Source organism: Choloepus didactylus, chromosome 25 (assembly GCF_015220235.1).
Source record: "Choloepus didactylus isolate mChoDid1 chromosome 25, mChoDid1.pri, whole genome shotgun sequence".
Taxonomy (NCBI): Eukaryota; Metazoa; Chordata; class Mammalia; order Pilosa; family Megalonychidae; genus Choloepus; species Choloepus didactylus.
In genome coordinates, this window is record NC_051331.1 from 383,049 (window position 1) to 455,137 (window position 72,089).

General features: G+C 38.7%; 1 protein-coding gene and 1 pseudogene across 1 annotated transcript; one reads left to right on the forward strand and one right to left on the reverse strand.

The window, feature by feature from the left end:
• Positions 1–15,254: 15,254 nt before the first annotated feature.
• LOC119520178 lies at positions 15,255–48,510 on the forward strand. The gene is made up of 6 exons (XM_037817895.1): positions 15,255–15,298; positions 16,062–16,188; positions 16,508–16,878; positions 18,452–18,582; positions 39,738–39,793; positions 48,452–48,510. Exons 1-6 carry the CDS (start codon positions 15,255–15,257, stop codon positions 48,455–48,457), a joined length of 735 nt encoding a protein of 244 aa, XP_037673823.1. The 3' UTR covers positions 48,458–48,510.
• An 11,721-nt stretch (positions 48,511–60,231) lies between these two features.
• LOC119520179 lies at positions 60,232–61,164 on the reverse strand (annotated as a pseudogene).
• Between the last annotated feature and the right edge of the window lie 10,925 nt (positions 61,165–72,089).

Below are 72,089 nucleotides of genomic sequence, written 5' to 3' on the forward strand. Positions count from 1 at the left end.
TCAAAACATTTAGTGTGGCATTTAGGTTTAAATCCCCAACTTCCTCCATAAATTATGTACTATATATCCATAGGTTATAAATGCACTAAGCCATGTCAATTTGATTTTCAGTCTTATCGGTTGACTTTATTACCTTTCCTTCACTATCACAAAGGTTTTATGTTCCACATTTTATTTATGATAATTTCATTCAGGTGAATCAGTTACTGAATTACTTAAAGCCCCTGAGACTCCCTGGACTGGTCACCCCAAGAGTTTCCCCTGAAAGCAGCAGCAGGTCAAATGGGAGCTCTGCCTCCAGGCTGGACTCCAAGACCCTTACCTAGTCTTTGATTCAAACAGCACATATATGATTTGGTTATTGAGAGGAACTGAAGGTGACTGAGTGTTGACCCAACACATCTACATGTTGGAGCACAGCAAAGCTCCATCTCCTAGAACACTCCAGGATTTAATTATTCAAGGAGAGCAATTTTCCACCTGAAAAAGAGGTGGGGAGGCTTGGGAATAAGAAGCATAAAATTTAACAGTATGGGGTGTATATAATATCAACCATTCAATATCTTCTTAAAACACACACTCAACATTAACTACCTCTTCCAAAGGGAGCCACACATGACAATGAAAAAGGGATGTAAACCCCTGGCATCAGTGAATCTGATGGTGTGTTCAACAGATGTGTCCTGTGTGGTCACACACTGACCTTGGGGACTACAATCACCTCCAGAGCTCTAAGTCTCCCATGATTGAAAACACATGTATACACACAGACTCAATACATTCAGATGCCAAAACATACATGCACAAACATGCACATTCAAGTACACCCTCACATTTATGCACATACACACCATCACACACTCACCCACTCTCAAACTCACACATGAACACACTTTCACAAACACACACACTGCATTCACACCCTTACACTCACAAGCATGAGCAGCCTCAATCACACATGTGTCTGTGCACGTGTTCCTATTCTCTCACTCACAAATGCATGCACACTCATACACACATTTGGGTACACACTTCTACACATACATGAGCACACCTTCACATGTGCACTCCCATGTGTGTACACTCTCATACTCCATGTGTGCACATCCTCACATGTTCATGTACGCTAGTGTGCATACCCTCACATACATGCATGCAAACCCTCATATACATGAACACACCCTCATGTGTCCTTCTGGATACTTGCAAACAGGCATGCTCACACCTACATATGTGACCACACCCTCATAAACATACACACTTACCCACTCACATGCTCACACATTTACACACATGCACAACTGGCCTTTGTAGATATCTCCAGCCAACCCAGACTTGCTGAGTGGAATCTTCTGGACTTTTTGTCCAGAGCAGAGCAGATGATCTGACCCCACAGAATACACAGTTTTCCAGGGATGACTTCTGAGGTCAGCACCATTCTGAAAGTCCAAGAGTTCCAGAAGGCTGGGCTAGGGACAGCCAGAATTTCATTATGTATTCAAAGCTATGGTCACCAAGTGGTATGGAGGTATGTGTGTGCACATATGTGCATGTGTGTTGATGCCTCCCAGATGGAAGGAGGCTGTTCACTAGAGGGCAAGAAGAGCAGAAAACAAGAGTGTATCATATTCTACTAATATCTAATATATGCCTTCACTACATACTATGTATATAATTTAGAAAATATATACATAGCTATATGTTTAAATATTTTTACTGATAGGAAATTATCAAAAAAGTAGATGATAAAACCATTTAAGCTAAATGATTTACATATATATGCAGGCAAACAGAAGCTATACTATTAAATCAAATTTAAAAATGCTCAAGTCATGAAGAACTCAATAAAACACCAATTGCATCTATATTTTTCTCAATTTTCTAGACGGTTCATATCCCAATACCTTTTATAAAAAGCTGCTTCCACCATGTTTTCAATTATAAAATATTTTATGAAAATTGGCTTTCTGTAAAAAGACTAATGAAATTTCCTCTCTTACTCAACATACATGCAATCAACTTTTAATCCAAAGATTTAATGATATGTAAGCCTATAACTTCACATATATTTATATACATATAATGATTAAAATATCCAAAAATAATCACATAACCATGAAAACAAATTAATTTCACAATAAGGAAATAAGTGAAACTATGGTAACTCATAACTTTGGAAATTTCCTATATAATTACTTGTTGGATCCTGCTTTCAAAGATACTAGCTTTTTGTATATATGTTGTGTTTCACATTAAGGAAATGGCTGAAAATGTGGAACTGTAACCTACAATATTCTTTGAAATTTGTTCTCTACTTGGTAAATTGCAGTTGAAAAGCTGTCACTTTAATGTATATATGTTTTATTCTACAATAAAGAAATAAAAAAGAAAACAAATAAGTCAATTTCATTTTTTAAAATCATTTACACTCAGCTTTGCTTCTACTGTGTTCTCTTCAAGAAAAAATATTTTTAAATATTTTAAGAAAAAGTATTTCAAAGAAACTAAGTAGATGTTCCTACTGCCTATTATGCAAAAGACCAGACATGAACTAACTTTTCTAAAGGGGATTTATTAAATTACAAATTTACAGTTCTAAGGCCATAAAAGTGCCCAAAGGCATCGAGAAGAAGATATCTCCACTGAAGAATGGCAATGGAGTCCAACAACCTCTGTCAGCTGGGAAGGCACATGGCTGGCATCTGCTTGTCCTGCATCATGTTTCAACCCCTGCATTTTCAAAATGGTTGTCCTACAAAATGTCTCTGTGTTTGTCTCTCTTAGCTTCTCCAGAACAACTCTGGCAAGCATCTCAGTGTCAGCTCCCAAGCATCTCTCCAAAAGTCTCTCTCATCTGCAGCACTGAGTTCCATCTGTCTGTGAGCTCTTATTGGACTCCAGTGATTTCATTAACACACACACTGAATGGCAGGGTAACACCTCCCTGGAAATAACCTAATCAAAGGTATTACCCACAGTTGGGTGAGTCACATCTCCATGGAAACACTCAATCAAGTTTCCACCCAACAATATTGGGTTAAAAGATCATGGCTCTTTTTGGGGAACATAATATATCCAAACCAGCAGAGTAGTCAAACCCAAATATGGAAAAATTTACATCTAATTAAAGGTGATTTTAAGTCCTCAGGGCAACTTCAATGGTGCAAATTATATCTCCATGTAAATAGCACTTTGGCTGCAGTTTCTTGCCCACATTTTATGGGATGTATAACTAAGAAGAAATGTTTTATAAAGACAAAAAATACAAATGAATGGGTAAATAAGATGACAGAGGGAATAGCACACTTAACTCTGAGAGCTGTGAATTCCACAAGCACCTCTTTTCATAACTCCTGGCTTCCCAACATGTACAGGAACAAATGAACTGCAGAACATCAATAGTCTACACAAATTCCCAAGTGTGTAGCACATAAACTATGTTCTGACAAACAAGTATGAAATAAGCAAAAAAGCTAAGTGTTAAAGAGCAAACCCCTTTGAAGCTCCATAAATGTTGAAAGAGAGACTGTGAAGGGGAAGAAAGGAGAGAAACTACTAACAGACACTGGATTTCAAAACGCCACCATGAATTCAAAATAGCCAAATTTCCCCTTCGATAATGCAACTTTTTTTTTCATTCACTTCAGTCTGTAAAGGGGCACACTGCCTCTCTATTTTGGTGGAAAAACACTGAAAATTGCAGCATATCCCTTCAAAGAGACTAAAATTTAAAACTGTAGGAGATATAGGGAGGGAGAAAGTCATGCTAACATTTTTTGCTTTGGGGGAAAGAGAATTTATAGCATCTTAAAGCAAATAAATGCCAAACCCATTTAAACAGTTAGTAAACTAAATAACTAAACTGATAACTAAAATCCAATTAACTATTTTCAGTTACTATAGACAACTAGGATAAGTGTTTCACTCCAAAAGATTTTTCAGTGATAAAGTGCAGTGTTAGTTTTTGACACTTGCATCTGTTAATTAACATTTAATTATGGAACTAAAACTTCTAATTATTCCATATGAATTTACTTAACTAAGATCAGTTTTCAAAATATAATCAAGAAATAAAATATATCTGCTACTAGCTTATTTATTTCATATCATTTGTGCTTGATTTCCAGTTCTTGATCCAAAATCTCCTATATCACCACTGCCTTATATTGACACTTGCTGGAAGTGCTGGAATTGTCTATTCCTCATTTCATTATATGGGCAGTGTTAATTTTGCATATGTGTGAGAACATGTGGAAGAGAACATTTCAATTGCAATCATGCAAATGCAAACTTTCTAAAAGAGAAAAAGTAACATTTATTCTAAACATTTAAACATTTATTTTGAAAGATTCACTAGGAAAATATAAAACCTCAAGACGTCTGCCCTAAGAGTACTTCAGACAACAGTTAACTAACCAGTGAGTTCAGTAACTTAATTTCTGCTTATTTTGGGGTTATAATTAAGGAACCAATTAAGCAACTTCCTCTACACTGGGCTTTACTCTTCACCTCAGACTAACTTAATACCTGGGCAGCTTGACTTAAGATAAAAATCTGGCTTTATGGAAAAAAAAGATGCTTTATATATTCTTAGTTGTAGTGAAAAATAATTTTTTTAAAAGATTCCTTAAAGTTTTCTTCTATATTAACAAAACTGCCTTTTCATGGACAGAAATGTTTTACCAGCACATTGAAATAATAATTCAGCTTATGAACTGTTACAAACAGATCAATTATTAAATTAGATTAAGTTTTAATAAAATCTTGCACAGGTGAAAACACTTCTAAGCATTCCTGCAAAGAATGTCCCACTACCTTAATCTAACTTCTAAAACTTCTCAAAATAAAAAGTCTCCAGATATAAATACATGTAATTGCCCAATCAGTGAGAAATAACAATATGATATCATCAAGTTAATAGAATGATCCTCCCCAAATCTGCTGCCATGAAAGCATATTTTAGGTGCTTGGTCATGTCACATTTATATCATCAGAAAAATAATATTGTCGGAAGAGTCAGTCCCATTATAAATGAGTCTGGGCAGCTAACAAGGCACCAGGGTACCTTCATGGGCATATGAAGATAATGGCTCTAAGAATATGAAATAAAAGAATAACTGGCACTGGGGAGCTGTATAAATTGCTTTAATATTCCTCTTATAATCCCTTCTCCCTTTTATATCAAATCCCTTCCTTGTTTTGCAACAAGTAATGACATAGTACAATCATATTTAAATAAAACAAAATTATGAACAAAACTATAATTGCTAACTTTTTTAAAATTGCAGAGGTTGATTCAATGATTCCTGTTTTGGATGATGTATTATTTGAAATTTGCACCTGTTAAACAACTTGCCTTCTGGAAGTCTACTGAATCGACCTGTTCAGTAGAACAAGTTCAAAGAATTTCTTGAAGAACAGATATTAAGTTCTTTAAGTTTATAACATGGAGATTCATGAATACAGAGGATGTTTTATGATAATGAGAGCAAGAATGCTAGTTTCAAAAAGATGCTTTAATATCTTTAAAGAAAAACAATGACCTTACAAAAACATGGGTAGCTTTTAAGTAATCTACCGAAATATTAAACTCCTCTTTTAAATTTACTGAAATTTGCATAGGATTACTGTGGCATTTTCTATGGAGAAGCTGGAAAGAACCCAGAGATTAATAGGTCCCAATGGAGAGCTGCTCACATATTTTTCTCCCAACAGTTCACTAGCTCATCTCCAAAGGCACGGTTTTGTCCAGTGCAAAATAAATATGCACTAAAGTAATACTTATTGCAGATTCTTAAATCAAATTGCACCAAGCAATTCCCCTGTAACAGCTTTTACAGTTACTGAGAAAGGTGATATATCTCTACAAACTAGGTAAGATTAACTTTCAGAGGCTGAAAAACAGGAGATTTGCCAGACCCCCAAGATCCTGGCTCCAACCACAGTTACCTTACAGAGCTTCTGATACTGAGAGGAGACTCCATCCTCTTCAAATGATGCAACAAAACAACTTTCTGCAGAGATGTCCACACCACAGTCATCATCTTAAACTTACCACACTTCTGGGGACACCACAGGATGGCATTATAAAGAAGAGTCAGGATTCCTCAGGGTTGTTGGACCACAGTCTGCCCATTACCAGGGATGCATTTGAAAGATACAGGGTTCAGGTTCTAGGGTAAAGGAGGCTGGTATTCCTCCAACTTCTTCCCAATCAAAAACAAACAAAAAAATAAGACACAAACACAGCACGGAAAGGCCCCAGCAGACGTTGCTAGCCAGCCCTTGCTCAGCCAGGCAGGGAGAGAACTTGAAGCAAGCTGTTCAGCAATGGAATGCTGTTTGCCTGCCTCTGGGGAGCAGTGTGCTCCACAGCAAAAAAGGACAGGAAGTGAAACATTACAGCTGCAGCTTCAAAGCAAACATCTCCCAGGAACCTGCACCCAGAATGTCTGCACAGTGCCAGCCTTGCAGCAGTTTATATGACGGAATGGAGGGGCAGTGGCTTGCTACCCTGGCAAGGAGGGTGTGCTCACCCCTGGCTAGCTGCAGCTCAGGCAGGGCTGGGTGGATGCATGGAGAACAGACCCTGCCTGTGATCAGTCTCCAGAGGAGCAGGAGGGGACCTGCTCCCAACAATATCAGACCAGACATTAGGGGCCAATAAATCACAGCCAGGCAGCTCTGAGAGCAAGATGGTCTGAAACAACACAGTGTAATGCAACACAACACAACACACCTGTGGGGTATGTGGCTTTACCAAAAGAAGGGTCAGAGCTAACCCAGGGTTCTTGTGCCTACCTAGCAGGAAAGGTGTTAGGACTGGAGTGGTAAGCACACCTCAATGAAAAGCAAACTTAATAATAACAGTAATAATAATGTCTGTAAGCAATGAACAAGCAGCCCAAAATGCCACAAAACCCTCTGCACAGATCCCCGATCTCCTTTTATTTGCATAAAGCTACTTTAATTTTATGGTAAGAGGCAGAAGACTGTGATGACATGTAAGGATGAACACATATTGGGATGCTTTGGGTTTTGGGAAAATGATGCAGCATTGTCTTGGATGGCAGCCATGCCAAGCACTGTGAGGGCTTCAATCCCCATTTCAAAGCTGAACAAAACAACTAAGAATGATTAAGTGCTGGGTCAAGGGGCACAACCAGTAATAGAGGCTGGAATCCCCTCTCTAGTGTCTGTCCTGCTGGAGCTCTGGCTGGGGCTGCAGTCCCCCATTCCCCCTATAGCATGGCTGGACTTCATCACAAGACATTGCCCAGAATACATCTTATTCCAGGAGTTGTAATTTAGGTGCATTGGGCAAGATGTTCAAGACCCCAAATCCACCTAACTGCACCTCAGAGGGTTTTTAAGTTGTTTGCTTCTCTTCTTTTACTTCACTTTTCCCCTTAGTCCTCCATTTCATCAGGATTTAAAGTGCTATTTTGGGTCTTGGAATTGTGTTCATCAAGCAGCACACTCTGAGCTTCTGTTTATCTTTTCCATGCAGATCTCTACTGAGAATCCACATTGCCTCCTTCTGGTCAGGCTAACAAAATCAAAATAACTATGTAAGCCAAAATCAGGTGAGGAAGTCGACTGGTTAAGTCATTAAAACAGGAAGTAACCAGGCAACTATATAGGGAAGAGGGAAGATTAGTGACTGTATGGGGCTTGGAGGGCTGGGGGATACAAGTTTTACTTTGGGGTGATGAAAACCTTCTAAAATTGGTGGTGGTGATAGTTGCACTGCTCTTGTGAATATATAAAAACCACTGTATTTTTCCATTCTAAATGGGTGAGTTGTTTGCTATGTGAATTATATTTTCATAAACTGTTATGAAATATGAACCTCTAATTCTAATTCATCTCCCTGAACCAGCAGGTAAGGCTCCTATGACAAGGTGCTTATCACAGAAACAGGGTACTCATGGAGCTGGGTGGGGCCAGCAAAAACAATCCACAGCTTCCAGGGGATGAAAAATGGCCAGAAAGGGAAGGAAGGAGATGAAAATATAAGAATCCCCAACTGCAAATTGTTAGAGAATAAAAACAGCCACCTGTTGTCATATCAGCCCAGAATAGCAGAAGGGCAGCTGCAGAGTTTGACTCAGGAAAGAATCTTACTTAAGCAGTGTCACTGAAATGTAAAGCTGAAGCTAAGAAATGTAACTAAAATAACAGAATCCTAGAATGTGGCCATGACCCTCAAGAATAGCATTTGTATTAGGAGAGAAACTTATTGGGAAGTCAATCTTAGGTTTTCATTGAAACACAAAAAAGGAAAAAAATTCTGTGCCTGTGGCCTAGTTCTCTCCCCTGAACAGATGCCCCTCCCAGCATGCGTGGGATGGAGGGGACCACCCATCATGCTGCACAGATGCCCCCGGGGCTCACAGTCTCCTCTGTATTCTCCCCCAGTTGTGGTTCTAAGGCTGCTGGGGGTCCCCTCACCTCCTGCCCTCCCCTCTCTGGCTCCCTGTACTGTCAACTCACCAGGTTCAGCTCTCCTGCCACTGCCTTGCTTCTGGCCATCACCTCACCTGGCCTGCATGGTCACCAGTGCATCCCAACAGTGGCTCAGCAGGCAGTCTCACGCAGCTCCCCTCCATTCTCTAAAACGCCACCAGAGAAGAAATCTCACAGCACCCCTCTCCTGCTCCATGTGCCTTACTGAGCTCTCCCCATGGTCACCAGACATATGACAGCAAGAGCTGCCACAATCTGAGGGCTCCACTCCCCAGGAGCTTCTCTCTCCTGCAAGTCACCAAAGGATCAGGTTTCCTTTCATCATGGGGCTTTTGCTGGGGATAAAGTCCCCACACTTTGCAGCAGGACAATGGAAGGCAAAGGCTCATGCCCAGGAGATGACCCTCACAGGATGAAATGGCAGGGTCCTCTTCCATGGTGCTTCCAACAGAGGCTGCAACATGCTCATCTCCATGAAGTCCTCCTGTGCCCTTGACCAGGCCGTCTCAGCCAGGAGGCGACACACCCACAATGGGTGGGTAAAGCAGCCCCACCCTGTCCCTGTGAAGGGGTCCTCCTTCCACCCTGGGAGACCCCACACATGGCCCCATATCTCCCACCTCACCACTGCTGAGAACAGACTGTGTGATTTCAGGGCCCTGTTCACATTCATTTTACTCCAACAGTTAACTTTCCAAGGTTTCCATTTTAAATATTTGTTTACCTGCAGAACAGGAGAGCCATCCACACAAAAGTCCACAGGAAAACAAATTCTCGTGCCTCAGGTATTCTGCAGCCTAAAGAAACTGCATCCCTCACAGTCACCAACCTAAAAGGCACTCACAGGAAATCATGGAGTTGCTTTCTAATAAAATGGACATTTTAAAATAAAAAGCATTTAGCAAAAGAGGAAGAGGATGGGCAGCATTGAAATTACTCTAACCTACTGAATAATATCCTAAATGGAAAAAAGGAGTGTGTTTATGCTTAGATAAACAAGGAGATTTTAATGAGCTCTTAATTCCCTGTTTATCTCTTCCTATGAGGCAAAACAGACTAGTTTAGCCACACTAAATTATTTTTGAGAAGCAATGATTTTTGTATTTTCATCATTAACATTTTTGCCTAGATGCCATTTTCTATAAGACAAATCATCTTGTGCTTAATTTTTTATTTAGAAATATTCTAAATGTTTCTGTTTACATATATTTCTTCCCAAGTTTGCATATTCATTAAATAGTGAGAAGAGTTTTGGCTATGGCAACTACATAACCAAGATATGATGTGTGCATGGGAGCCCTGAGAGTCTAGGAGAGGCTGGGGTCTTGCTGTTCTTTGTCCATAAGCACCCCCCACTTAAGTGCATAGCCTGGAGGCCTGGGAATTTAATACAATTGCATAAATCAAGCAGAACGACCACTGATATGCCAGCCTTATAGTTGCTGAAGTCACAAAGAACAAGATGTTCCAGGACACACACACCTGTAGAGCCCTCTAGAACCCCAAAAGCCAGGTACTCCCCAAGGGTGTCCATGGTTATTATTCAGGGTGGCCCCCGTTCTAGTTTGCTAATGCTGATGGGATGCAAAACACTAGAAATGGATTGGCCTTTATAAAAGGGGGTTTATTTGGTTACACAGTTACAGTCTTAAGGCCATGAAGTGTCCAAAAAACCTCTCTTAGCTGGGAAGCCATGTGGCTGGCATCTGTTCCAAAGTTCTGGTTTCAGAATGGCTTTCTCCCAGGATGTTCCTCTCTCGGCTGCAGCTCCTCAAAAATGTCACTCTTAGTTGCACTTGGGATATTTGTCCTCTCTCAGCTTCTCCGCAGCAAGAGTCTGCTTTCAGTGGCCATCTTCAAAGTGTCTCTCAACTGCAGCTCCTGTGCTTTCTTCAAAGTGTCCCTCTTGGCTGTAGCTCCTCTTCAAAACATCACTCACAGCTGCACTGAGTTCCTTCTGTTATGTCAGTTCATTTACATGGCTCCACTGATCAACTTAGACCCACCCTGAATGGGCGGAGCAACAGCTCCATAGAAATTATCCAATCAGAGTCATCACCCACAGCTGGGTGGGACACAGTCCAAAAACACTAAAAGAAATACAATCTAACCAACACTGAGAATGTCTGCCCGCACAAGATTACATCAAAGATAATGGCATTTGGGGGACATAATACATTCAAACTGGCACACCCCCTGTGGTTCCAGTGCAGGGAGAGGAAAGAGCAGATTCCACCCAACACTTGCTGGGTCGCCCTCATCACCATGTCAGGAAGTGGTTGTGCAAAGAGTAGAAAGTCAGAAGCATCACTGCCGTCAATAACAGAAACACACGTGGGCAAGGACTTTCATGTAATGAAGCTTGAGAAAACAACAGAAAAATTCCATAATCATCCTTATGTGGGGAACAACTTAGAAATAAATTTATACAAAATAGTTCTCTTTTTGTCCCCCACTTTTGTATGATTTTAATGAAAACAATCTTAAAGAAAATTTGTAAGACTAAGAACTGTTCAAAGAAAGTCTCTCTACCCTTGATCCAGATCTGCATATTGGGAACATTTTATGAAAAATTACTAAGAAAGGGTTCAGAGAGGGTCTTCAGACCACATTCCATGGTGGTATCACTAGGGTGGCTGGTGTGTTTTCAGGACTGCACCCAGGGCACTGTGCAGGCAGCACCCGAAGTCAGATCTGGCCACCTTCAGAGAAGTGCATGATCTGTGGGAGTGGAGGGAACACCCACTCCCAGCCTACAGAAAGGGTCACTGACAAACCACATGAGACTGACGTGGCCTAAGGAGCAAGCAGTGGTACAGCCATGGCAGAGAGAAAGGCCTTGAGCCAAGTTCCAAGCAAGAGTGTCTACATGACTGCAAGTATGGCTCATTCTGCCTAGAAAAGGGGTTTTGAGGGCACTCGGGGGCAGCGGGAAGCTTCCTGCATGCTTTATAAGGGTCCACAAAAATTCTTTAAAAGACTTTGTATTACCACATTTCATGTGGAAGAAAGATTTGAACCTCAGACTACCCATATAATCAATTATCAAGCAAAAGATATAAAACAAGTACCTTTGAATGTACATCCTTAGATAGAAACCAAGCCACAGAGTGTTTTGTGGTTTTTAAATTAAGTATTCCTGATAAAAGGGGAAGAAACAACTTCATGTTAAGGGAAAATACCATTATAATTTAGGATTCCATAGGCTGATTTGGAATAGGGCTGAAAATGATGGACAACAGAATAACTATGAGCCCATAAGTCTAAATCAACAAGTATCACTTCCATAAAGCAAGGTATTCTGCCTCTAATACTAAATAAAATAATTTATAAATCTTGTTACTAGAAACATATCAGTCCCCAGGGAACATGGATTTCACAACAGAGCAAGGGGACAACCACAGCTTCTAGTTTAACAGCCACTAGTCTGCAGGTGGATGGGTCTGGGTGTGCCCCAGGTGAAGGTATTGCTTGTGCTCCCCCCACTCACCTGCACCTGCTGTCTGAGCAACCTGGCCAGGGTGCTGTCCTGGAGGGCATCCTCTCACTGAGAGACACCTGCCAGCACGTTTAGCATGGTTACTGCCTCCTGGATCCACTTGAGGAAGTTCTCCAGGTCCTGGTGAGAGGCCAGTGCCACCCTCATATATGCCTCCAAGGCCCTCTGCCTTTCTGAAATACTGAAAGAACAACTGACAGGAGGTCTCGTTAGCTCCAGGCCCGGACTGCATGCACACCTTCACCAAGGGAGATGGCCGCAAGGACCATTGTTGATGACTGTCACCCTGGCAAGTGGGAGGTTCATTGACACTGGGTCTCAACCAAGCCCTCATGAAGGAGCCATATATATTGTTAGATGAGGGAGAGAGACAGGCAATCATGATCAAAATCATAGCCATCCATATTAAAAATCATCATGACTACATTTCACAAATCAAAACTGTAGCTGAAGTCACTCCCCTGAATGTTTTAGTCCAGTTCCTTAGTGGATAGAATGCTTGATGTGCAAAAGGCTATATCAATAAATACTTATGATGGGCAACTAAGTGAATTATAGAAACAAGGAAAATGTGAAGAAATATTGAAGATAAAATAAAAACTTGAAGTGGGACAACTTAGTTTTTTACAGTTCAGATCAATACAAGTTGGTTTTTTAGGCTGATTTAGTGATGTTATATTTGGAGAACATTAGACAATCAAGCTTTTAAAAACCCTTCATTAAACCTACATCAAAATTGGGTACTTTGAAGAGAGAACTACCTTGGAGATAAAGAATTTTAAAGATACTCCTACCTGTTAATACAACATTTAAAACTGCATATACCTCAGAATTCCATAAGGAAAAAAAACAATGTTAACAATGGGCACAAGCAATGCCACCCTGGGGTATTTAAACCCAAGAAAATTGAAAAATCCATCCACACAAAACACGCACACAATGTTCTTAGCAGCATTACTTATAATCGCCAAAAAATGGAAGCAACCCAAATATCCATCAACTAATGAACAGATAAACAAAATGTGGTGTATCTGTACAATGGAATATTTTCCAGGTATAAAAAGGAATGAAGTTCTAGTAGGTGATATAACATGGATGAACCTTGAAAACATGATGCTGAATTAAAGAATCTAGACCCAAAAGACCACGTTATATGATTCCCCTCATATGAAATGTCCAGAAAAGACAAATCCATAGAGAACTAAGTCAATTAATGGTTGTCAGGGGCCAAAAAGGTGAGGAGTGGTATGGGTTTGTTTTGAGGGAGTGAGAAAAATGTTCTAAAATTAAGAGGGGTGATAGCCGCACAGCACTGTGAATACATAAAAAACTGAACTGTACAGTTGAAAAGGTAGAATTTCATGGTATATGAATATTTCAATAAACTAGCCTGAATTACATGATCCCATTTATTTTTGTGTGTGTGTGTATTTTTTTCTCTGTTCTCCTACTCATTCATCCATTTATCTGCCCTTCAATCTGCATATTGCAGAAATGCCTGGAATATTGTTAACTTAATATTAAAATAGTTATTTCTTGGTGGCGGGATTTATGGTGATTTACTTTGTTATTTTTATTTTTCAGCATTTTCTGAATTTATAATGGGGATGCGTCTATGTAAAAAATCAAGAATCTTATTCTTTACAAAATAGGTAAGAGATTTAAATAACTTCACTATAGAAGTTAAATGGATGGGCAAGAAGCCCATGAGAAGATGCTCAGCCTCATTGGTCACTGGAGAAATGCAAACTGCAACCCCAATGAGATAAGGCACTACACATTAAACTGGCTTAAAAAGCTGAAAATTCTAAGTAGTTCCAACGATTTGAAGCAACTGGGATACTCGTGCACTGCAGGCAGGAATGTAAAATGGGACAGACCATTGAAAAGAGTTTGGCCGACTGTCATAAACTTAAACATGCACTTATGATACAACCCTGCAATCCCACTACCAGGTATTTACATGAGAAAAATGGAATTCATTCACATCAAACCTGTACATATATGCTTATAGCAGATTTATTCATAATGGCCCAAAACTGGAGACAAGTCAAATGGCAACAATTGGTAAACAGATAAACTGTGCTGAATCCATGCATTGGGCACCACTCAGCAATAATATTAAGTGGACTGTTGACACACTCAACAGCTTAGATGAGTCTCAAATGCATTCCGCTAGGTGTGAGAAGCCAGACAAAAAATACTACATACTATGATTCTGTATATATGGCATTCTGGAACGACATCAGCCTTGTCCCAGCATTTATTATTAAAAACCGCCGATTGTGTCTGATGGCCCACAGATTAAATTCAAACTCCTCAGCCTGAAATGCAATGTCCTCCATAACTGACCCCAATTTACCTTCCAACTTTATCTTCAATTCTCCATCCAGTCAAAGCAGCATGCTCCTTTTTCTTTGGAACATACTTAATGTTTGCTTACATCCAGGTAAAAAATGTAGTTCCAGCAATCTGTATGTATCAAAATCCTGTGCATCCTTTAAAAGCTAAGGACCACCTCCTCCAGACCATCCCAGTCCAAATGGGTTCCCCTGCTCTGGGTTCATACAATTTTGGTACTCCATTTGTACAGAAATTAAACACATGTATGCAAGAAAAGCCCATGGAGTATGATCTTGTTTCACTCTAAGATTTCACTTTACCTATATTACATAAATATTTCTGGCTGTATCCACCTATTCTATAAGCTCACCATGGGCAGAAATGGTCTTCATATCTTCATACTCCTCAGAGTCCTTAAAGTATGACAATGAGTATTTACAGAATAATGACAACATATTCATAATATACCTTTAAAATTACCTCCCACACACTGTATTCAAGAAGCTGCTGGGAGTTGTCCTACACAAAATTCAGTGTCTAAGTCAAGAAAGACGAAGGTACAAGAAGCATGACTTTACCAGCCACAACACAGGGGGAAGCTAGATGGCTCTTACGTGAAGGGGGAAAGGGGATCCCAGAAAAGAGGCAAGGAATCAATTCAGAGCATATTTGCTGGTCCCACCATGTCAGCTTGTGCTGTCTTGTTTTAAGTAAAAACAAACAAACAAACACTACTGAAGGATGCACTCAGACACAATGAGGAAATAAACCCAAACCACAACACAACAAAGCAAAGCAACAATAAAAATAAACCCAAAACATCATACACAGGAAATCAGGAATCCAATTCACAGTCCACAGAACACCCAGGATGGTGGCTATGCAAAAGGTCTAGAAAGCATGTCCACAAGAAAAAAATATGAGCAGTGATGGATGGCTTACTATGCCCTACTTCATTGAAAACTGTACTTTTGGGCCACCGAAAAGGTAAGAAAAATTTGCAATATGTACAAAGAAACAAAACCATATAAAAATAATCCATTGTTATTTTCAGGTCAAACAAAGAGGAAACAAAATTTTAGTGAACCTCAAGCTTGGTGGTTAATGATGTTTGGACAAGAATAATTATGTCAACACCAAACATCTATTTATCTAAAAATGTAATGCTGAGGAAGGAGAAGAGGGGAGGGTGGCACGTGAAAGCTCTATCCTCATTTATCAAAATAAAGCTTCAACAGACAATTCTGAATATTGATGAACTTTATTCACTTTATTTAGAATATGGAAATGTAAAAATGACATAGGAGACCCCAGCTGCTTTGAAGAAGGGCAACTGTGGCCAGTGGAGAGAAAGTAACAATAATTTTTCCCCATTATGCACTCTTTCATTTCAGAAAAGTTTTTATTAATTACTTTTTTGTACAATGATAGCACTGTGCTTAATTTGGTAATGTTAGCAGGAAATTAAAAATAACACAGGTTTGAGGCATGGGGAACAGAATTAGTCATTATATTTAAAAAGTTTTTATACTTAATTTCAAATATAATACACTTTCTCCTTACATGATGACATGGGATAATTTACAATCAAAATTTTTATAAACTAGAGGGAAACACACGGGGCATCAAGATTCTCCTTCAACCTTATTTTATAAATAAGAAAATCCAAGCCACAAGTGAGACTGCCCTGGGTCATACAGTTAATTAATGCCATTAATTCATTCATTCAATTTATTTAATCATCACATAGTCAAGTGACTACTTTAGGATGTGGAGTACCTAAAGGTGAAAAAGACCTTGCCCAGCTCTATAAGGATTTACATAGCAGGAGTGAAGAACTGACGTCTGCCCATAACTATAATACCAAGTGTTATCATGTAAGAGGCACTAGAAAGCATACGGTATCATAAAGAACCTTAAGAGCTATAAAATCAAAGATGGGAGCTAAAATTTCGGGAAGGACAAATTTAGAATTGAGTAGTAGATGCTGGGGAGGCTGGGAGAGAGTTAAAAACGCTTGTGAGCAGGTGGTAGATTTGGCTTCATTTTGCTGCCTCAACGACATAAATAACAGAGCTGGAGAGCTAGGCTGGGGTCACACTGGGGAAAATCTAGAGCACCCTACAAAGAAAGCTTGACTTCATTAGATTAAAAAAAAAATGAGGCTCCACAGCGTCCTTACCGTCCATCCATTAGTGGTGCGAAGCTCCCGGCAGTGAAAAGGCTCCGCAGCGCTCCCCAGGGGAAGCCCGCAGCAACGAGGCCTCCTCAGGCCCTGGCGCTCCGACGCCCGCCACACACCCGCTGCAACCGCTGATTGGCTGCTGGTCCCGGCGTGTGGGCGGGCACTGGTCAGGCGCATGCGTGCGCACGCGGGCGTCCCTGGCGCTACCTGGTGCCGCAGATGTGAGGCTGGACGGCGAAGAGGCGCATCTGTGGAGAACCTGCTCCGGCCCTGCAATGTCCTTCTCCCGGCTCAGCGTCCCCTCCAGCCTCCGGTCTCCAGACCCTCCTCAGCATTCTGAGTTTTCCGACGTCATGAGACTCGGGAGAAGAGATTTGGTGAGGTAAGAAACAAAATGAACAACAAACATTCTGGAGAGAAGGGAATCCGGGGGAGGGAAGCCGCCATTTCCGGGTAGGCAAAAGTGGGGTAAAGAGCAGTGGGCGTCCCCTCTGGAGGAGGGAGTGGGGCACCGGGGTCGAGCCTTGTCCGCTGTTTGCTGTTAGCTCAGCACACCCCTACAGACCAGGCCTTGCACCCCGAATCTGAAGGAGTGAAGTGGTCACCAGAAGAGTAGGTTGCGGAGGTGGGCCCTGGTCTCAACTCTTCCGTCCCACAGCCTGGCAGTTTGGTGGGTGTGGTCACGGGGGAAGCAGCCCCGCACCCAATCCCAAGCCCCACAACTCCCAACCCTCAGAACTCTCCTAGTCCCCTCCCCCACCACACTCCTGTTCCTCGACCACCCCAGCTCCTCCCCCACCCCAGGACCAGCCAATCCTCTCCTCCCACCCCAGTTCCCCACACCTGTGGCCTGGTCCTATACCCTCCCCCCACCCCAAGCCCAGCTCCTCCCTCACCTCAAGAGCAGGCTAGTCCCTTCTCCCCACCAGAAGCCCAGTTCTTCCCCCACCTCAGGAACATGCCAGCTCCTCCTCCCACCAGAAGCCCAGTTCCTCCACACCTTGTGGCCAGCCCAGTCCGCTCCCCCATCCCAGGCCCAGTTCCTCCTTCCCCTCATGACCAGCCCAGTCCCCTCCCCCCACCCCAGTTCCCCACACCTGAGGCCTGGTCCTGTACCCTCCCCCCACCAAGCCCAGTTCCTCTCCCACCCCAGGACCAGCCCCTTTACAGGGCCCAGGCCAGGGCCCAATCCTGCCCTACCATCTTCACCCCTTCTTGTCAACCCTCCCTCACCCCAAATGCTCCCCCACACCGCTTCCACCCATCAGTCCCCTGGCCCCCCAGCCCATGAAAACAAACCCCTTTTGGGTTCCCTGTTCAAGGCCATTAGAGATCTTCAAGATCTCATGAGATTTTGTCCTGTAAAGAACTAGAAACCAGGTTTGGTCAGACAAGGCCAGCATTGGTAAGGATGTTTCTCTCCTGCTGAAGGGTAATTTGCTGAGTCAGCACACTCCTTCTTTCCTCTAGCTGCTGGAAAACTGAACGCTGTGGTGAGAGGTATATGATTTGGATGAAAATCAGGTCTAAGTTCAAGCCGTGATTCCTTCATTTTCATGCAGAGAGACTTTGGGCTACACACTAGTTATCCTCTGAAGTCTCTGCTTCCCTTTGGTAGAATGGGGATACCACAGTGAAGGCAAAATGAAGTCACATCCTCCTCTCAGGTCAGCCCAGGACTTCTGCTTGGTAAAAGTATGACAGAGAACAATTTGGCAGAAATGCGGGTGGAAGGACAGTGGTCAATTTGTTAGAGCGTAACGTGTGTCACTAAAATTGTCCCCTGGTTCAGCCAATAAGGAACTGGAGCTCGAATTGGAGGATAAAGAGGAAAGACTCACTGAAAAGGCAGGACTAGCTTTCTAGTTTTCAGTTTCCTTACCCCATTGGTAGAAGTTATCCAGAGAGATCTTTGCTTTATAAATGGATGGGTTAAAGACACAGTCTCTTTGTAGAGCATCTTGGAAACTACACTCTGACTTGGGTGGAAACAGGCCACTGAGACCACAGGAGACCCATGAAACAAAGGTTTGGAAGATTCAAGGCAGGTCTGAGCTGGACCAGAGTGGGCAAAAGATGTCTTCAGGTAAGATGGCCCCTAAACCGTCATTCCCTATACTGTGTCTACCTGCTGAGGCCCCTAGTAGGGGAAAGAAGAAGCAGGTGCACTTTTCTTGCTCCTCTTTGTGAGAAACAACCACAGTGTATAATGCTGCATTTTCCAAAGCCACTGTGATGTTCAGAACTACTGCTTAGGATGAAGGAGCAGAGCAGGAGTCAGACAATAAGACTCAAACTTCTGTTTGGGTTTCAAGCAGGGGATAATATGTGAGCTCCATCATCAGAGTACAGGGTCCTGCCCATTCCATCTCAGGCCTACATTCCCCATGTCCCAGGGAAGCACAAAGGAGGAAAGTGGGTGTGAAGAAAAGGATGAAGATGTCCCAGAGGAAGTGACTCTAGAAAAAAACATCACGTTAAAAGAACCCTCAGATATTATGCAATGTCAAATGGGAAAGGAAGCTGATCCAAACTTCACAGAGGAGTGAGACACACTTTCTAATCTAACCAGTATGGTCAGTTTTTATAAACAGCATAATTACATGGAACCTAGAATAGGGAATGATTGTTATTTTGTGCAGGTTAATGTAATACCCTGATACATCCCAGAGTATTTCTGGCAGGAAATAATAATGTATTTTCAAGGTCCCCTTGAGGGACTGGGAGAAAGTATAGAAATACTAAACTCTCTCACCTGGAGAATTCCTGATATTCTCACAAATACTGGATACTCCCCATTTAATAAGTCAAGCCCTCAATCTTGGAGTTTGCCCATATGAAACTTATTCTTGCAAAGGAAAAGCTAAGCCTATTTATAATTATGCTAAGGGCCACCCCCAGAGAAAATCTTTTGTTACTCATATGTGGCCTCTCTCAACCAGCTCTGCAATTAAACTCACTACCCTCCTCCCTATGTGTACATGACTCCTAGGATGAGTTTGGCACTAGCATCGTGGGATTGACAGTGATGCATTTTTGACAAAAAGGGGGGAAAAGAGATGAAACAACATAATGTATCAGTGGCTAAAAGATGTCAAATAGAGGTGAGAGGTCATTCAGGAGGTTATTCTTAGGCATTATGTTGATTTTCTTTTTTAGTATCTAGTAAAAGTAGAATAGCTAGAAGAAAATACCTGAATTTGCTGAACTGTCATCCAATACACTTGATCCTTGATGATAAGTGTAGAACTATATCACTTTTATCATGTGACCATTGGATTTTGAAAACCTTTTGACTGACACTCCCTTTACCCAGTGTATAGGCAAAAGAGTAATAATGTGTATATATATATGTCTCTGTGTGTGTGTGTGTATGTAATAGGGGAATGAAAAGAGTAATTATATATATATATAAAATAGAGGAATGAAGGGTATGGGATGGTTTTGGTGTTTTTTTCATTTTTATTTTTTTCATTATTTTGGGGTAATGAAAATGTTCTAAAATTGTGGTGATGAACATACAACTATATGTTGATACTGGGAACCCCTGATAGTATACTTTGGTTGGATTATATAGCGTATGAATATATCTTAATAAAATTTCATTTAAAAAATCAGTTGACCAAAGATCTGAGGTTTTCGTTCTGAGCGCTCAACTCGGTTCCATTGTATCAGTACCATGCTGTTTTGACCACTGTGGCTTGACAATATGCTTTAAAGCCAGGAAGGCTGATACCTCCCACTTCATTGTTCTTTTTCAAGATGGTTTTAGCTATTTGATGCCCCTTACCCTTCCAAATAAAACTGATCATTTGCTTCTCCATGTCTGCAAAGTAGTCTGTGGGAAATTTGATTGGTATTATATTGAATCTGTACATCAGTTTGGGTAAAATTCAAGTCTTAATAGCATTAAGCCTGCGAGTCCCTGACCATGGAATGTTTTTCAGTTGGTTCGGGTCTTCTTTGATTTATTTTAGCAAGTATTTTTTTCTGATAAATTTAACTTTATTTGACACCTACAGGTAGCAATAGTTTCCTCTTTTTTTAAAAAAGTTGTGGAACATAATTATATAGAATTGAAAACTTTCCAAGTAAAATTTAACTAGTAGTTAGCAAATTTCAAAGAATGTCATGGATTGCAGATCCACATTTTCAGTTATTTCTTTATTGTGAACTGTAACATATATGCCAAAGGTGACAACTTTCAAAGTAGGAATTAACATTTAGTTATATAGGAAATTTCCAAGAATGTTGTGGGTTATAGTTCCATAAGTACAGTTATTTTCTTATTGGGAAATACGGCATATATTCAAAAAGTTGATAGCTTTCAAATTACAATACAAGTAGGTATATAGTAAATTTCAAAGAATGTTATGGAAGTCAGTTCTATCATTTCAGTTTTTGCTGCTAGTTATTGTAATACCCTAGCAAGTAAGAAAAATAAACTTCTATAGAGATTCAGTAGTCTAAATTCTGTCTGTTGCTAGCCCTTCCTCTAATATAATCACTTTCCCAATCTTCAGGGATGTGTAGGCAGTACCACCCTAACTTGTTCATGTTGAAAAGTTGTGTCAACATTATAGGAAAAAGGGATGCAACTGGTGGATTTTCTTGAAGAGGCGGTTGCCTCTGTGTTTTCGGACTTAGTTGGCATAGGAGCTTTCTGGAGGATTTAAGTTTCTGAAGAATGAACTTAGTGAGTGAAACTATTATAGACTCTCAGATAGGGACCTGGGTATTTTTTAGGGTTTTCAAGAAGATGGTTTACTGTGGCCATTTGAGATATGTAGCTGAAGTTTGCATAGGATTGACCTCCAGTATATCCCGTCAACTCTATTTGAAATGTCTTAGCCACTGAAACCTTGTTGTGTTACCTTTCTTTTCCCTCTTTTTGTCAAAAAGGAACTCCCAATCCTTGATGCCAGGGTCAGGCTTATTTCTGGAATCCATGTCCCATGTTGCAAGGGAGACACTCACTTAGGGGTCCTGTCCCATGTCGTGGGGAGGGTGATGAATTTATTTGCAGAGTTCGGCTTAGAGAGAGAAAGTCCACATTTGAGTAACAAAAGAGGTTCTCTGGAGGTGACTGCTAGCCATAATTACAGGTGGGCTTAGCCTCCCCTGTATAAAGAGCAAGCCTCAAGATCAAGGACTTGAGTTATAAAGTAGGGAGTTCCCAAGATCACACACTATGTTTTTTTTTTTTTTTATTTTGAAATAAATTCAAAGTTATGGGAACAGTTGGAAAAACAATACTAATCCCATACAAAGAATTCCATCATACTCTGACCCCCCTCCCCCGATAGCTCAATCCACCAACTTTAACATGCTGTCACATCGCTATTTCTTTCCCTCCCTGTCCATCATCTATTGCTCTGTCTTCTGAACAAATGAATGCTAGCTGCACACATCCTTGAACATACACTATAATTCATGTATACACTTCCCATGAACAAGAACATTCTTTTATTCAAACCCATTAAGCGCAGCTAAGAAGTACAAGAGATTCAACAATGACACAAAGCTTACATTCTGTATTTCCTTTTCCTTATGTCTCAGCTATGTCCCTTTGAGCCACCTGTCCTCCATCCTCCGATTCCATCCAAGTTCATCCTTGGTATTAAATTGTCATCTATTTAGACTGTCTTTTTTTTTTCAGTTGTGGAAACATATATACAGCTCAAATCTTCCCATTCACCCCCTCCCTAGCCTTCCATTAGTGGGATTAATCACATTTAGAATGATGTTATGCTCTTTCCCACTATCCATTACTAGAAATTTCCCTTCACCTCAAACAGCAACCCTACACTCATTTCTTAACTCCCCATTGCCCCTTCCCCCATTTCTCTTAACCCATACTCTATTTTTCATCTCTATGATTATATTCTCTGAAAATTTCTTTCTGTTTACTGTGGGGTTTAAAATTAACCTCTTAAATCCATAACAATCTTGTTCTTCTTTGATACCACCCTCACTTCAATAGGGCACATAAACTATGTTCCTATACTCCTCCATTCCCCCACCTTTATATAGTTGTCTAAAATTACGTATTTTACATTGAGTTCAAAAAATTGATTCGTCATTAGAGTTTGTGTATTTTATATCATGTAGGAAGTAAATAGTTGAGTTACAGTTCAAAAATTATTGACTTCTATTTGTATTCCATTGTGGTTGGAGAATGTGCTTTGAGTATATTCAATTTTTTTTTTTAAATTTCTTGAGGCTTGTTTTATGTCCCAGCATATGGTCCATTCTGGAGAAAGATCCTTGATCACTAGAGAAAAATGAGTGTCCTGGTGATTTGGGATGTAAGGTACTATATATGTCTGTTAAAATTCTCTCTATCTCTTTCTCCTTTCTTTGTTTCTCTGCTGGTAGGGCTCCCTTTAGAATCTGAAGTAGGGCAGGTTTTCTATTGGCAAACTCGCTCAACATTTGTTTGTCTGTGAAAAATTTAAGGTCTCCCTCAAATTTGAAGGAGAGTTTTGCTGGATAAAGTATTCTTGGCTGGAAATTTTTCTCTCTCAGAATTTTAAATATGTCATGCCACTGCCTTCTTGTCTCTATGGTGGCCACTGAGTAGTCACAACTTAGTCTCATGTTTTTTCCATTGTATGTGGTAAATTGCTTTTCTCTTGCTGCTTTCAGAACTTGCTCCTTCTCTTCAGAATTTGAGAGTCTGAAAAGAATATGTCTCAAAGTGGGTTTATTTCAATTTATTCTGTTTGGAGTTCGCTGGGCATTTATACTTTGTGTATTTATATTGTGTATAAGGTTTGGGAAGATAAATACCCTTGGCCGTGTATTGGCCAAAGTTTCTTTTCATTTGTATAGATTCTATCTGTAGATTTTAGGAAGGGTGCTTAGCCTCCCTTGCTCAGAGTATGACCAGGGTCTCTTCTGGGGCTTGGGCATGCACATTCCAAGAAACCGCTTGATATCAATTGATCTGTGGGCACCTGTGATGAGTTGGACCAGTCAACAAGTTCTACTTCACAGAAGGTTTGTTTCCCCTCTTGTGTGCTAGCCTTGATTTCTTGCAATATTTTGTGTCACCCTGGGATCCGTATAATGGCATAAATACTGAGAAACTTTCAAGAGAGTCCATTGATGCAGTATTGAAATGGTGATGATCATTTGGTGTTAGCTTTCAGTGTTTTCTAGGCTTAATTTTGGAGAGGAGAGGGGACTTTCAGAAGGCAGGGACGATGGAGTCACCTGAAAATGGTTTGAACCTCTGTCCAACAATTATAGCCCTAATGGATTCCCTGCCCCGGGGGTACAGAATCCCTTATCCCTGACACTCCGAGGGATCCTTTGAGCTATGAAAAACCCATGGTTCATCCCACTATAAACAGTTTGCTGACCTTGGGAGACAGAATACCTGGTTTGGGGACAAAGTATGTTCAGCTTTCAATTGAAATTTAGTAGCAATCAAAATTCAAGGAAGATTTCCCTGACCCGTCTGATCCCAAATAATGTGCTGATGCCAAAGACAGTAGCTTCAGGGGGTACTGATCCTGCCCATTCTTCTCAAATCCTCTGAAAGGCAGGTTCTTGTAAGTTCACCCTCCTCTGAGTTTCTCCCTTCAACAGGAGGGCAACCACTACCTGATAAATGTATTCAATTTATTTTTTACAACATATTAACATTTCCTTAAATATCTGTTAGGAAATCTTTTTTTCTGTACCACTGAAATTAATGCAAAAACAAAATGTGTCAATCTTTCTCTATAGTTCTAGCATTTCCTTTAAGATCACTTTCTCTTATATATTAAGAGAAATGTTCTCATATTAGGGATTTAACCTTGTTGTACTGCCAGTAACTTAAGGCATAAGCCTTACCAAACCAGGAACACCATTAATGCCCTTTGTTACACACCAATCCAGAAAATCAAAGATGATGATAGAAATGAAGGAAAAGTGTTAAACACCGATAACCAGTCTAGATTCATGTCATATATTGCATTCCCTGGTTGGTTATATATTCATCTTATTCTGAATATCTATAATTATGTAAACAGGTATATTTTCCTTAAGGTGTCATATATGAAGCCAGGAGGGCAAGCATTTGAGAGACTGTTCCTCAATTTCGATTTATTCTGTGTTTCCTCTTGTTAATTTAGGGTTTGTGGATTTTTGGACGGATGCTAGAAATGTATTAATCCAACTTGTGAATCTTTATTAATGTTGATGTTTTTTCTAATTTTTATTTCATTGTATCAAATTTTAAGATAATCTAACTTGGAAAACAAAACACACACACCAAAAGGAATCATCTAACACATATAGCAAATTGAAAAAAGAAAAAATTAAGAAATCATATTACCTCAAGTAACTAATTTCCTTGAGCATATTGCTCCTGGCTTGCATTAATGTGGTATCTTCAGGACATTTGCCGATAAACATTTCTCATATTCTTAATTGTAGTGTTAATTGATGACATATAATTTCAGATTTTGTACAATGTATCTTTCTCTGTTCTGAAAAGAGGAAGGGAACCAAACCTGGGTAGAAATTGCTATAAGGAATTGTGGCCTCTTGTGTTCAAAGTAACTGTAGGCCTGCTTTTGCAGCCCAGAGGATCACATACAGCCCTGAGTTCTGTTGAGAATTTGGCTCTCCCAAATATCCCAGGGGATTCTTGACACGTATGGCTGCTTGGGGCTTTAACATATATACCCTTGGCCATGTTTTGGGCCATGTTTCTTTTCATTTTCACAGAAGCAATGTGTAGATTTGAGGATGGGCGCTTAGCGTCCCTGGTTCACAGTGTGACCGGGGCCCATGATGGGGCTCGGGCATGCACATTCCAAGAAACCGCTTGGTCTCCAGGAATCTGTGGGCACCTGGATGAGTCGTGCCACTCAACAAGTTATATTTGATAGGAGGTTTGTTTCTCCTGTTGTGTGATCGCCCTGATTTCTTGGTGTATTTTGTGCCTGCCCGGGAGGTGTGTAATGGCATAAATCCTGAGACACTTTCAGGGCAGTCCACAGATGCAGGACCGAAATGGAGATGATCTTTTATTATTAGCTTTCAGTGTGTAGGAGGCTAAATTTGAGAGAGGAGAGGGAACTTTCCGAAGGCAGGGATGGTGTAGTCAAGTGAATATTGTTTGAACCTCGGTCCAAGAATTCCCATAGCACTTCTGGATTCTCTGCCTGGGTGGGAAGACTCCCTAGTCCCTGATGGTTCGAGGGCTCCCCTGGAAACTGCGAAAATCCTCCCTTCATGCCCCATAAACATGGTGCTAACCTTGGGAGTCAGCATCCCTTATTGGGCACAATGTTTGTACAGCCTCGAAATGAAATTTAGTAGCAATGGAAGTTCACAGAAGGCTTCCCTGTCCTGTCTTATCCCACTGTGCTCATACCAAAGAGAGTAGCTTCAGGTGGCAGTTACCCTGCCCACTCTTCCCACATCCTCTTAAGTCAGGTTCTTGGAAGTGCACCCTGCTCTGACATTCTCCCTTCAAGACGAGGGGAACCACTGCCTGTGAAATGGATTGATTTTATTTTTTTTACAGCATATTCACATTTGCTTTATTTTCTGTTGTTAGGAAATCTTGTTTTCTAGCCCATTGAAATGAATACTTCAACAAAATGGGTCAATCTTTCTGTAGGGTTGTAGCATTTATTTAAGATCAAACACATTCCCTTACATATTCACAGAAATGTTGCCACATTAGGGAATTAACTTTGGTGTATGGGTAGTATAAAATTTTTTTTTCATTTTTATTGAGATTGTTCAGATGCCATACAATTATCCAGAGATCCAAAGTGTACAATCACTTGCCCCTGGGTACCCTCATACAGCTGTGCATCCATCACACTTAATTTTTGTTCAATTTTTAGAAACTTTTCATTACTCCAGACAAGAAATAAAGTGAAAGATGAAAAAAGAAAAAAAGAAAAGGAAACTCGAATCCTCCCCTGTCCCTAACCAACCCCCCTCAATTGTTGACTCGTAGTATTGATATAGTACATTTGTTACTGTTTATGAAAAAATGTTGAAATACTACTAACTGTAGTATATAGTTTGTAATAGGTATATAGTTCTTCCCTATATGCCCCTCTATTATTAACTTCTAATTTTATTGTCATACATTTATTCTGGTTCATGGAAGTGATTTCTAGTATTTGTACAGTTGATCATGAACATTGCCCACCATAGGATTCAGTTTTATACATTCCCATCTTTTGACCTCCAACTTTCCTTCTGGTGACATATATGACTCTGAGCTTCCCCTTTCCACCTCATTCACACACCATTCGGCGCTGTTAGTTATTCTCACATCTTGCTACCAACAACCCTGTTCATTTCCAAACATTTGAGTTCATCCTAATTCAACATTCTCCTCATATTAAGCAACCACTCCCCATTCTTAAGCCTCGTCCTGTATCTTGGTACCTTATATTTCATGTCTATGAGTTTACCTATTATAATTAGTTCCTGTCAGTGAGACCCTGTAATAATTGTCCTAATGTGTCTGGCTTATTTCACTCAGTATATTGCCCTTGAGGTTTTGTCATCAATACATTTTTTTTTAATATGGTTTTGTTCACTCACCATACATTCCATCCCAAGTAAATAATCGATGGTTTTCTGCATGGTCATACATTTATGTGTTCACCACCTTCACCACTATCTATATAAGAGCATCTACATTTCTTCCACAAGGCAGGAGGGAGAGTCAAAGAAGGTAGAGAGGCAAAAGAAAGAGGAAAAAAAAATGACAGCCAGGAAGCAGCAAAAGGAAAAATAACCTTAAATCAAAGCAGAACAAAGAATCAAAGAATACCACCAATGTCAAGTGTCCAACATGCCTCCCCCATCCTCCCCTCTTATCTGCATTCACCTTGGTATATCACCTTTGTTACATTAAAGGAAGCATAATACAATGATTCTATTAGTTACAGTCTCTAGTTTATGCTGATTGCATCCCTCCCCCATGCCTCCCCATTTTTAACACCTTGCAAGGTTGACATTTCCTTGTTCTCCCTCGTAAAAGAACATATTTGTACATTTTATCACAATTGTTGAATACTCTACATTTCACCAAGTTACACAGCCCCAGTCTTTATCTTTCCTCCTTTCTTGTGGTGTCTCACATGCTCTCCACCTTCCTCTCTCATCTATATTCATAGTTATCTTTGTTCAGTGTACTTACATTGTTGTGCTACCATCTCCCAAAATTGTGTTCCAAACCACGCACTCTTGTCTTCTATCACCCTGTAGTGCTCCCTTTAGTATTTCCTGTAGGGCAGGTGTCTTGTTCACAAAGTCTCTCATTGTCTGTTTGTCAGAAAATATTTTGAGCTCTCCCTCATATTTGAAGGACAGCTTTGCTGGATACAGGATTCTTGGTTGGCAGTTTTTCTCTTTCAGTATCTTAAATATATCATGCCACTTCCTTCTTGGCTCCATGGTTTCTGCCTAGAGGTCCACACATAGTCTTATGAAGCTTCCTTTGTATGTAATGAATCGCTTTTCTCTTGCTGCTTTCAGGATTCTCTCTTTGTCTTTGACATTTGATAATCTGATTATTAAGTGTCTTGGCGTAGGCCTATTCATATCTCTTCTGTTTGGAGTACACTGTGCTTCTTGGATCTGTAATTTTATGTCTTTCATAAGAGATGGGAAATTTTCATTAATTATTTCCTCTATTATTGCTTCTGCCCCCTTTCCCTTCTCTTCTCCTTCTGGGACACCAATGATACGTACATTATGGTACTTTGTTTCATCCTTGAGTTCCTGGAGACGTTGCTCATATTTTTTCATTCTTTTCTCCATCTGTCCCTTTGCGTGTAGGCTTTCAGGTGTTTTGTTCTCCAGTTCCTGGGTCTTTTCTTCTGCCTCTTGAGATGTGCTGTTGTATGTTTCCATTGTGTCTTTCATCTCTTGTGTTGTGCCTTTCATTTCCATAGATTCTTCTAGTTGTTTCTTTTTTTTTTTTATTAAATTCAGTTTTATTGAAATACATTCACACACCATACAATCATCCATGATATACAATCCACTGTCCACAGTGTGATAACATAGTTATGCGTTCGTCACCAGAATCTATCTCTGAACATTTTCCTTACTTCAGAAAGAACCAGAACAAGAATAAAAAATAAAAGTGAAAAAAAACACCCAAATCATCCCCCCATCCCACCCCATTTGTCCTTTAGTTTTTATCCCCATTCCTTCACTCATCCATACACTAGATAAAGGGGGTGTGATCCACAAGGTCTTCACAATCACACTGTCACCCCTTGTAATCTACATTATTGTATAATTGTCTTCAGGAGTCCAGACTGCTGGGTTGGAGTTTGGTAGTTTCAGCTATTTACTTAAAGCTATTCCAATACATAAAAGCCTAAGAGGTGTTATCTATATAGTGCATAAGAATGTCCACCAGAGTGACCTCTCGACTCCATTTGGAATCTCTCAGCCACTGAAACCATTTTGTCTCATTTTGTATCCCCCTTTTGGTCAAGAAGATACTCTCAGTCCCACGATGCCGGGTCCACATTCACTCCTGGAAGTCATACTGTGTGTTGCTAGGGAGATTTACACCCCTGGGAGTTGGGTCCCACGTAGGGGGGAGGGCTAAAAAGAAAAATAACATGTCATACAATACAATATACTACTAAGGACAGCAAATAACACCACTACCAAGAATCCCGTATTACTCCCCTATATCCCCTTCTCATATACATTTAGCATTGGCGTATTGCCTTTGTTACATTTAATGGAGGTATATTATAATGTTACTGTTGACCATAAACTCCAGTTTGCTTTGATTATGTTTTTTCCTGTATACCATCCCTTTTTCAAATTTCTACATGGTTGACATTCATTTGCTTTCCCACATGCAGAAACATTTTTATATTTGTATATTTAGTAACAGTCATTGGCCACTCCAGTTTTTGCCACGTTATACAGTCCCAGTCTTTATCATCTATCTTTAACTCTGGTGTCATACATTCTCCTATCCCACCTCTTTCAGCTTTACTCACAGACATCTTTGTTCAGTGTACTTACAATACCGTGCTACCATCACACAGTATTATGCTATCTATTTCTGGATCTATGCAATCAATCCTAAACATTCTGTACTCCTTCAGCATCAGATGGCTGATCTCTGCCCTCTTTCTACCTCTTGGTCGCCTGTGTTGTCAGCTTTTAACTCCCAAAGTTTGTTCATTAATGTCTGTTCATATTAGTGAGACCATACAGAATCTGTCCTTTTGTTTCTGGCTAACTTCACTCAACATAATGTCCTCAAGGTTCATCCACATTATTACATGATCCATGTCTTTGTTCTGTCTTACAGCTGCATAATATTCCATCATGTGTATATACCACACTTTGTTTATCCACTCATCCTTTGATGGGCATTTGGGCTGTTTCCATCTCTTGGCAATTGTGAATAATGCTGCAATAAACATTGGTTTACAAATGTCTGTTTGTGTCTTAAGTTTCAGTTCCCCTGAGTATATACCCAGCAATGGAATAGCTGGGTCATATGGCAAATCTATATTTAGCTTCCTGAGGAACCTCCATACTGTCTTCCAAAGTGCCTGTACCAATCTACATTCCTACCAACAATGAATAAGTGTGCCTCTTTCTCCACATCCTCTCCAACACTTGTCATTTTCTGTTTTTTGGATAATGGCCATTCTGGTAGGTGTGAGATGATATCTCATTGTGGTTTTGATTTGCATTTCCCTGATAGCCAGTGAAGTTGAGCATTTTTTCATATGCTTTTGAGCCATTTGTATTTCCTCTTCAGAAAAATGTCTGTTCATGTCTTTTGCCCATTTTTTAATTGGATTGTTTGTCTTTCTGGTATTGAGATGCAGGATTCCTTTATATATTCGGGATATTAAACCCTTATCTGATATGTGGTTTCCAAATATCATCTCCCATTGTGTAGGTTGCCTTTTGACTTTTCTGACAAAGTCCTTTGATGTACAAAAGTGTTTAATTTTGAAGAGATCCCATTTGTCTATTTGTTCGTTGGTTGCTCGTGCCTTGGGTGTGAGGTCTAAGAAACCACCTCCTTTCACAAGATCTTTAAGATATTGCCCTACATTTTCTTCTAAGAGTTTTATGGTCTTGGTGCTAATGTTTAGGTCTTTGATCCACTTTTTATTAATTTTGGTATAAGGTGTGAGATGCACATCCTCTTTCATTCTTTTGGAAATGGATATCCAGTTCTCCAAACACCATTTATTGAAGAGGCTGCTCTTTCCCAGTTGCTTCGGCTTCACTGCCTTATCAAAGATCAGTTGTCCATAGACATGAGGGTCTACTTCTGAACACTCAATTCGATTCCATTGATCAGTATGTCTGTCCTTATGCCAGTACCATGCTGTTTTGAGCACTGTAGCTTTGTAATATGCTTCAAAGTCAGGTAGTGTGAGACCTCCCACTTCACTCCTCTTTCTCAAGACATTTTTGGCTATTCGGGGCATCTTACCCTTCCAAATAAATTTACTTATTGGTTTTTCTATTTCTGTAAAGTAAGTTGTTGGGATTTGAATTGGTATTGCATTGAATCTGTAAATCAGTTTAGGTAAAATTGCCATCTTAACTATATTTAGTCTTCCAATCCATGAACATGGTATGTTCTTCCATTTTTTCAGGTCTTGTTCAATTTCTTTTAGCAGTTTCTTATAGTTTTCTATGTAAAGGTCTTTTGTGTCCTTGGTTAAGTTTATTCCTAAATACTTGATTCTTTTGGTTGCTATTGTAAATGGGATTTTTTTCTTGATTTCTTCCTCTTGTTGCACATTACTTGTGTATAGGAACACTACAGATTTTTGCATGTTGATCTTGTAGCCTGCTAGTTTGCTGTATTCATTGACTAGTTCTAGTAGCTTTGCTGTAGATTTTTCTGGATTTCCTACATATAGAATCATGTCATCTGCAAATAGTGAAAGTTTTACTTCTTCCTCTCCAATTTGAATGCCTTTTATTTCTTTTTCTTGCCTAATTGCTCTAGCTAGAACTTCCAGCACAATGTTGAATAGCAATGGTGATAGTGGGCATCCCTGTCTTGTTCCTGATCTTAGAGGAAAAGCTTTCAGTCTCTCCCCATTGAGTGTGATGTTAGCTGTGGGTTTTTCATGTATTGGCTTTATCATATTGAAAAAGTTCCCTTCTATTCCTATCTTTTGAAGTGTTTTCATCAGGAAGGGATGTTGAATTTTGTCAAATGCCTTTTCTGCATCAATCGAGATGATCATGTGGTTCTTCTGCTTTGATTTATTGATGTGGTGTATTACATTAATTGATTTTCTTGTGTTGAACCAGCCTTGCATACCTGGAATAAATCCCACCCGGTCATGGTGTATAATTCTTTTAATGTGCTGCTGGATTCGATCTGCGAGTATTTTGTTGAGGATTTTTGCGTCTATATTCATTAAAGAAATTGGTCTATAATTTTCTTTTTTTGTAGTATCTTTGCCTGGTTTTGGTATTAGGGTGATGATGGCTTCATAGAAAGAGTTAGGTAGCTTTCCCTCTTCTTCAATTTTTTTGAAGAGATTGAGCAGGATTGGTACTAATTCGTTCTTGAATGCTTGGTAGAATTCACATGTGAAACCATCTGGTCCTGGGCTTTTCCTTTTTGGTAGCTATTGGATGACTGACTCAATCCCTTTACTTGTGATTAGTTTGTTGAGGTCATCTATTTCTTCTTGAGTTAATGTTGGTTGTTTATGCTTTTCTAGGAAGTTGTCCATTTCATCTAAGTTGTCTAGTTTATTACCATATAGTTGCTCATAGTATCTTCTGATTATCTCCTTAATTTCTGCAGGGTCGGTAGTTATATTTCCCTTCTCATTTCTGATTGCATTTATTTGCATCTTCTCTCTCTTTTTTTTTTTTGTTAGCCTAGCCAGTGGTCCATCGATTTTATTGATTTTCTCAAAGAACCAACTTCTGGTTCTGTTGATTCTCTCTATTGTTTTCCTGTTCTCCATTGCATTTATTTCTGCTCTAATCTTTGTTATTTCTTCCCTTCTGCTTGCTTTGGGGTTAGTTTGCTGTTCTTTCTCTAATTCCTCCAGGTGAGCAGTTAGCTCTTCAATTTTTGCTCTCTCTTCTCTTTTAACATAGGCATTTAGGGCAATAAATTTCCCTCTCAGCACCGCCTTTGCTACATCCCATAAGTTTTGATATGTTGTGTTTTCATTGTCATTTGCCTCGAGGTATTTACTAATTTCTCTTGTAATTTCTTCCTTTACCCACTAGTTTTCTAAGAGGGTGTTGTTTAGCCTCCATATGTTTGTGAATTTTATGACCTTCTGCCTTTTATTTATTTCCAACTTCATTCCATTGTGGTCTGAAAAAGTGTTTTGTATAATATCAATATTTTTAAATTTGTTGAGACTTGCTTTGTGACCCAACATGTGGTCTATCCTAGAGAATGTTCCATGAGTGCTTGAGAAAAAAGTGTATCCTGCTGTTGTTGGATGTACTGTTCTATAAATGTCTCTCAAGTCTACTTCGTTTATCATGCAGTTCAACATCTCTGTTTCTTTAGTGATCCTCTGTCTAGATGTTCTATCCATTGATGAGAGTGGTGTATTGAAGTCTCCAACTATTATTGTAGAGGTATCTATTTCTCCTTTCAGTGATCGCAGTGTTTGCCTCATGAATTTTGGGGCATTCTGGTTTGGTGCATAAATATTTATGACTGTTAGGTTTTCTTGATGAATTGACCCTTTTATTAATATATAGTGTCCTTCTTTGTCTCTTTTAATTGTTTCACTTTTTCAGTCTAACTTGTCTAATATTAATATAGCTACTCCCACTTTTTTCTGGTTGTTGTTTGCATGAAATATCTTTTTCCAACCTTTCACTTTCAGTCTATGTTTGTCCTTGTGTCTAAAGTGAGTTTCTTGTTGACAGCATATAGATGGGTCCTGTTTCTTAAACCATTCTGCCAGTCTGTGTCTTTTTATTGGTGAGTTTGATCCATTTACATTTAGTGTTATTACTGTAAGGGCAGTACTTTCTACTACCATTTTGTTTTTTGGAATTTATATGTCATGTCTTATTTTTTCCTCTCCTTTTACCTTTCCTGATAATCTTCATTTCTGCACTCTTCTCCAACTCTCTCTCTCCTGTCTTTTCCTGTCAGCCTGTAGCACTCCCTTTAGTATTTCTTGTAGTGCCGGTCTCTTATTCACAAACTCTCTCTGTGTCTGTTTGTCTGCAAATGTTTTAATCTCTCCCTCATTTTTGAAGGAAAGTTTTGCTGGATATAGAATTCTTGGTTGGCAGTTTTTCTCTTTCAGTATCTTAAATATGTCATGCCACTGTCTTCTTGCCTCCATAGTTTCTGCAGAGAAATCTGTTCATAGTGTTATTGACTTTCCCTTGTATGTGATGGATTGCTTTTCTCTTGCTGCTTTCAGAATCCTCTCTTTGTCTTTGACATTGGACAATCTGACCAGTAAGTGTCTTGGAGTAGGTCTATTGGGATCTATTCTATTTGGGGTACGTTGTACTTCTTGAATCTCTAATTTTCTGTCTTTTTTAAGAGTTGGGAAATTTTCAGTCAATATGTCTTCTATTACTCTTTCTGCCCCTTTTCCCCTCTCTTCTCTTTCTGGGATACCCATGACACGTATATTTGTGCATTTCATGTTGTCACTCAGCTCCCTAAGACCCTGCTCATATTTTTCCGTTTTTTTTCACCATCTGTTCTTTTGTGTGTATGAATTCGAATGACCTGTCTTCCAGTTCACTAATCCTTTCTTCTGCCTGTTGAAATCTACTGTTGTGTCCCTCCATTGTGTTTTTCATCTCCTCCATTGTGGCCTTCATTCCCATGAGTTCTGCCATTTGTTTTTTTAAGTTTATGAATTCTTCTTTATGGTCAGCCAGTGTCTTCTTTATATCCTTCAGCTCTTTTGCTATATCTTCCTTCATTTCATCAAATTTATTTAACATTAGTTCCATCCACTCCTGTGTCTCAGCTGAGCTATTAGTTTGTTCCTTTGGCTGGTCCATGTTTTCATGTTCCCTGGTATGGCTTGTTGTCTTAAGTTGTCTAGGCATCTGATTCTCTTGATTAGTTTATTTTGGAGCTTGTGTTTTGTCTTTTACCTAGTGGTTTTCTTGTTGGTTGGCTTTGTTTCCTGGCCTCTGTTATTCAGTTCAACTTATTCTAGACCTCTAACTTAGGTTCTATTTAGTTGATCAGAATTTTTCCCCTCTTGTTTTTTTCTGTTTCTTGCTCTGCCTCTATGTAACCTTTTTGTGAGTGGGTCTCCTCAGATATGGTCGACCCTAGTCAGATTTCCCCAGTCTAGTGAGGCCCAGGTCTCATTGGGGGGGGAGTACAGAGTTTTCCTGAGAATGAGACCCTCCCATGAGGCCTTTAGAATTGGTGCTTTTCCCTTCCTGTCCAGCAGGTGGCGCTGGCCAGCCCACAGCTCCCCCACCAGTGTAGGGAGGTGTGGAGCCTTTAGTTCTCCTGGTGACTCTGATCCTGTCAGGGGCGTGGCTGACTGAAGCTGGAATGTGAATTCCAGCCCCTGGGGTCTGAATTCCCAGAAGGAGGACTGCCAGTTGAGCTGGGCCTCCCTCCACTCTCCCAATCCTCAGAACTCCAGTTGTGTCTCAGGGGCACTATTCCCTTCTCCCCTCTCCTCTTTGGGGCCTCTCCAGGTAGAGTCCTTGGTCAGCCTGAGTTGCCAATTAAAGATGGGGGTGGAGGCCTTCAGTAGTGAATACGGAATTCAAAGACACTGTGTGTACTCTGTCTCCTCTCAAGCCCAGCCTAGTCCCTCAACCTGGGCTTTCCGATAGAAAATAACCACATATATTACTTTTAGATTAAAAAAAAAAAAAAAAAAAGTAGAAAAGAAATCAAGAAAAAGAAAAAAGGAAAAAAAAAAAGAAAAAGAGTCTCTTTTAAATGTCTTTCCCCAGCCTGGAAGTTTTGTCAATGTCAGAATAGAGCATTTAAAGGTATGCTTTGGGCTATTGTCTGATAATTACTCTCCAACTGCTTCAGTTCCACCCCTGCCGGGGGCTATTGAAATGCAAAAAGATAAGGGATCAGTGAGAAGCCAGAAGGGAGGAAATGTAAGGGGGGAAAAAAAATGGCTTTTTTGGTGTCTGGGAATGGGTGCCCGCTTTTACGTGCCCCCACTTCTTGGATCCCAGCCCTTCTTTAGCACCCCAGCTCCCAAAGTTAGTCAATTAATTTGTTAATTAATTCTGCAGTTGAGGCTGGGTTGAGCCTCCCTTCTTGCCCTCAGCAGATTGCTGTTTTTTGGGTTTTTTTTTTTTCCCCTCCTTTCAGGGAGCCGGCAGCAAGACAGTCTGTGAGGTCTGGGTGGGGAGGGGCGCCAGACCCCTGGTCCGGGGAACTTACAGTGTTCGCTGCGATCTCAGCTTTTCCTCCAATTCCAAACTTGTGTCCAATGTGTGACTGGTTACTGGAGACCCCGAAAACACTGTTTCATATAGTTCTTGGGTAATTGCCAGCTGCTCTAGGGGAGAGACGAAATTCTGCTCCTCACCACTCCGCCATCTTGACTGCTAACCTCTAGTTGTTTTTTTTTTGAACTTTTGATGTCTGCTGTATACATGTCCAGTGCTTCCTTTACAGCCTCTATCTCTTTTGCAATATCTTCTCTAAACTTTTTGAACTGATTTAGCATTAGTTGTTTAAATTCCTGTATCTCAGTTGAAGTATACGTTTGTTCCTTTGACTGGGCCATAACTTTGTTTTCCTTAGTGTGGGTTTTAATTTTCTGTTGTCTAGGCATGGTTTACTTGGTTATCCAAATCAGGTTTTCCCAGACCAGAACAGGCTCAGGTCCCAGAGGGAAGAAATATTCAGTATCTGGTTTCCCTTTGGGTGTGTCTTAGAAAATTGTTCCACCCTTTGATGCCTCAGGTCACTGTGCTTTTCTGCCCAGCAGATGGCACCTGTCAGCCTATAATTCTTTACTGGTGTGAGGAGGTATGGCTGTGTTCCCCCAGGCTCTGGGGTCTGGTTCTGAATGGAAAGGGCCCCACCCCTTTCCTCCTAGAGAAGACAGACCCCCCAGGTGGATGTCATTAGCATTTCAATGGTCTCGCTCTCTGCTTGTGCTCTCTCTGCCCTTCCCCGAGTCACAGCCTTGGAAACTGAAAATGACTGGGGCTTTCTCCACTGAGCCAAAAAAGAAACAGTCCCCTTCAGACCCAGTCCAAGGCGACCCTCCGGCTCTCCCAGGTCAGTCGTCACCCAAAGCCTCTGGCTGTTTTTTGGGGATTCGTACCTGTAGTGAGCAGTTCACACTCGCTACTTAAAACCCCAGTTGGATCTCAGCTGACCTGTATTCGCTTGCTGGGAGAGAGCTTCTCTCTGGCACCACGAGGCTCCGCAGCTCAGGCTATGGGGGAGGGGGTCTCCCGACCTGGTTCCGCAGGTTTTACTTACAGATTTTATGCTGTGTTCTCGGGCATTCCTCCCAATTCAGGTTGGTGTATGATGAGTGGATGGTCTCTTTTGCCCCCCGCAGTTATTCTGGATTATTTACTAGTTGTTTCTGGTTTTTCGTAGTTGTTCCAGGGGGACTACTTAGCTTCCACTCCTCTCTATGCCGCCATCTTGCCCGAGTCCCTAGTATAACATTTTAGGCTTAATCCATACCAAACCGATAGCACAATGAAAGCCCTTTGTGACAAACCCAAATTATCAAAGATGAAGATAGAAATGAGGGAAGAAAGGAAAAACACCTCAAACCAGTCTCGGTTCACATCATCCATTGTCTTTTCTGGTCAGGCATCTATTCATTTTATTGTGAATTTCTGTATTTAAGCAAATATGTATATTCTTCTTAAGCCTGTCATATTTGAAGACAGTGGTATAACCATTTGATAGAATGTTCCTCAATGTGTATTTATTCACTGTTTCCTCTAGGTAATTTGGAGTTTTTGGATTTCCAGATGTATGTCCTAAAAGTATTAATCCATCAGGTGATTATTTCTTGATGTGTTCTCTGGTTTTCATTTCATTTTAGCTAGTGTTTAAGTTAAAGTAAATTGAAAGCCAGCACACACATACCAAGAAAGAAAAATCTAACACATATTTCTAATTGAAGAAATTAATAGTTTAAGAAATCATGTTACCTCCAGTAACTACTTGCCTTCAGCACACGGCTCCTGGCTTGCATTAAACTTGTATCTTCAGGGCATTTCATGAAAAACTTTTGTCATATTGTAAACAGTAGTGTTAATTCAGGGCATAGATTTTCATTCCGGTCATGTCTTTTGGTGCAAATTGCTGTTACTTATTTTCCTGTTGTCTCTTTTAGGTAGATATATTAACACTGGTGCATTTCCCACTTTTGCAGCGTCAGATACGGATTTCTCTGGTGAACGTGATGTGTAGAGTCTGCTGTGGTCAACAGCAACATGTAAACATTCTTTCTGTCACCCCCAGGAAGATTTCCTTACCCATCAGCCGCCAGGTAAACATTGGAAAAACCAGCACAAAGACACCTCCTGAAGAAAACTTCAATTTCGCTAGAACCTGTGAAGCAAACAGAGGCAGGCCAGTTCACAAACGGGCTGAGATTTCAGTCTTCCTGGAAATGGGCATTCTCCCATGTCCTGCCCCTCCCCCCACATACCTCACAATGAGTACTGGGTTTCTGAGAGACAGGCCTCCCGTACAGTGTGTATCTTTCTGGCTTCTGAAAAGGGGAAGGGAACCAAACCTGGGTAGAAATTGGTATAAGGAATTGTGGCCCCTTGTCTTTGAAGTAACTGTGTCAGCATGCTTTTGCAGCCAACAGGATCACCTACATCCCTGAGTTATGTTGAGAATTTGGCTCTCCCAGATATCCCAGGGGCTTCCTGGCATGTTTGGCTGCTTGGGGCTTTAACACCAATACCCTTGGCCATGTTTTGGGCCATGTTTCTTTTCATTTTCACAGCAGCAAATCTGTAGATTTGAGGATGGGCGCTTAGCATCCCCGGTTCACAGTGTGACCGGGGCCCATGATGGGGCTCGGGCATGCACATTCCAAGAAATCGCTTGGTCTCCAGGAAGCTGTGGGGCACCTGGATGAGTCGTGCCACTCAACAAGTTATATTTGATAGGAGGTTTGTTTCTCCTGTTGTGTGATCGCCTTGATTTCTTGGTGTATTTTGTGCCTGCCCGGGATGTGTGTAATGGCATAAATCCTGAGACACTTTCAGGGCAGTCCACAGATGCAGGACCGAAATGGTGATGATTGTTTCTTGTTAGCTTTCAGTGTGTAGGAGGCTAAATTTGAGAGAGGAGAGGGAACTTTCCGAAGGCAGGGATGGTGTAGTCAAGTGAATATTGTTTGAACCTCGGTCCAAGAATTCCCATAGCACTTCTGGATTCTCTGCCTGGGTGGGAAGACTCCCTAGTCCCTGATGGTTCGAGGGCTCCCCTGGAAACTGTGAAAATCCTCCCTTCCTGCCCCTTAAAGATGGTGCTAACCTTGGGAGTCTGCATCCCCTTATTGGGCACAATGTTTGTACAGCCTCGAAGTGAAATTTAGTAGCAGTGCAAGTTCCAAGAAGACTTCCCTGTCCTGTCTTATCCCACTGTGCTCATGCCAAAGAGAGTAGCTTCGGGTGGCACTTCTCCTGCCCAATCTTCCCACATCCTCTTAAGTCAGGTTCTTGGAAGTGCACCCTGCTCTGACATTCTCCCTTCAAGACGAGGGGAACCACTGCCTGTGAAATGGATTGATTTTATTTTTTTACACCATATTCACATTTGTTTTATTTTCTGTTGTTAGGAAATGTTTTTTTCTAGCCCATTGAAATCAGTGCTGAAGCAAAATGGGTCAATCTTTCTGTAGGGTTGTAGCATTTATTTAAGATGAAACACATTCCCTTACATATTCACAGAGATGTTGCCACATTAGGGAATTAACTTTGGTGTATGGCTAGTATAACATTTTAGGCTTAATCCATACCAGACCGATAGCACAATGAAAGCCCTTTGTAACAAAGAATTCCAAATTATCAAAGATGAAGGTAGAAATGAGGGAAGAAAGGAAAAACACCTCAAACCAGTCTCGGTTCACATCATCCATTGTCTTTTCTGATCAGGTATCTATTCATCTTATTGTGAATTTCTGTATTTAAGCAAATATATATATTCTTCTTAAGCTTGTCATATTTGAAGACAGCGGTTTAACCATTTGATAGAATGTTCCTCAATGTGTATTTATTCACTGTTTCCTCTAGGTAATTTGGAGTTTTTGGATTTCCAGATGTATGTCCTAAAAGTATTACTCCATCAGGTGATTATTTCTTGATGATTTTTCCAGTTTTTGTTTCATTTTAGCTAATGCTTAAGTTAAAGTAAATTGAAAGCCAACACACACACACCAAGAAAAAAAAGTCTAACACATATTTCTAATTGAAGAAATCAGTAGTTTAAGAAATCATGTTACCTCCAGTAACTACTTTCCTTCAGCACACGGCTCCTGGCTTGCATTAAACTTGTATCTTCAGGGCATTTCATGAACAACTTTTGTCATATTGTAAACAGTAGTGTTAATTCAGGCCATATGTTTTCATTCCGGTCATGTCTTTTGGTGTAAATTGGTGTTATTTTTTTTTTTTTTTTGAAAAATATCTTTTTTTTTTAAAGTCAGTTTTATTGAAATACATTCACACACCATACAATCATCCATGATATACAATCCACTGTCCACAGTATGATAACATAGTTGTGCGTTCATCACCACAATCTATCTCTGAACATTTTCCTTACATCAGAAAGAACCAGAACAAGAATAAAAAATAAAAGTGAATAAAGAACACCCAAATCATCCCCCCATCCCACCCCATTTGTCCTTTAGTTTTTATCCCCATTCCTCCACTCTCCATACACTAGATAAAGGGGGTGTGATCCACAAGGTCTTCACAATCACGCTGTCACCCCTTGTAATCTACATTATTATAGAATTGTCTTCAGGAGTCCAGACTGCTGGGTTGGAGTTTGGTAATTTCAGGTATTTACTTCTAGCTATTCCAATACATTAAAGCCTAAGAGGTGTTATCTATATAGTGCATAAGAATTTCCACCAGAGTGACCTCTCAGCTCCATTTGAAATCTCTCAGCCACTGAAACTATTTCATCTCATTTTGCATCCCCCTTTTGGTCAAGAAGATACTCTCAGTCCCACGATGCAGGGTCCACATTCATCCCCGGGAGTCATAATCTGCATTGTCAGGGAGATTTACACCCCTGGGAGTCGGGTCCCAGGTAGGGGGGAGGGCAGCGAGTTCACCTGTCGAGATGGCTCAGTTAGAGAGAGAGAGGGCCACATCTGAGCAACAAAGAGGTACTCAGGGGGAGACTCTTAGGCATCATTACATACAACTTTAGACTCTCCTTTGTGGAAATGAGCTTCATAAGGGCAAGTCCCATGCTCGAGGGCTCAGCACATCAAACCGCCAGTCCCAATGTTTGTGACAACATCAACAGCAGTCCAGGTGAGGATGTCCAACACATCTGCACCTTCCCCCAGATCCTCGGGGTTGGGGAGGGGTGGCTGTAAATATGTTTTTATTATCTGCCCAAATTACTCTAGGATGTGTCACTATTTCACTCCAGCCTATAGTAACCTACCGTATCTCACTTCCTATTCAAAGTTCCATGCAATTGTGGTGTTTGAACAAATCGACTGTAGAGTTGTACCGTTTAGAAAATTTAGATCCTGTACCAAATAGATATCTATTCCCTTGGTCTCATATGAAAGTTGAAGTTTTAAAACACAGTCAGTTTCAGCCTTTATCCTTTGGCTTGTCTTGCCCTGGTCTTAACCAGACCTGCTTCATTCATATCACTAATTGAAGTCTGGGCTCTTTTTCAGCTTTTTTTTTTTTTTTTTTTTTTTGACAGTGGATGTATGCACTGATACTGACATTCATATCAGCCGAGCTCTAGCTCTGAGTTTCAGGTGTCTCAGAGATATGCCTTGTTCCAGAGACCAATCAGGTTATACGCTAGGGGATCAGCATCTCAAATTTTAGAGATAGGCCTTACAATTCAGGGATAGAGTTAACTGCTGTAAGAGCTTACAATCTAGGGACTATTACAATTATTGTGTCCACGTTAGGCTATGTTCTAAGATTCAATTCGGAGTTTACACATTGTAGTTAGTCCATATGGGTGAGGCATTAAATTGTTTGCCTTTATTTCTGGTGTACTTCACTCAAATACTGGGTACAGGATCCATTCACCTCATTGTGTATCTCACAGCTTCACTCCTTCTCATAGTTGCTCAAAGTTCCACTGTATGCGTACACCACAGTGCATCATTCCATTCTTCAGTCAGTTAGGTCATCTGCACCCTTTGCAAATCATGATTACCTACTTCATGATCACCAGTTTGCAAATGTCCATTCTTGTCTCTGCTCTCAGATCTTCAAATGACATACCCCATAATGAAGTTGCAGGAACTTATTGTCTCCATATACTTAACTTTTTGTGGAACAACCACACTGACATTCAGAAAGGCTACACCATTCTACCTGCTCATCAACAGTAGATAGGTACATCCCTCTCACCATGTTTTCTCCAACACTTTTACTCCCATATATATATTTTCCTACAATTTTATAGAGTTATTTTCACATACCATACATTTATCCAGAGTGTACAATCGGTTGTTCATGGTCTCATCATAAAGTTGTACATTTATCACCACAATCAGCACTTGAACATATTGATTACTAAAAGAAAAATTGCCTTTTTTAGCAATAAAAAAATGATAAAAAGAAAAATAACATGTCTTACAATACAATAGTAAGGACAGCAAATAACACCACTACCAAGAATCCCATATTCCTAACCTATATCCCCCTCTCATGTACATTTAGCATTGGCATATTCCCTTTGTTACATTTAATGGATGTATATTACAATGTTACTGTTGACCATAAACTTCAGCTTGCTTGATGTTTTATGCCGAATACCATCCCTTTTTCAACTCTCTACATGGTTGACATTCATTTGCTTTCCTACATGCAAAAACATTTTTATATTTGTGTAATTAGTAACAGTCATTGGCCACTCCAGTTTTTGCCATGTTATACAGTCCCAGTCTTTATCATCTATCTTTACCTCTGGTGTCATACATTCTCCTATCCCACCTTTTTCAGCTTTACTCACAGACATCTTTGTTGAATGTATTTACAATACTGTGATACCATCACACAGTATTATGCTATCTATTTCTGGATCTATATAATCAATCCTAAACATTCTGTAGTCCTTCAGCATCAAATGGCTGGTCTCTGCCCTCTTTCTATCTCCTGGTCACCTGTGTTACCAGCTTTTAACTCCCAAAGTTTGTTCATTAATGTCTGTTCATATTAGTGAGACCATACAGAATCTGTCCTTTTGTTTCTGGCTAACTTCACTCAACATAATGTCCTCAAGGTTCATCCACATTATTAGATGATCCATGTCGTTGTTCTGTCTTACAGCTGCATAATACTCCGTCATGTGTATATACCACAGTTTCTTTATCCACTTGTCCATTGATGGACATTTGGGCTGTTTCCATCTCTTGGCAATTGTGAATAATGCTGCAATAAACATCGGTTTACAAATGTCTGTTTGTGTCTTAAGTTTCAGTTCCTCTGAGTATATACTTAGCAATGGAATAGCTGGGTCACATGGCAAATCTATACTTAGCTTCCTGAGGAAACTCCACACTGTCTTCCAGAGTGGTTGCACCATTCTACATTCCCACCAGCAATGAATAAGTGTGCCTCTTTCTCCACATTCTCTCCAGCACTTGAAATTTTCTGTTTTATTTTTTTTTGTATAATGTCCATTCTGGTAAGTGTGAGATGATATCTCATTGTGGTTTTGATTTGCATTTCCCTAATAGCCAGGGAAGTTGAGCATTTTTCATGTATTTTTGAGCCATTTGTATTTCCTATTCAGAAAAGTGTCTGTCCATGGTTTTTGCCCATTTTTTAATTGGGATTTTTGTCTTTCTGTTGTGTTATAGGATTGCTTCATATATTCTGGAAATGAAACCCTTATCTGCTATGTGGTTTCCAAATATTGTCTTCCATGGAGTGGGCTGCCTTTTTACTTTTCTACTGTGATGTACAAAAGTGTTTGATTTTGAGGAGATCCCATTTGTCTATTTGTTCTTTGGTGCTCATACTTTGGTTGTAAAGTCTAGGAAACTACCTCCTATCACAAGATCTTTAAGACACTACCGTATGTTTTCTTCTAAGGGTCTTATGGTATTAGCACTTATGTTTAGGTCTTTGATCTAATTGGAGTTAATTTTTGTATAAGGAGTGAGGTAGGAGTCATCTTTAATTCTTTTGGAAATGGGTATCCAGTTCTCCAAACACCATTTATTGAAGAGGCTTCTCTGTCCCAGTTGCTTTTGCTTGACCACCTTATCAATGATCAATTGTCTGTAAATGTGAGTCTATTTCTAAACACTCAGTTTTATTCCAATGGTTGGTATCTCTGTCCTTATGCCATTACCATGTTGTTTTGAGCTCTGTAGCTTTGTATTGTGTTTCAAAGTCAGGTAGTGTGAGACTTCCCACTTCTTTCCTCTTTCTCAAGATACTTTTGTCTATTCAGAGCACCTTGCCCTTGCAAATAAATTTGGTTATTGGTTTTTCTACTTCTGCAAAGTAAGTTCTTGGGATTTTAATTGTCATTGCCTTGAATGTATAAATTGGTTTAGGTAGAGTTGACATCTTAATTATATTTAGTCTTCCAATCCATGAACATGGTATGTTCTTCCATTTTTTAGGTCCTGTTCAAATTATTTTAGCAGTTTCTTGTAGTTTTCTTTATATAGATCTTTTGTGGCCTTTGGTACATTTATTGCTAAATACTTAATTCTTTTTGTTGCTATGGTAAATGGATTTTTAAAATTTCTTCTTCTTGCTGCACATTACTTGTGTATAAGAACACTAAAGTTTTTTTGTGTTGATCTCTTAGCTTGCCTCTTTGCTGTATTCATCAGTTAGCTCTAATAGCTTTACTGTAGATTTTTCTGGATTTTCTACATACAGAATTATGTCATCTTCAAAGAGTGAAATCTTACTTCTTCCTCTCCAATTTGGATGCCTTTTATTTCTTTTTCTTGCTTAATTGCTCTAGCTAGAACTTCCAGCACAATGTTGCATAACAATAATGACAGTGGACATCCCTGTCTTGTTTCTGATCTTAGAGGGAAAACTGTCAGTCCCTCCCCATTGAGTATGGTGTTAACTGTTGGTTTTTCATATATTGCCTTTATCTTATTGAGAAAATTCCCTTTTATTCCTATCCTTTGAAGTGTTTTCGTCAACAAAGGATGTTGAATTTTGTCAAATTCCTTTTCTACATTGAGATGACGTGTTTCTTTTGCTTTGATTTATTGATGTGGTGTATTATATTAATTGATTTTCCTGTGTTGAACCAGCCTTGCATACCTGGAATAAATCCCACTGATCATGCTGTAAAATTCTTTTAATGTGCTGCTGGATTGGATTTGCAAGTATTTTGTGAATGATGTTTGCATCTATATTCACTAAAGAGATTGGTCTATAATTTCCTTTTATTTTTTTTGTGGTATCTTTGTCTGATTTTGGTATTAGGGTGATATTGTCTTCATAGAATGAGTTGGGTAGCTTTCCCTCCTCTTCAATTTTTTTGAAGAATTTGAGCAGGATTGGTATTAATTCTTTCTTGAATGCTTGGTAGAATTCACATGTGAAGTCATCTGGTCCTGGGCTTTTCTTTTTTGGGAGCTTTTTGATGACTGACTCAATCTCAGTCTCTTTACTTATGATTGGTTTGTTGAGGTTGTCTATTTCTTCTAGGGTCAATGTTAGTTGTTTATGCTTTTCTAGGAAGTTGTCCATTTTGTGTATGCTGTCCAGTTTACTAGAATATAGTTGCTCATGGTATCTTCTAATTATCGCTTTTATATCTGCAGGGTCAGAAGTTATGTTTTGTTTCCCATTTCTGATTGCATATATTTGCATCTGTCCTCTCTCTCTCTCTCTCTCTCTCTTTCTCTCTCTCTCTCTCTCTCTCTCTCTCTCTCTGTTAGCCTAGCCAGTGGTCCATCAACTTTATTGATTTTCTCAAAGAACCAGCTTCTGCTTTTGTAGATTCTCTTTATTACTTTCCTGTACTCAGTTTCATTTATTCCTGCTCTAATCTGTTATTTCTTTCCTTCTGTTTGCTGTGGGGTTAACTTGCTGCTCTTTCTATAGTTCCTCCGGGTGGACAGTTAATTCCTCAGTTTTTGCTCTCTCTTCTCTTTCAATATAGGCATTTAGGGCAATAAATTTCCCTCTCAACACTGCTTTTGCTGCATCCTATAAGTTTTGATATATTGTGTTTTCATTGTCATTTGCCTTGAAGTATTTACTAATTTCTCTTGTAATTTCTTCCTTTACCCACTGGTTTTCTAATAGTGTGTTGTTTAGTCTCCATATATTTGTGAATTTTGTGATCTTCTGCCTTTTATTTATTTCCAACTGTATTCCATTATGATCTGAGATAGTGTTTTCTACAATATCAATATTTTTAAATTTGTTGAGACTTGCTTTGTGACCCAGCATGAGGTTTATCCTAGAGAAAGTTCCATAGGCACTTGTGAAAAGCATGTATCCTGCTTTTGTGGGGTGTAGTATTCTATAAATGTTTGTCAAGGCTTGTTCATTTATCATACAATTCAACATTTCTGTTTCCTTGTTGATTCTGTGTCTGGATGTTCTATCCTTTGATGAGAGTGGTGTATTGAAATCTCCAACTATTATTGTGGAGTTACTGAGTTCTCTTTTCAGTGTTCTCAGTGTTAGCCTTATGAATTTTGGGGCACTCTGGCTTGGTGCATAAATATTTATGATACTTATATTTTCTTGATGAATTGACCCTTTTATTAATATATAGTGTCCTTCTTTGTCTCTTTTAATTGTTTTACTTTTGAAGTCTAATTTGTCTGATATTCATATGACTACTCCCCCTTTTTTTTCTGGTTGCTGTTTGCATGAAATATCTTTTTCCAACCTTTCACTTTCAGCCTATTTTTTCTTTGTGTCTAAGGTGAGTTTCTTGTAGACAGCATATAATATGGATCCTGTTTTTTAATCCATTCTGTCAGTCTGTGTCTTTTTATTGGGCAGTTTAATCCATTAACATTTAGTGTTAGTATTATAAGGGCAGTACTTTCTTCTATCATTTTGTCTTTTGGATTTTACATGTCAAGTCTTATTTTTTCTTCTATCTCTCTTTTTACCCTTCCTGGTAATTTTCATTTCCTACACTCTTCTCCAAACCTCTTTCTCCTGTCTTTTCTTATGAGCCTGTAGCACTCCCTTTAGTATTTCTTGTAGTGCCAGTCTCTTATTAAACTCTCTCAGTGTCTGTTTGTCTGAAAATATTTAATCTCCCCCTCATTTTTTTTTATTTCTAAGATATTTGTCATTTGCAGTGTTCTTCATTTGTTCTTTTTTTCTTTTTTATTGTGATTGTTCACATAACATACAATTATCCAAAGATCCAAATTGTACAGCCAATTCCCCCAGTATCATCATACAGCTGTGCATCCATCACCACAATTAATTTTTATTCAATTTTTAGAACATTTTCATTACTCCAGAAAAGAAATAAAGACAAAGAAGAAAAAGAAAAAAAGGAAACTCACATACTCCCATATCTCTAACCAACCCCTTCCACTGTTGACTCACAGTATTGGTGTAGTACATTTCTTACTGTTTATGAAAGAACATTGAAATACTACTCACTGTAGTATATAGTTTGCAATAGGTAAATATTTTTCCTATATACCCCTCTATTAATAACTTCTAGTTGTAGTGTCATACATTTTTTCTGGTTCATGAAGGAGATTTCTAATATTTGTACAGTTAATCTTGGACATTGCCCACCACAATGTTTACTGTTATTTACAGTACCATCTTTCAATCTCCAACTTTCTTTCTGGTGGCAAAAATAACTCTGAGCTTCCCCTTTCCATCACAGTCACACACCATTCAGCATTGTTAGTTATTCTCACAATGTGCTACTGTCAGCTCTGTTCATTTCCAAATATTTAAGTTCATCCTAGTTGAACATTCTATTCATACTAAGCAACCATTCCCCCATTCTTTAGCCTCATTCTATATCTTGGTAAATTATATTTCATGTCTATGAGTTTACATATTATAATTAGTTCCTATCAGTGAGACCCTGTAATATTTGCCCTTATGTGTCTGGCTAATTTCACTCAGTATATTGCCCTCAATGTTTCATAATCAACCCATTTTTTTAAGATGGCTTTGTTCACATACCATCCATTCCATCCTGAATAATCAATGGTCCCCTGTATATTCATATATTTTCCTGTGACTATACTTATTGATTTATCTCTCAGTGCTATCTTAGCTCTGCTATTGCCTGAGCCCAAATTGAAAGTCTTTGAGGCTTTCTGTAATGGGCTTCTTAGAATAACTATTTTAGAAAAAGAGAAAAAATTGAAAAAATTGAAAAGTAAAAGAAAAAGAAGGGACCAGTATGAACTATTTCCAGTCCTTGCAGATCTGATGGGATATGGAAATGCTAAAAGACACATTGTTGAGGGGCAATTAAGAAACAATCAAGAAAGCAGAGAAACCAGCTTTTCAAATAAGGGCCCTTGCCTCCTAGATTTGCATATGTGCCTCATTTGGTTTGAGCCCTGTCCTACTCCATATTATGTTCACCCATACTCCAAAAAAGTTTGTTTTTATTTTATTTTATTTTATTTATTTATTTGCTGTTTTTGCTAGCCCTACGTACTCTCTGCTGGGCTGACTGCTCCCAGATTTTCCAGTGTCTGGTCTCAGTTTATCTTTGGTTGGAGTTTTTGTCCCTGAGTCTCAGTATGATAATCAGTGGTGTGACTGCAGTTCTCCCTCCTGGTTCCCAGAACTGATGGCCCCTCCTTCCATGGGATTTTGCCTGGCAAGGAGGAACACTGGCCCCCAGCCACAAAAACTTACAGATTTCACTGATCTCTGCTGTTCCATGCATTTGTGAGTGTTGAATGAAGAATGTCCAAACTCAAATTCCTCTGTGGTGTCCAGTCCACACAGTTTCTGGCTTTCTACCAACTGCCCTGGAGGAGTTACTAAATCCCACACCTCACCACTCCACCATCTTGCCCTTCCCAGAACTGATTTTAATGCTATGATTCTTAGCTACCCTGAGTCTATACCCTCCTCCTCCAGTCCTAGGAGACATTTGATGGAACTCACTAGATTCTCTATTAATGACTGATCTCCTCTTCATTGTTCATCCTGTTTCTTCCATTTCTGAAATAGGGTAATTGGTTTCCCCATTTGGAAATATGACAGTTCTTCAATGGTTATCTTAAATGCAACTTTTTTCCTTAAATGTGTCTGATTGCCTTTTTCCAGTCATGTATAATCCATCCTCAATTCATTGATTTTATAAATGTATATTATCCATTATTGTTTTAATTTCCCAGCTTCTAAAATAAATACCATAAAAAAGCTTTCTTAAACAATGGGAATTTGTAGGCTCATGATTTTGGGGGTAGAAGAAGTCCAAAATTGAGTGTTAGCAGAGTGATGGTTTCAGCACCAAAGACTGGCATTCTGGGGCTGCCTGCAGGAAGAACTTGGTCCTTGGCTTTTGTGTCATATGACAATGCGAATGACAGCCTTTTCTTGCCTCTATATGTGTTTACTCTCATTCTGCCTATGAAATAATCTAGTATTCTGGATAAAGACCAATACAATTCAGTGGGGCCACACTTTACCTGAAGTAACATCTTTAAGAGATGTTATTTGCAATGGGTCCACACCCACCAGAATGTGGACCAAGGTCAAGAACTTATTCCTCTGGACCACAAAAGGATGTTTTCTTCTCACAGCAAAATACATTCATTCCATTGCAACATCCCAAAAGACTTAATTCATTTTAGTAACAATGCTAAGTACAAAGTATCATCAAATTGGATAGGTGAGTATTCATTCTAGGGCAAAATTCCCCTCTGTGGACCTGTGTATCCTAGGTAATAAGTTATCTGCTTCCAATATGAAATGGTGGGACAGGCATAGGATAGATATTCCCATTCCAGAAGGGAGAAATTGTAGGGAAACAAGGGTCACAGTTCCCAAACAAGTCCAAACACTGAAGTACAATCTCCATTAGATTTCCAGGTCTGCTATCACCTATGGATCCATGTTTTATCTCTAGGCTTGATGGAGCAGCTGCCCCACCCCTTCTAATAACTTATACAGCAGTCATACTCTCCCTGAAGAAGCACTGGGAAGGTGGTAAGTCTCTGCAAATGCCAGTACACACAGACCCCATGCTCTGTAAGCATTGGGGTGAGAGCCAGGCTATCTGCAAATGCTGGAGCACAGGTCCTACAATCTTTGGACTTTGGGGTAGCAGCATTCTCCCTGACCAATGGGGTGCAAGACCTGATCCCTTCAAGTCCCTTCTGAGTACAGTAGTAGACCTGCTCTTTCTATGCACAATGATGAGCCCTCTGTCTTGGCTTGAAGAAATCTCTGGTCAAGATCTTGGCTTCCATAGTTTTGCCTGTGAAGTCCTTCCTTCAGTTTGGTCCAGGATATCAGTGGTTCTGCTGATACAAATTTACAAAACCTTCTTGGCTTTGTGTGAAGTTCACAGGGATTCAAATCATCAGACCAAAGGACTTTCCACAGATCATTTCTGAATAACTGCACCACCAATCCTGACTTCTATTGCAATAGCTGATTGGATCCATGTTCAGTCACAGTCTATTTGGTAATGTGTTGTTCAATTAAACCTTCATATTGAGCCATGTATTCTGGAGACTAGCTTCCCAAGAGGTCAGGAAAGTCCCTGATAGAGTTGTTTCTTGTCCTAGATTCAGTGCACACTGCAGGATACACTCAGAAATTTCCAAACCATCAATTTCTCTTTCCCTTGGGCTTAAGAGTTTGGTTCTCAGCATATCTCTTTCCTGTTGCATTTTACCATAAGCTGCAAGAAAAACTCATGGTGCATCTTCTGAACTTATCTTGGAAATCTGCTCAGCTAAATATCCAAGTTCATCACTTAAAAGTTTCCTTTTCAATCCACATCAGAACACAATTTCACTATTTTCTCTGCCACTTGGTAACAAGTATCACCTTTCTTCCAATTTCCAATAACACATTAATCATTTCTTTCTAAGCCTTCATTGGAAGTATCTTTAACATCCACATTTCTCCTAAAAGGTTATGTACTAGAAGTGTAAATTTTATTCCTTTCCAAATTTGCCTCAACAACTCCAAGGTAATCCTCTATTCTTGCTAAACCTTTGCCCATTGTCTTGGTGCCTGGTTTGACTTGGCTACTTCAGCAGGAATCTGAGCTGACCACACCTTCACAATGACATGACTGCTATAAACTTCCATCCACCCTTGATTTGATAATCTGATTTTTGCATACTTCTTCAATCAGTAGAACTTTGTTGTTTGAGTGCATGTGAAATACAATAAAAATTCATACACATAAGCACACCTAGGTATTTACTTGAAGAAGCTAATAGTTAATAAAAAAAGAATCTGGAAACAAGAAATTTCCAGATTCTACAACTTGCTGATGGTAGTTTTGGCAGATTAAAACTGGTGGCAAATTTTTGTCACTTCTCCCATGGAGAAATGGTGTCTTTTCCCCCCTTGCTTTGTATTTGTACTGGTGCCTGACTGCTTTGATGAATAGAATGTGGAAGAACTAACTTCATGTCACTGCTTTAATTCACCTTTAAGTTATGTGTATAAAAATATTTACTTTAGCATAGTTCATAGTGGCAAAAAACTGGAAACAAAAAGAGTGCCAATTAAGAGGGAAATAGAAAACTGGATAAAAACAGAACCATAATGTGGAATAATATATAGTCATTAAATGGAATGTATTTATGTTCTTCTTATTGACATGGAAGGATTTGCAAAAATGCTATGCTTGATTGAGAAAATTAACACACGAACATATATAAATGTGCTAATTTCTGGAAAGCAAATAATGACTACACCTAATGATAAGCAGAGCGCAATGGAAGAAAAAATAAATGATAAGTAGCAAGCTGTTAAAATGAGTGTTCTGGGGTGTGTCTTAATTGGAAGGATGCAGCATATTGGACATAAGGTTTCAAAATGAAAAGAGAAGAGGGGAAAAGAATCCACAAATCAAATCAAATCAAATTTCCTACTAAATACAATCTTATTTTAAAAATAATACATATGAATGTTTGTATTTTCCTTTGTGTACTTACATTGTTATTTTTAAAGATGGATTTCTATCTTCTGACATAGGAATATTTAAGACACATGCTTTATAAAAATACAAAATTACATAATAATATGCATTATTTAATTCTGTTTTTCTGAAATAAAGGTAATGCCTTTATATATGGTTGAATAGTTTTATGTTCATGCAGGCAAGGTGTGCTGGTTTGAAGGTGTTGTGTACTCCAGAAAAGGCCATGATCTTTTAATCTTTTCCTGTGGGTACAGACCTATTGTAAGTGGGAACCTTTGTTTAAGTTATCAATTGAGATGTGACCCACCCTATTCAAGGTGGGTCTTTATCCTTTTATTGGAGTCCTTTATAAGAACATAAAGAAGAGAAAATGTTGAAAGAGTTTAGAGAGAAAAACCCTGAAGAAGCAAAGACAGGACCCACAGAAGCTCAGAGAGGAGGCTGCTGGAAACAAAATCTGAAAGCAATGAAAGCAAGGAGCAGACACCTTGTGCCTTCTTATGTGGTAGAGGTGTCTTGGATGCCAGCAGCCTGTCTTCAGAGTCCAGGTATCATCCTGTTGATGTCTTAATTGGGAATTTTCATGGCCTAAGAAATGGAAATTGTAAGTTAATAACCCCATTAAAAAAAAGAAGCCAATCCATTTCTGGTATATTGCATTCTGGAAGCTTTAGCCAACTGAAATACAAGAAAAATTATCTGAAAGTGTATCTGGTGCCCTGTTGGCAGTAGTACCAGGAAGAACCCCATTCCAGTTTCAGGACTCTTGCTGCAGAAAGAATTCAGAGACTAGAGGGGCCTGTAGGAATAAGTAGTAAGGTTTATTAAAGAAAAAGAGAAAGAATACATGATAAAGATATAACATGGACATGTTCAAAGGAGAAGCAAGCAGTGTTTGGCAGTGGGTTAGCTTGTTATATACGAAAGTTTTGCAGGTGGCAGGTTTTCGCAGTAACCTTTGAATACCAGGGGCTTGCAAGGTTTGTTTTAACCATGGTTTGCATTAACTAGGTGTCTCCTTTGTTCTAGAAGGGGAGCTATGAGGCCCTGTGGTCTGCCATTACTTATCAGAAATTTGTCTATGAATGGATGTTTAACAATCTTTATGACCCAATGTTTTATTTGTCATTAATTAAGAGTTTGCTTTTGGTCCATGATTTTATGAACTTTTATTCTTTGGGGAGGCTTCAGAGCTTTAGGGGAAATTTTGGCCCCATGAAGTCTGCAGCAGAAGCTTGAAGATTTGCATTAACTCTTTCAAAACTGAATAGAAGGCCAGGGACCACAGTCTTCATTCTCTATTCTCTCCTGCCTCAAAAGGACATTACACAAGTTGCTGATTAATGGATGGAAATGAAGATGGGAAAAAATGAATATTATTTAGCCTTGCTTTTTAATATCTTTGTATTATACTTTTATACTACTCAAAGTAAGAGTTTAAATTTTGAAAAATAATCAAATAAAGTTTTAATATAGTTCTTCTGTGATACTTTTGAAATGTTTTACACAGAAGTCTTCATTGCAAATCTTTTTCCACCAAACTTGAGATTAATAAAACATTGGTAAATTACATGCAAAATGCTAATACAGGAATTTTTTAAATATTGTGGACAAGGTCCCTGTGGCAAGGAATTGAGGAAATCAAAAGTGAATTAGAAACCAGGCCCTCAATCTGCCAATGCTTGAGGAACTAAATTATTTCAATAACCACTGAATTTAGAAGTGGATCCTTGCAGGACACTGTTATCGAGTTCCGACTTGGCGGGCCTGGGCCAGGGGAACTGATCAGCCCCTAGGAAAGGTAGTGGGCACGGACAGTACTATCCTCCACGGCCCCCCAGGCCTGAGAAAGTGGAGCCGGATGCAGGCCCCATTTCCTCACCCCAAAGTACAACTGTCAGGGGAAGCTTGCCGGAGAAAACCGCCCCCTTTACCTTGCCCGCCCACTCCCCGTTACCAGAGCAACTCCCGCCCTCCCCGTTGCCGGAGCAACTCCCGCCCTTTTCAAACGACCTCCGCGCCCTCTCAGAACCAATCCTAGCCTTTAACCCCTACAGCTACCCCGCCCTCTAAACCGCCCTATATAAGCTTGTACTCTCCCCTAATAAACTCTCTTGGCTTCAGCACCCTCAAAGAAATGTGTCCCGCCTGTTTTCCTCTCGCCGCCCTCCACACCTTGCACGCCACCGCCAGGGACCGGGCCCAGTCCCCCGCCTCGCCTTCGCCTCCGGGAAAGAGCCCCTGCCGCCGGTACCCTCCGAGCAACGCCGAGAGCCGAGGGTTCAGCAACCGGCCGCCCCCCGACACAGTAGACGCGACCGCAGATCCTTCTCCAGTCAGGTCTTTGGATAACATCCCAGACTTGGTTTAGGCCTAAATTACAGCCATGTGAGAAACTCTGAAACAAAGGGCACAATTAATCCATGCCTGACCAAAAGCAACTATGAGATAATAAGTGTTGTTTTAAGCTGCTAAGTTTGTGATGATTTATTATGCAGCATTAGGTAATAAAATCAGACTTTGGTATTGGAATTGAGGTGCTGCAAGAACAAATACTTAAATATTTGGAAATGGATTTGGAAGCAGGAATTAGAAGATTGAAGGATTTTGTAGAAAATGATAGAATCGTTATAAATTGCTTTAGTAACTTTGTAATTAAAAATCTTGACTTGGAGCACAATGCTCATGAAAACTCAAAAGGAAGTGAGAAAATTGTTATTGAATACTGGTAGAAGACTTATCCTTCTTATGTAAGGGCAAAATCTTCCGTAATTCTCCAAAATTGTCCTTTGTGGTTATATAAAAAGTCAAGTTTTCTTTAGAACAAACAAGCATCTGTAGCTAAGCATATTCTAAGCAAAGTGTTTAATGTGTCTTATTACTGCTTATTGCATGATTTAAGGAGAGATAGAATGAGAGAGGAACTGGTAAACAAAAAGGAACACAACTTGGAGTTTTGGAAAATTCTCGGCCTCTGCAGACAGCAAAAGACTCTAAAACAAACACATGTTTTCTACAGACCCTCAAGAATATGTGGTCTAGTGATAAAGCTAAGGGTGTGACTGTAAAATCTATTGTTAAAACATCAGAAAAACAAGGAATAAGCATTTTATTTACACAAACACCTTTTAAAGAGGTCAAGGTTGTGCCTCACAGATCCCCTCAGTAGAGCACTACATGTGAAGGAAGCTTAATGGCTTTCTCCCTTAGCCATCTCTGCAGGAGCCCAATGTAAAGAAGGGCTTATCTTGAAGAGGTTTATGGATGGGCTTTTTCTAATGGCAGGAAATCCAGTGAAACTCACTGAAGACCTACAGTGTTATGATAAAATCACAATAGCAAAAACAGTGTCAGTTTGGACTGAAATGGAAAGTTGAAAATACAAAAGGAGAAGAAGCTCTAGGGCTTCTAAAATTCTAATGAAGGAAGTAGATGGATAGAAGTGCTCAGCACCAAATATATTCTACCTTCCATGAAAAAGGAAGAAACACTCAGAAATTGAAACCAAGAGTGTGGAGGAGGAACCCAGGAGCTGCAGAGAATTTTCTCAGGACTTGAAACCTAATCAGGGTATCTTGAAGATTAACTTAGATTATACTGCTAAATATTCCAAGATTGCTTTAACTAAACTGACTATTAAATATATACAATTTAAGCAAATCTATGAAATCATTGTAATAAAAATACATCATATTTGTATAACAATGTTCAGAGTTTGCAGCACACCATCATCCAACTTAACATTATTTATACACTGATCTTTATAGGCCTCAAGATAATCTTTTCAATTTTGGTTTTATAGATTAAGAAATTAACATCCAAAGACTTAAAATTCATAGTCTTTACAATTAGTTGTTTCATATAAGACATGTCTTCTAACAAGACTTTTTTTTCAATTTTACAAAACGTTCTGTAATAGAAAACACTATTTAAGTGAAAAATGCAGGTAATAAATACATCCCTTTATTCTTTCTCCATATCATCCAAAATTGTGGAGGAGGCAGTGCTATGGCAGTTTCCTGGATAAAATACTCCCTGCTTCCCCATTTACCCCTCAGGTCATATCCAGCTTCAGTAAACAACCCTGTGTCTCATTAGCACACGGACATACTCTGTGATTAGGTAACCACTGAAATAGGAACAAAGTTGCTCTAGAATATGGGGGTGATCTCTATAAACAATAGGCTAAAGTGACAAAGAAATATGTTGGGACTAACCATGCCTCTCAGGAGAGGTGCTGTTGATGGGGGAGATTATGAAGAAAGTTTTAGACTTAATTACAAGGGTGCTAGTAGTGCAGGTAACAAGAGGGTAAGAAAGGGAGTGTGCTTGACTGTGTGCCTCCCTCAGCCCAATTTACTAGAGCTCACATGGTCTCCATTCACATAAGGACGTTGATTGTTTTAGTTTCCTAGGTTGCTCCAAGCAAATTACAGGAAATTGTTCAGATTAACAATAGAAATGTACTCACTTACTGTTACCATAACATATTTTTTGTTTTTTTAACATGATTTTACTCAAAAAGGGAAAACATTCCTAAAGAAATTTAAAACATAAATCAAGACAACACACACATATTAGTACCTGATCCAGAACTAGTGACATTTCTTTGATGTAGCTACATCCACATGCATTATCATAATTGTCCCTTGACTGATATAGATGACATAACTATTTCTGTGTCTGGTTTCTTGGTGTTCAACTCTTTATTCTCTGGTTTATCATCTGATATTCCATACAGGTGGGTGATTGAGAAATAACTATGGTACTTTTAATATTATTATTTTTTCCTATCTAACAAATGTCTGATATTATACCTGCTAAAATAGCTACCTGATCTCCTATCAAACAATATTTGTATTTCTGCTTCACCAATCTCAATATAGGCATTTTGTTTTAATTCCAAAACACACAGATACAAGAACATGTACTACCATTAACACATTGAGACAATAAAAAGTTTTTATAAAGTTTGAAAAATCTAATATAATAATACTGCCTGTAGATAACTGTGCTTTCCTGTATTTATATCAGATTTTTAATGTTTACAATTGTGAAGACATCAAATATAAAATAAACTATAAAATCTAAGAAATAGAGTAATTTCATTGTTTCCTATTGATGTAATTAATTTATTTAATTCAACTATGTTTTTTAACAAGTTGCTTATATCATAAGAAAATCTAAAGTAAATACAATTTAAAGGGAAATAACATTTGCAGATGCTTTTTCAATATAAGTCTTTAAAAATGGAATTGAGGGACAAAATTATTGACTTTAGAGACCATTTTGGAGTTCTCAACAAAGGCATTTTTCAAATATAACCTAATTTATCATCAATTAGGTATAACCTAATTGATGATAAATTATAATGCATTTCATATATTATCTCATATATTCTAAGTTTTAATTAGCACCTTCATTATTCAGATGTATTTATAACATTTGCAGTCTCAAAGACATTATAATTTTTGGTTTGCAAAGCCCTTGACTTCAATAAGTTCCTGAATACAAATCCATCTTAGAAAAAAAAACAATTGGTTAAATAAAGGAAGGCTCATGTATGTTTACATTAAAGTCTTGTTTGGATTTTCAAAATTAGTGTTTCCCAAGTTTTGACATTTCTAAATGAATAGAGAAGTCATCCATGTACCATGTCTAAACCAAAGTAGTATTCCGAAGTTGGTGATTGAGGGCAGAGACAAGCATATAGTAAGGGTTGCCATATTGGTGGCAGGTTGTTTTATGTATTTCCATTAACACTTAAACATTGTTAAAATTGGTATGAAGAGTAAGTGACATGGATGGCCATCATTTCAAAATTCCAGGGAACAAATAGAAAATAAGGAAATTGCTGTCCCCTGAAGTTGTACAAACTGGCAGCCTAGGGGGATGTTCTTTCTATTGCTCAGGTGTGGAGTGTCAAGTTTGGAGTGGCATTTTATAAGGTGTGAGTCATTTCCATATATAGACAGAGATTGTTATGTGTTCATTAAACAACTACTCAAGATTTACACATCAAGATAATGTACAAAAGTCAAACCACACTCTGCAAAATCTGTATCTTAATGCAACTAAACCTGTCAATGCAAAATTTGTGTGCAAAATAAAAGTAAGAGGTATAGGCATGTATAATTTTATGTACTCCAACACTGAAGATCTTTTCTTGTTTCTTTTAAAACCCTACTTGGGAATAATCCAGAATATGGTTTTGCTATTGTTTACCTTGCTTTCTGTGAAGCTATGAGACTTGGCAGACTATAATCAATGAAACTAGTATATTTTAAAATTGGAGTGAAATGATTGGGGTGACAATTTTAACTCCTTTTCATAATCCATTGTCATTCTTTGTGTAATGATCAAAATACTGAAGTGTAACATTTTCAATCCACCTAAGTTATTGCTAAAAATTGTCCACCAGGTAACCAGAAGAAGCTAATGCATTTGTGTTACTCCATAGTTTTACTATGATTATCTGCTTCTTTGGAGAATGTGGAGTCATACTTGCTCAATCCCTTCTGATTCCTTCCCAAACTCATTTTCCCTTAAGGTGCTTTTTGGTCTCCAGGGGTGTCAAATCCCTTCAGGGTAAACTCTGTTTAGGCAGGACCCAGATTAGCCTTCCTGAACACAGCTGCCCTTACAGATCTCATTGTCTAATTTCCCTCCAGCTCTCCCTATTAAAATCTGAGATTTGCATAGCTACATTGTCATTACAAACTATATAACCTAATTGTCTTTCCAAAAGGATTTGTTTTATAATTCAGAATGACACTCATAATTGAAATCAATATCTTTAGAAGGAATTTTAGGGATCAGAGGCAAAAATATGAGAAATATCATGTCTGTTTAAGGCTTTCTGTATTACTTTGCTGCCACTAAAATAATACTATGTAGACAACAGTCTACATACAAGCTCACTGATAATCATTGTCTAGCCCTTAGACATGAACTCTTACAAGTTCATTGGACAATACCAGCTATGAAGTACATTGTCTCTGGAGAACAGCTAGAAGTGTTCCATTGTTGATAAAGACATTTTTGTTCTACAAGTGAGGCAGCACATTGTGACTAAGGTAAGGTATAATTATTGATTGACATTCTATGAATTGTTTCCTACATTACATTAAAAATTATATCAGAATACTTATTGTGCCGGTTTGAATGTATTGTGTCCCCCAAATGCCATTATCTTTGTGGTCTTGTGGGACAGACGTTTTGGTGCTGGTTAGATTTGCTTGGAATGTGCCCCACCCAGCTGTGGGTGGTGACTTCGGTGGGATACTCCTATGGAGGTGTGACCCCACCCATTCAGGGTGGGCCTTGATCAGTGGAGCCATATAAAACATGCTGACTCAAAGAGACTGAACGCAGTGCAGCTGTGAGTGACATTTTGAAGAGGAGCAAGCTTGCTAGAGAGGAATGTCCTGGGAGAAAGCCATTTTGAAACCTGAACTTTGGAGCAGATGCCAGCCACGTGCCTTTGTAGCTAGCAGAGGTTTTCTGGACGCCATTGGCCATCCTCCAGTGAAGGTACCCAATTGCTGGTGTGTTACTTTGGATGCTTTGTGGCCTTAAGACTGTAACTGTGTAGCAAAATAAACCCTCGTTTGATAAAAGCCTATCCATCTCTGGTGTTTTGCATTCTGCAGCATTAGCAAACTAGAACACTTATTATATATAAGGAAATAGTATAGATTAAAAAAGTAATATTGAAATCTTGCAGTTGCTTCCAATATGATAGCGAATAGACTGTTTTTGGAAAACATTTTTGAAAATGATCATATAATTAGTGTACATTAAGTAAATTTTCAGAAATGAAAATATCTCTACCTGCAGAATCCAGAGCATAAAACAGGACATTAGTAAGCATCTCAGGAATCATCCTCACAACCTGCCACAAATTGACATCCAATATAAAAGATTAATTTGAATTATGTGGAAGTGAAATCATAGTGTTTATATAAAATCATGTCTGGCTTTTTTCACTAAAGCTTACATTTTTGAGTTTCCTCCATGTTCTGTTTGTTGTTTGTTCTTCATTCTCATTTCTGTGTACAAGTCCAATCTACAACATACCATTTGCTATTTATTCAATGTACAGCTGGAATCAGTTAACTATGGCCCATAAAATTTTATTGGAATAAAGTCACCCCATTCATTTATCTTTTGTATCTGGTTGTTGTGATTCAAAGACAGACTTGAGTGCCTGTCACAGAGACTTTACAGCTTGCAAAGCCTCAAATATTTTCTTTCTGGCCCTTAAAAATTCATCAGTTATGATTTAATGTTAATCTTGATATGTTGGAATTTTGTACAAAAAACAATATTTTTGTAAAAATATGAGTATTTGAGACTAGTATTTTTCACATATATTACTATTTGAGTTTATGAATATAATGACCACAGCTTTATATATACACATCATATACATAATATGGTTAATTAATATTTACAACCACTTTTGTTTTTCACTCTTTCCAGGGCCTTTTGCACATCCTTCCTCCATAGGCTGTAAATCAGAGGATTTAACATGGGATTCACATTGGTGTAAAACAATGAGGTCATTTGTTTTGATCAAAGGAATATGAAGAACTGGACCAGAAATGCATGAAGAATATAGTTCCCTGGAAAATTGCAACAACAGTGAAGGGGGAAGTGCAGGTAGATAAATCTTTGAATCTCTCCTCAGCAAAGTGGATCTTTGAAACTGAAAAGATGATATAGCAATAAGATGAAAGAACTACTGAAATGCTACTCAGTGCAATGAACCAAAAATAGCAAATAATACCAGTTCATTGACCTGCATATCAGAACATGAAAGGAGATACAGAGGAGACAAATCATAGAAGAAATAATCTCATTTGACCCACAGAAATATAAGTGGGATGTTATTATCATATGTGTCAGAGCATCCATCATTCCCACCAGGTAAACCCCAGCCATGAGCAGGGAGCACACACTGTTGGACATGTTGACTGTATAGAAGAAGGGGTTGCTAATGGCCTTGTACCTATCAAAGGCCATCATTACCAGCAGCAGACACTCAGAGCCTGCAGATACAGAAGATGAAGAATTGCAGAACACAGCCAAAAAAAAAGGGAACTGATTTGTTCTTGCAAAGAGGTTCACCAGCATTTTAGGCCCAATTGCTGTGGAATAGCAGAGGTCACAGAAGGAGAGGTGGCTGAGGAAAAAGTACATCAGTGTGTGAAGTTTGGAACCCATTATAATTAAAATGATCATTCCAAGGTTTGCTAGAATATTAATGAGATAAACAACTAGAAGTATGATGAAGAGAGTCACTTTGATCTCAGAGTTAGTATTTATTCCCAAGGAAAGTAATTCAGTCAAGGAAGAGCAATTTTCCCTATCCATTCTTCTTTGTTTTTGTTTTAAATGGTTGCAAAACTGGTTAAGAAAATAGCAGATTCACATTTAACTCTATGTCCACAAACTGTTATCTATAAAGCATATAATTATTTGTTTCTGTAAACATTCTTTTATCCTCAGAAAATATCCAGACAGCTGTCACTTTTAAGGAGGTATTCTTTTTGCATTGAAAAATCAAAAAAAAGTTATGTGACAAAATTTGAGAGACTTTGATTTTAAATCTACAGGTCATTCATGAGCTATGTGATATCTTAGCTTCTATTGCCTTATTATAGACAGTAAATTTCACTGAACTGAGGAAACACCAAAGTCAAATAGACAATATCAGAAGATCACTAAATATCTCAGATATTTGGAAATAAAAACCCACATGGACAAAAATATGTCCACATTTATTGCATTCTTCAAGAAAAATGATGGATTTTAAAGTTTCAGCAAGAGCACATCACTGAATTAAGGATATTGCATGTAAATTAATAAATAAAATAAGTTATGTTAGTGTTGTTGGTGTATGAGGAGTGGGTCTTCCGTACGCCACATTTCCCGCACCCCACCGTGAGGCGGGGATTCAGCTCTTCCCTGTTCACTCACCATTACTGAGGGAATCCTGGTTAGTTTCTCTTCCTCCACTGACTAATAGTCTTTAGTGTTTCCTGTAACATTTTATTGAACTTTTCTATCACATTTCATCACTTCTTTTCCACATTTTTAGCCCACTTGTATGACTGACCTGACAAAGTCCTTTAAGAAACCAGATGTGCTACAAAGAAGTGGGAACCACAGATATTAACACATACATTTGTGCATCTTTGTACTTTAAATGGACTTATACATTAAAATGACAATGGTATGAGTAACAATACCTATTTTGTGGATAAATTATTGTTTTTTCTGTAAATGCGTTTGACTTTATGTGTGTGTTTTGTGTGTTTGATGAGTGTGCCTGAATGCAGGTTCTGTTCTGATTTTATTTTTTTCTGGAATTAAGTGCTATGGTATATGGTCCATAAGGGTTTGAATTTATACATATTAATGCATGTTGTTTCTAGAAAGTGATAGTTATTATTGGCATAAAACTAGAATAAATTAAACTACTAATAAAAATTAATTTACAGTTGCATTGTGGTAAAGATAATTGCTTACTTAAAAATCTTGGTTAAATATAGGTAAAATCTATACTTTATACAAAGTAGGTAGTCAAATTAGATTTCAGAATTAATCTAATGGAGTAAGCTGGCATAAAATGATGCTGATTAAACATTCAACAAAATTTTATTCTTCTTTTTTCTAAAAATAAAATAACTGTTTTTCTCTATTTAAATTTGACAACTCAGAAACTGATACCTTAGATGGGCAAGTCTTTACATCCATTCCTCTGGGAGGTGAAAAATAGGCAGAGCACGTTTATTTTCATCTAATATTTCTTGGGACTTAAGTCCCTAAAGCCTCTGCCTTGACTCTACTGTGTTATGTAAATATGAGATCTTCTTTCTCTATTTTCCCCTCTGAGTTCTGCAACAACTTTTGCAAAGACTGAACTTTCAATTCTTCACTCTTGTGACTAAATTAATCAATGTCAGGAAGGGAACAGAACTGATTTTAATGTTATGCTTCTGTTACCCTGAATGTATACCTTCCTGCTCCAGTCCAAGGAGGTATCTGATGAAACTCATTGGACTCTTTTTGATGATGTTATCTCTTTTTCATTGTACATCTGTTCCTTCCATTTCTGAAACAGGCTCCTTCACTTTCCCTTTTAGAAATATGACAATTTTCAGTGGTAATCTACATTTCTACAAACAAGACCACCTTCTCAGAAGATCATTGCCTGGCCCTGAGGCATGGACTATTATGAAACAATATTCATTGCATGATACTAGTACCAAAGTACATTGTTTCTCTGCTGATGATGGACATTTGTTTAGATTCCATATTAAAAATGTACGCATACATGCATACATGTTCCTATTAAATAAATTGAGACAACACAGGAAGTGTTTTATGAAGATAGAAAAACCTAACTGCAATCACGTTTCCTAGAGATAAGGATGTTTTCTTGTATGTACTATCAGATTTTTAATTCTTAACCAATATGGGGGAAAAACCTGCAATTATATATAAAATATTATGAATATAGGCAATATATTGATTTCCATTAAATGATTATTAATTTACCTCCTCCATGCTATGATATATATGTAATGTTTAATCTTATAAGCTAAACTGGTGAGTAAAATTAGAAAAATGTAATTTTTCATTTCTACATGTTTCTTTAAAATAAGTTCTTAGAAGTGGACTTGGACAAAATTATTCAATTTTAAATAGTGGCCGTTTTGCTGTTCAAAACAAATGCTAGGCTTCTTTTACATATATATTATCTAATATATTACCAGCATCCAAACTTTTTAGTAACAACCTCATTACACAGATATAGTTAGTAACATCTAGTGTATTAGTTAGGGTTCTCCTTGGAAACAGAATCAATGAGAGATGTCTCTGATTATCAAATTGTAAAAGTGACTCACACAACTGCGGGAGTGTATGAGTCCAAATTCTGCAGAGCCGCCAACAAGCTGTCAACTCCAAGGAAGACGTCCGACGAACTCCTCGGGAAATGAACCGACAACTTTGACGAACTCCTCAGGAAACGAACCAGCAACTTCGACGAGCTCCCCAGGAAAAGCTTCACTGAGCAGCTGAAGAAGAAGTGAAGGTTCTCTAACCGTCCGGCTTATAAGCCTCCAACTGATCACCCAGACCAAATCCAGCCAATTGCATTCTCTCACTGTGGAAGCACACCCCTTGATAAGTCATCGGTCAGCTGCAGTCAATTGACTGATGATCCGACAAACCAGCCCGTTGGTTTATTAACCAGCCTCAAATGTCCTCACAGCAATCGTCAGGCCAGTGCCCGCTTGACCAGACAGCTAGGCCACCTAGCCAAGTTGACACATGAACCCAACCATCACATCTAGGATCTTACAGAGACTACTGTGAAGTACCTGCTTTCAATAAATTCCTGAATACAAATCCTACTTTAAAAAGTAATTCTAATGGTTTTTCTAATGGAAGGGTAATTTGTGTTTACATATATTTTTGTTTGGAAATTCAAAATGTGTTCCACAGATTTTCAGATTTCTATTTGAACATAAAACTCTCCAAAATATCAGCTGAACACAGAAACATTATTAAATTTGGTATGAACAATAAGTGATTGAAAGCCACTATCTTGCATAATTGCAAGGAGCAAATATAAAATAAGGAAAATGGTGTTCCCTGAAGATGTACAAAGTGGTAGTCTTAGGGGATACTCCCTGTATTGTTCAGGATTGGAGTGGTATTTAATTAAGTGTGAATCATTTCTGTATATCAACAAGCACAGACTGCTATGTGTTCACAAAACATATATTCTAGATTCAGATTTCCAAGTAATGTACAAAAACCAAGCACATACCACATAAAATCAATGTCTTAATCTGGTTGATTTAATTGCCATTGAACCAGTCAATGCACAATTTGCATGTAAACAACAACAACAACAACTAAGAGGTATTAGGCATATGCCATTTTATGCACACGAACACTGAAGCTCATTTGCTGTTTATTTTAAAACACAACTTGAGAGTAAAGAGAAACATGGTTTTGTTATTGTTGTTTACCTTGCTCTCTATAAAGCTAGATGAATCTTCAGCCTAAAATCCATGAAATTAGTATATTTTTAACTTTGGGAGAAGTGATTTGGGTAACAATTTTAATGCCTTTTCACATTTCATTTTCATTCATTGTTTAACAAATACAAAATTTAATTCCTGTAGGAAATAGTGTTGAGGCAAATCTCAAACCACCTAGTAATTGCTCATAATTGTACACCAGGTAACCACAAGAATATGACTCATTTGTGTTACCCAAGAGCTTGACTACCATTATCTTCTTCTCTAGTGTATATTAGGAGGGGATGAAGTCATCTTTGTTCTCCTTCTTCTGATTCTTTTCCAAACTCTTTTTCCCTTTAGGTGCTTCTTGTCATCCAGGGATTTCAAATCCCTCCAGGGTGCACTCTGTTTAGGCGGGACCTAGACTAAGCTTCCTAAACACAACTGCCCCTACAGAGCACATAGTCTCACTTCCCTCCCACTCTCCCCATTATAACCTAAGCTTGCATAGGTACATCATGTTCACAAATTGGACATCATAATTGGCTTACCAAAGGGATTTGTGTTTTACTTCAGAATGGCACTCTTATAATTGAAATCAATATCTTTAGGAGGATTTTAGATAACACAGGCCAGGACATGAGAAACATATGTCTAGATTTAAAGTTCTCCAGATGACCCTGCTGCCACTAAAATAATACTATGCAGTCAGCTGTCTGTATATAAGACCACCTTCTTCAGAAAATCATTGCCTGGCCTTGAGGCACAGAATGCTAGGAAATGTGCTAGGAAACAGGTTAGGAAACTGTTAGGAAACATGAGTTCATTGCATAACACTCATAACAAAGCACTTTCAGTCTCATTGTAATGCTGAATGACTAGAAGTGTCCGTGTGTTGATAAAGACACTTTTGGTCTACAAGAAATGAAGCACTTTTTGAGTAACATAAAGAATGTGTATTGGTTGATACATTCTATGAAAGTTGTTCCATACATTAAGTTTACAAACTAAATTGAATACTTATTGTATATAAGAAACTATTAGAGATTGAGAAAATATTAATGGAATCAGAGTTGCTTATAATATGATAGTGAATAGATTTTGTTTTTGGAAAGCATTTAGAAAACAATCATATAGTTAGTATGTGTGAGATTGTTTTACAGAAATGAAATTATCTCTTCACCCAGAACCCACAGTATAAGACAGGGCATCACTAAGAATCTCAGAAATCATCCACAACCCCATCATGAATTGACATCCAATATAAGAGATTAGTTTGTATAATTTTAACCATGTGTAAATGAAATCATAATGTTTGTATACAACTATGGTTGAATTCTTTCACTAAAGCTTATATTTATAACATTCTTCCATGTTGCTATTTATTGTGACTGTTCTCCATTCTCCCTGCTGTATAGTAGTCCAATGTACCACATCCATATGTTATCTATTTTATCTTGAGCAGTGATTTACAAATCTTGCCAGTAAAAATTTATTGGAACACATTCATCCCCATTCATTTTTATACTGGCTTTCATTGTTGCAATGCAAGGAGAAACCTGAATGCTTATGACAGAAGATTTATGGCCTCTAAAGTCTAAAATAGTATTAACTACACTTAAAAAAATCCTCAACTCTTATCTAATGAACTGATAGAAACTTGAGTTGTTTTCAGATTTGTTATTGTAAATAAAGCTGCTGTTAATATTTTTCTATATGTCTGGTGGATATTCACTTATTATCTTGGATAAAACTAGGCATTCAATTTTTGGATTTTTCTGGGTCATATGTATGTTCAACTATAGCAGATACTTACATATAGCTTTCCAAATAGGGATGACAATTTTCATTTGTTCTACCAATGTGTGATGGATACAGTTATTCCACATACTTATCAATAGTTGATAGTTCTGTTTACCATTTTAGCCATTATGTAGCAGAGTCATGGTACTGCACTGAGGTTTTACTTTTCATTTACTTGAGTACATATAAGGTTGGATATTCACTCTGTGATACGTCTATGGAAGTTGGAATGTGAATAAGAAGCCAGTTAAAGGGTTTTGTTTAAAAGTATATGGCCTTATGATAATCCTGTCATTTCAGTGATATCATTGCCATTGTTATATCAGGTGAAATCAGCCTCAAAATGCAATGTCTTCACTCTATAATATAACTTGTATGGTCAGTTTATTCAACACACCATAGTTACATGGAATTTTGAATAGGGAGTGGGATCTGGTTGGTTTGTACCAGTTACTGTGAAGCCTTGATACATCCCGAAGTAATTTGGGCAGAGAACAAAAATGTATTTGCAAAGCCCCATTGCAGGTCTGGGGAAAAATGTGGAAATACTAAACTTCCCCACTTGGGAAATTACTGATATTCTCACAAGCATTGTGGACTACTAATTTAGTAGGAAAAGCCCTTGATCTTGGGGTTTGCCCTTATGAAGCTTATTACTGCAAAGGAGAGGCCAAGTCCATTTATAATTGTGCCTGTGTCACCCCCAGAGAAATGCTTTTGTTGCTCAGAGGTGGCCTCTCTCCTGCTAATCCTACTCAGGAGGTAAACTCACTGACATGACTCCCAGGGATCTAAATTTCACTGGCAACATGAGACATGACTCCTATGGATGTGCCTGGACCCAGCATCATGGGATTGAGAAAGACTTCTTGACCAATAGGGGGAAGATAAATGAAACAAAATGAAGTTTCAGTGGCTGAGAGATTTCAAATGGAGTCAAGAGGTCATTCTGGAGGCTATTCTTTTGCATTATATAGCTGTCCCTTTTTAGTTTTTAGGATATTGGAATAGCTAGAAGGAAATACCTGAAACTGTTGAACTGCAACCCTGTAGCCTTTACTCTTGAAGATGATTGTATAACTATGTAGCTTACATGGTGCTACTGTGTGATTGTGAAAACCTTGTGGTTAATGCTCCTTTTATCCAGTGAATGGGCAGATGAATATAAAAACTGGGACAAAAATTAAATGAATATTAGGGGGAGATGGGGGGATGGCATGCTTTGGGTATCCTTTTTTACTATTTTTATTCTTATTTTTATATTTTTTGGAGTAATGGAAATGTTCAAAAATTGTGGTGATGAATTCACAACTATATGATCGTAATGTGAACAATTGTACACTGTGGATGATTGTATGGTATGTGACTATATCTCAATAAAACTGAATTTTTATAAGTGTGGTGACTTCCTTTTTTATAGACTCATTTTTTTCACAATCATTCCAATAGTGAGATGGGTTTAAATAGAATTAGAATCATAGGTAAACATAGAGACACAGTATGGCAGCTGGAATGGACCTTAGCGATATTGAATTTGAGCCCCTCTTTCTCAGAGAGAGAACTGAAGTCTAGCAAGGAAGAGTGACATGCTAAAGGGCACAGTGATTTGAGTGGCTTTGGGCCCCTGGTTTGTAGAAGATTTATAATGAGGGATATCTTCAAGGGAGATAAATTTTCTTCTTCTGGCTTTAATGTATACCTCCCAATAATGGGGTCATTGAAATTTTCTCCTTTATTTTCACAAATGTGGTTAAGCAGGAAATCACCATTATGTATCTATTTATTTGTTGTTTTATACACATACCCAAATTCATTAGTACAACATTTTTATGTTTAGGGATTTCAGTGACAAGACTTAAGGAATAGATACAGGAATATGTCTATTATATTAACCCACTAAGCACATATTTGCAATATAAGGTTTGTAAAATAAAATTCCTATTATTAGTTGATAGATGTGTGAGAATGGTATAAGATAGAGAAACAAATAACAGGGTCTAGTGAGGAATGATGTAGACAGGTTAGGATAGATCAAAATCTTTCAATGCTAGCACTCACTATGTGTATAGCATTCCAAGGAAGAAGGATCCCTATATCCCATCTTCCCAAGCTCTTATTTGAGTCATGAATCCCCTAAACATGATTCCCAACAACCAGTTATTCTACCTCAACCTGCACATTTAAGGGAAAGGAAACACCCAATCAAAGCAGTCAATTCCAATTTGGGGCATCCATTTATAGGACTTAAAGATCCTTACCTCTATTTCACACCCACTAGATGGATAAAGGGGCCAGTCTGGAGGTCAAATTGATCTTTAGAAGTAGCAATATATAGTGTCATATGGAAACATAATAAGTTAATTAGATGCCATGTTTAGATATTCCAAATTAGTGGCAATCCACTGAAGTCCTTCCACTATTTGAACCTTACTATCTCAATTTTGAGCACAGTTCTCTGCCATGCTGTGACTGATAACAATCCCAACACAGTATGATTTAAATGAGAATATATGTTGAGGAGGAACCCCTTAAATTCTTGTGTCTAAAAGAAGCATTCCCCAAAGGCTTTTTCTACTTGTATACTTATCCCTAATGTGACCCAGAGTTCCACAAACAAATGCCAGTTTGTAAAGCACAAGAGGTCCTTGGGTTTTATTCCCATTCTGGAATGTTTTCACACAGTGCATTTTAGAAAGTCAGCTATCAAGTCTAAGAAATTCAATGACTTTAGCTTGTGCAATTATAATGTGTAATTAGGAGTGTACATTAGTGTTGCCAGAACTGAGGCAGATAAAGTAGGTGAATACAAAAAAATGAATAGATGAATGCTCTTTTTTCCTGAATTATTTGTATGTATTCCTTTATACATCCATTACATCTAGTAATCACAGCTCAGTCCACCAACCTTAACATGCTGTCACATTGCTATTTCTTTCCCTTCCTCCCTATCTATCATCCATCATCTATTGCCCTGTCTTCTGAACATATGAGAGCTAGCTGCACACATCCTTGAACATACACTGTAATTCACATATACACTTCCCATGAACAAGAACATTCTTTTATGCAATCCCATTAAGCGCAGCTAAGAAGTACAACAGGTTCACCAATGACACAAAGCTTACATTCTATATTTCCTTTACCTTATGTCTCAACTGTGTCCCTTTGAGCCACCTGTCCTCCATCCTGTAATTCCATCCAAGTTCATCCTTGGCATCCAATCATCTATTTAGACTGTCTTTTTTTTTTTTTTTAGTTGTGGGAACACATATACAGCCTAAATCTTCCATTCCACCCCCTCCCTAGCCTTCCATTAGTGGGATTAATCACCTTTAGAATGTTGTAATGCTCTTTCCCACCATCCATTACTAGGAATTTCCTTTCACCTCAAACAGCAACTCTACCCTCATTTCTTAACTCCCCATTGCCCCATCCCCCATTTCTCTTAACCCAAACACTACAATTCATCTCTGTGGTTACATTCTCTGGTAGTTTCTTTGTGTTTGCTGTGGGGGTGAAAATTAACCTCTTATATCCATAACAATCTTGTTTTTCTTTGATACCACCTTCACTTCAATAGGACACATAAACTATGTTCCTATAGTCCTCCATTCCCCTACCTTTATATAGTTGTCTAAAATTACATATTTTATATTGAGCTCAAAACCACTGATTTGTCATTAGGGTTTGTGTAATTTATATCATGTAGGAAGTAAATAGTGGAGTTACAGTTCAAAAATTATTGACTTCTATTTGTATTCCGTTGTGATTGGAGAATGTGCTTTGAGTATATTCAAATTTTTTTTTTTTTTTTAATTTCTTGAGGCTTGTTTTATGTCCCTGCTTATGGTCCCTTCTGGAGAAAGATCCATGATCACTAGAGAAAAATGAGTGTCCTGGTGCTTTGGGACATAAGGTACAATATATTTCCGTTAAAATTCTCTATATCTCTTTCTTCTTTCTGTTGTTTCTCTGTTAGTAGGGTTCCCTTTAGAATCTGAAGTAGGGCAGGTCTTTTATTGGCAAAGTCTCTCAGGATTTGTTTGTTTGTGAAAAATGTAAGCTCTCCCTCAAATTTGAAGGAGAGTTTTGCTGGATAAAGTATTCTTGGTTGGAAATTTTTCTCTGTCAGTATTTTAAATATGTCATGCCACTGCCTCCTCACCTCCATAGTGGCCACTGAGTAGTCACAACTTAGTCTTATGTTGTTTCCTTTGTATGTGGTGAATTGCTTTTCTCTTGCTGCTTTCAGAACTTGCTCCTTCTCTTCAGTATTTGTGAGTCTGATCAGAATATGTCTCGGAGTGGGTTTATTTGGATTTATTCTATTTGGAGTTCGCTGGGTATTTATGCTTTGTGTATTTATATTGTGTAGAAGGTTGGGGAAATTCTCCCCAACAATGTCTTTGAATACTCTTTCTAGACCTTTACCCTTCTCTTCCCCTTCTGGGACACCAATGAGTCTTAAGTTTGGATATTTTATTTTATCTATCATTTCCCTGAGATCCATTTGGATTTTTTTTTATTTTTTTCTCCATTCTTTCTTTTGTTCTTTCATTTTCTGTTCTGTGGACTTCTAGGACACTGAGATGTTGTTCAGCTTCCTCTAGTTTTGTATTGTGAATATCCAGAGTCTTTTTAATTTGGCCAACAGTTTCTTTTATTTCCATAAGATCTTCTATTTTTTTATTTAGCCTTGCAATGTCTTCTTTATGCTCTTCTAGGGTCTTCTCTATGTAGCTTATATCCTGGGCCATGGTCTTCTTGATGTCCTTTAAATCCTTTGCCATACTTTCATTCCTCGATTGTGTTTCCTTGATTAATTCTGTGAGGAACTTTGTTTCTTCTGATAACTTGATTTGTGTGTTTGGAGTTGGATTCTCCATATCGTCTGGTTTTATCATATGCGTTGAGATTTTCTGTTGTTTTTGGCCTCTTGGCATTTGCTCTGCTTGACAGGTTTCTTTTAATTTGTAAAAAAAAAAAAAAAAAAAAAACCTATCTAATTTTTCAGAAACACAGTTTGGTGACATACACTTTCTCTAACTAACCAGCAGATGGTGTCTGTGAGTCACCTATACCTCTCAAGTCAGTTCTCCACCTTGTCCCCATGTTATATGGGGAAACAATTCTTGTGGGGTCCAGCCAGAGAACTCAGCCTGGGTGTGTTGCTGGAGCTGCCCACCCTGAATGCGGGGTGCTTGTATGGGTGGTCAGGGAGGAGGGACAGCCTCAATATTCAAATCCCCCTGATTCCCAGAGATACAAGGCCACCACAAGAGTCCAAGCCTTCATTTCATTTCAGCCCCAGCCGCTCTCTCTTGATGTCCCACAGACCACCGGACTTGGCATAGTGTCTCTGGGATCTCCGAGCAGGTCCCCCCACCCAGCCGTGATCCTCTGGGACCTCTGCCGAGGTAATGCTGTGCTACATCATCAGCGCACACCGTCTCT

Coding starts and splice junctions, on each gene's coding strand:
- LOC119520178 (XM_037817895.1), top strand. CDS start 15,255: ATGCCCTACTTCATTGAAAACTGTACTTTTGGGCCACCGAAAAG. Junction 16,189..16,507: donor ATAATACCAAGTGTTATCAT/GTAAGAGGCACT, acceptor TCCATCCATTAG/TGGTGCGAAGCTCCCGGCAG. Junction 16,879..18,451: donor GGGAGAAGAGATTTGGTGAG/GTAAGAAACAAA, acceptor GTCTCTTTGTAG/AGCATCTTGGAAACTACACT.